General features: G+C 38.9%; 2 protein-coding genes and 2 pseudogenes across 2 annotated transcripts; 2 read left to right on the forward strand and 2 right to left on the reverse strand.

The window, feature by feature from the left end:
* Positions 1 to 7,201: 7,201 nt before the first annotated feature.
* LOC101690758 lies at positions 7,202 to 18,606 on the reverse strand (annotated as a pseudogene).
* A 1,650-nt stretch (positions 18,607 to 20,256) lies between these two features.
* Positions 20,257 to 21,198, forward strand: LOC101691064 (olfactory receptor 4F6-like). The gene has a single exon (XM_004782419.1). It carries the CDS (start codon positions 20,257 to 20,259, stop codon positions 21,196 to 21,198), a length of 942 nt encoding a protein of 313 aa, XP_004782476.1.
* Positions 21,199 to 33,286: 12,088 nt separating this feature from the next.
* LOC101692230 lies at positions 33,287 to 33,703 on the forward strand (annotated as a pseudogene).
* A 24,023-nt stretch (positions 33,704 to 57,726) lies between these two features.
* Positions 57,727 to 58,667, reverse strand: LOC123388354 (olfactory receptor 4F6-like). Its single transcript, XM_045067933.1, is given in 2 exon segments — positions 57,727 to 57,884; positions 57,887 to 58,667. Coding segments are annotated over 2 exon segments (939 nt in total).
* Positions 58,668 to 72,089: the final 13,422 nt, after the last annotated feature.

A 72,089-nucleotide genomic window follows, 5' to 3' on the forward strand; every position in this document is an offset into this window, starting at 1 on the left:
CTGTTTCCTCAGATATATCACCCCAGACTCAAGTCTCTGCACCTCCTACCTTCCAAAAAGTGGTCACTTTTCTACTTACAGGATTGCAGCATTTTCCTTAGATCTCCAATCAATTTCACAGGTGTTCAGAATGATTTGGTAACTATCTAGCTGTATTTGAGGGACCAGGAAAACTTAGCACCCCCTACTCCTCTGCCAACTTAACTCTACCCTACTGGAATATTCTTTCATTTTTAAAGGGTGTATTAATGTGTTAGCATGTCCAGTCTTTCCCAAACAGAATACTGTGCCTTATAAAAAGCCAGAGGATAAACCATAAGGTGTGGAAATAGAGGAACATCTCCTTGTTTGGAAGGAAAAACTGCCACAGTATATCCCACTTTTTATTTTTTTATTTTTTTTTAATCTTAATTTTTTATTTTTTTATAAACATATATTTTTATCCCCAGGGGTACAGGTCTGTGAATCACCAGGTTTACACACTTCACAGCACTCACCAAATCACATACCCTCCCCAATGTCCATAATCCCACCCCCTTCTCCCAAACCCCCTCCCCCCGGCAACCCTCAGTTTGTTTTGTGAGATTAAGAGTCACTTATGGTTTGTCTCCCTCCCAATCCCATCTTGTTTCATTTATTCTTCTTCTACCCACTTAAGCCTCCATGTTGCATCACCACTTCCTCATATCAGGGAGATCATATGATAGTTGTCTTTCTCTGCTTGACTTATTTCGCTAAGCATGATACGCTCTAGTTCCATCCATGTTGTTGCAAATGGCAAGATTTCATTTCTTTTGATGGCTGCATAGTATTCCATTGTGTATATATACCACATCTTCTTGATCCATTCATCTGTTGATGGACATCTAGGTTCTTTCCATAGTTTGGCTATTGTGGACATTGCTGCTATAAACATTCGGGTGCATGTGTCCCTTTGGATCACTACGTTTGTATCTTTAGGGTAAATACCCAATAGTGCAATTGCTGGGTCATAGGGCAGTTCTATTTTCAACATTTTGAGGAACCTCCATGCTGTTTTCCAGAGTGGCTGCACCAGCTTGCATTCCCACCAACAGTGTAGGAGGGTTCCCCTTTCTCCGCATCCTCACCAGCATCTGTCATTTCCTGACTTGTTGATTTTAGACATTCTGACTGGTGTGAGGTGATATCTCATTGTGGTTTTGATTTGTATTTCCCTGATGCCGAGTGATATGGAGCACTTTTTCATGTGTCTGTTCGCCATCTGGATGTCTTCTTTGCAGAAATGTCTGTTCATGTCTTCTGCCCATTTCTTGATTGGATTATTTGTTCTTTGGGTGTTGAGTTTGCTAAGTTCTTTATAGATTCTGGACACTAGTCCTTTATCTGATATGTCGTTTGCAAATATCTTCTCCCATTCTGTCAGTTGTCTTTTGATTTTGTGAACTGTTTCCTTTGCTGTGCAAAAGCTTTTGATCTTGATGAAATCCCAGTAGTTCATTTTTTCCCTTGCCTTTTGCGTTGTTCCTAGGAAGATGTTGCTGCGGCAGAGGTCGAAGAGGTTGCTGCCTGTGTTCTCCTCAAGGATTTTGATGGATTCCTTTCGTACATTGAGGTCCTTCATCCATTTTGAGTCTATTTTTGTGTGTGGTGTAAGGAAATGGTCCAATTTCATTTTTCTGCATGTGGCTGTCCAATTTTCCCAGCACCATTTATTGAAAAGGCTGTCTTTTTTCCATTGGACATTCTTTCCTGCTTTGTCGAAGATTAGTTGACCATAGATTTGAGGGTCTATTTCTGGGCTCTCTATTCTGTTCCATTGATCTATGTGTCTGTTTTTGTGCCAGTACCATGCTGTCTTGATGATGACAGCTTTGTAATAGAGCCTGAAGTCCGGAATTGTGATGCCACCAACGTTGGCTTTCTTTTTCAATATCCCTTTGGCTATTCGAGGTCTTTTCTGGTTCCATATAAATTTTAGAATTATTTGTTCCATTTCTTTGAAAAAGATGGATGGTACTTTGATAGGAATTGCATTAAATGTGTAGATTGCTTTAGGTAGCATAGACATATTCACAATATTTATTCTTCCAATCCAGGAGCATGGAACATTTTTCCATTTCTTTGTGTCTTCCTCAATTTCTTTCATGAGTACTTTATAGTTTTCTGAGTATAGATTCTGTGTCTCTTTGGTTAGGTTTATTCCTAGGTATCTTATGGTTTTGGATGCAATTGTAAATGGGATTGACTCCTTAATATCTCTTTCTTCTGTCTTGCTGTTGGTGTAGAGAAATGCAACTGATTTCTGTGCATTGATTTTATATCCAGACCACAATGCTCTAAAGCTAGAACTCAACCACAAAAGGAAGTTTGGAAAGAACCCAAATACATGGAGACTAAACAGTATCCTTCTAAAGAATGAATGGGTCAACCGGGAAATTAAAGAAGAATTGAAAAAAATCATGGAAACAAATGATAATGAATATACAACGGTTCAAAATCTGTGGGACACAACAAAGGCAGTCCTGAGAGGAAAATATATAGCGGTACAAGCCTTTCTCAAGAAACAAGAAAGGTCTCAGGTACACAACCTAACCCTACACCTAAAGGAGCTGGAGAAAGAACAAGAAAGAAACCCTAAGCCCAGCAGGAGAAGAGAAATCATAAAGATCAGAGCAGAAATCAATGAAATAGAAACCAAAAAAACAATAGAACAAATCAACGAAAGTAGGAGCTGGTTCTTTGAAAGAATTAATAAAATTGATAAACCCCTGGCCCAACTTATCAAAAAGAAAAGAGAAATGACCCAAATAAATAAAATCATGAATGAAAGAGGAGAGATCACAACTAACACCAAAGAAATACAAACTATTATAAGAACATACTATGAGCAACTCTACGGCAATAAATTTGACAATCTGGAAGAAATGGATGCATTCCTAGAAACATATAAACTACCACAACTGAACCAGGAAGAAATAGAAAGCCTGAACAGACCCATAACCAGTAAGGAGATTGAAACAGTCATTAAAAATCTCCAAACAAACAAAAGCCCAGGGCCAGACGGCTTCCCGGGGGAATTCTACCAAACATTTAAAGAAGAACTAATTCCTATTCTCCTGAAACTGTTCCAAAAAATAGAAATGGAAGGAAAACATCCAAACTCATTTTATGAGGCCAGCATCACCTTGATCCCAAAACCAGACAAGGATCCCACCAAAAAAGAGAGCTATAGACCGATATCCTTGATGAACACAGATGCGAAAATACTCAACAAAATACTAGCCAATAGGATTCAACAGTACATTAAAAAGATTATTCACCACGACCAAGTGGGATTTATTCCAGGGCTGCAAGGTTGGTTCAAGATCCGCAAATCAGTCAATGTGATACAACACATCAATAAAAGAAAGAACAAGAACCACATGATACTCTCAATAGATGCTGAAAAAGCATTTGACAAAGTACAACATCCCTTCCTGATCAAAACTCTTCAAAGTGTAGGGATAGAGGGCACATACCTCAATATCATCAAAGCCATCTATGAAAAACCCACCGCAAATATCATTCTCAATGGAGAAAAACTGAAAGCTTTTCCGCTAAGGTCAGGAACACGGCAGGGATGTCCATTATCACCACTGCTATTCAACATCGTACTAGAGGTCCTAGCCTCAGCAATCAGACAACAAAAGGAAATTAAAGGCATCCAAATCGGCAAAGAAGAAGTCAAATTATCACTCTTCGCAGATGATATGATACTATATGTGGAAAACCCAAAAGACTCCACTCCAAAACTGCTAGAACTTATATCCCACTTTTTAAAGAACTTGGTTCCCCTTTCCTTATGCTGTCACAGATTCTTCAAAGTGATGGTTGGTTTAATTTTCACAAAAATAAGACAAAACAGAAGTGACAAGTCACAGTGCACTGCTGCTCATAGTTGATAGTCATATTCTCCTCTATTACCCTTTCTAAATCCCTCTATCCTCAGGCAGTTCTCATGATGATCTATGTTACTTGCCTGCTGAGGTGAGCCAGGTTTTATGAGCAGTCTGAGCCCTAGTTAGTGTTCTCACCAATATACTGTTGCTACACTTGCTCCACAACTGTTATCATCCATCATGGAGCCAACAAGGCATGGCTCAGTGATCCCTAGTTTTAGACAAACTCTTCACTGTATCACCCATTAAGAGACAGCAACATGGTATTTAACCAATATGTAATAAAAATGAGGTAACTCAATCTTCTAAATGCTGGTCTTCCAATATGAAGAACCTCAAGTGGAAGAAAAGCAGGTAAACATTTTAGGCTTATTATAATCCATACTGTCTCCCAAAAGAAGCATTCCCCCCACTACAACAAAACCTAAAATTTGAGAGCAGAAAACAGAAACTCCACACAAAATTCACTGAAATCTGATAGGATACACTACTGTTTTCTCTACACCTTTGGTTACAAAATATATATATTTTAAACATGGAAGACACAGCGCCATCTGAATGTCATAGATCAAATCACATATCTTGAAGCACAGACCCCACCTCTACATGGTATCATCTTCAAGATGGTGCCTCAGTTGTAACTTTAACAGGATATTCCAATGTTCTATCAGATCCACAGCTCCTAATCATGCAATGTAGAAAGGAAAAACAGGTTCCTTAGTTCTGCATGCTTTCGTGTACCTTCTCAGCTACAAAGTGAGTAGTCTTGGTCTAAGGAAATATTATGCAAGATTTCATGCTGGAAATCAGACACTGTGGATACTTGATAGTGGTGAGCCAAATGCTCAAATTAAGAAAGATAATAAATACTCAAAATATATAAATGAATCCCCAAAGGATAAATCTCTGTCCCCTATAGTTTAGAAAGTGTTCAGTGTCAGTAACTACTCTCAACTGATTCATTTCAGTCCTTAAAACATCGTACCATTTCAAGGCTCTCCCTGTACTGTGGACAGGTCAAACAGTCTACAGTGGCAGTAACATGTAATAGCTCACCCTGTAGAGCTTATACATAGCCCTCCTTTCTACCATGATGTGTCCTTCATTCATGGGTCCACTGTGCAAGCATTAGATTAGTTAAATATATGTTTATAAAAAATAAAAAATTAATTAAAAAAAAACTCAGGAAAAAAAAAGATTAGTTAAAGAGAATGCAACCATTTATCTTTTAAATTACCTTGTTGAACATGTTACACCTAATGATTCCTTAAGTTGAATTCTCATTGTTAAAATAAGTTATATAATTTCACTCTACTGGTTGAAACCTGACTTACAAGTTCCACTCCAATAAAAAAGAAAAAGAAATACTTAAACAATTCCACTAGGGAATTCTCCAAAAAAGTAACAAGAAAAATATTCTAAATTTCTTTTAGAAATATAGATTTTAAAAGGTGAAACAGCTTATCTGATAGATATAAAATAAAGGGTCTGTCATACCAAAGACACAACTATCAAACTTCTTACTCAGTTACACACTTTTCTAATAATTCACGAATACATGTAACTGCAAGATACAAGTGAAGCAGATGTCTGAAAGTGCCAATATAACTCCCCAGGTTCTCTTTTGTTGCATGAGGATGTTACCTGGCCCAGATATAACAGATTAAGTCTCCAATGTGCATGAAGGATATCACTTACAAAAAGGGAGGTATTTGGTCATGACATATGCCTTTTTTATATTCCAATAAGCAGAGAGTAAACATTAATACTTTGTTATGGGTTCTGTCTCATAAAACATAAACTCCAGAGTCATTTACCATGAGCAAACTAAAATGACAAGGTATATCTTGCGACCATTCCATTTTCTATCTCCTAATAGAGACCACTAGGAAGAGAATCCATTACCATGTTTTCATGGAGAGTTGACCAAGTCAATTCTTCCTGTTACTCCCATTCATTCCCTTCCTCTTTGCTATACCTCTCCCTGTCTCTGTCTCTCTCCCCACTTGAACCTTTTTCCTTGATCATGAAACAGAATTGTTATTGACCAGGTAATAAGACTTTCCTTCCAATAACCAAAGTATTTAAAAAGAAAATAACATTATAAGAAAGGAAAATAATAAACCAATTTGCATATCGCTTCAACACAGATACAAAAATCTAAAAAGCAAGAACAAAATAGAAACACTGATATATGTAAGAGAAAACACCAGGGTAAGTTAGTTGTATCCCAAAATGCAAGATTGTTTTAACATTTGGAGATCAATCAAAGGAATACACTATATCAAGTATATGAAGAGGGAAAAAAATCACACTACCTGTTTTGTAGATATAGAAAAGGCATTCTATTAAATCCAATACCCATTCTCAAAAAATCTCATAGCAAAAGTCCCAGCAAAGTCAGTATAAAAAGTGTACGAGGTTGAATAGTGTCCCCATAAAATTCATGTCTGCCCAGAATGTCAGAATGTGATCTAATTTGGAAACAGAGTTTTTGTAGATGTAATCAAGGTAGGGATCAAGATAACATCACACTGAACTAGGATGGATTTTAAATCCAACAGGTGTCCTTAAAAGAGACAGAAAAGGGCACAAAGAGACACAAGGAAGGAAGCTATATGAAGACAGAGGCAGAGATTGGAATTATTTCAGAAGCCAAAGAATGCCAGGAGACAGGAAAAGCAAAGAGAAAAAAAAATCTCCCCTGGAGTCTTCAGAGGGAATATGGACCTGACAACACTTTGATTTTGGATTTTTAGCCTCCAGAACCTTGACAAAATGAATTCGTGGATTCTTAGGCCACAAAAGTTGTGATTTGTTACAGCAGCCCTAGAGAAATCACCTAGAAGGGAACTTATTCTGATAAGCAGTATTTATGCAAAAACTACAGGACACATAGGAGATAATATGATATATTTAGAGCTTTCCCATGAAATCAGAAATATGTCCACATTCCTCTTACAACTACTTCTATTTTGTATTTTACAAAGCATGTCCCATGTAAAATGAAAGAAAAATATTTATCAAAATGTATAAAACTGAATATTATAAATAAAACATTTCTTCATAGACCACCTTATTATCTACAAGGTAACTATTTTCCCACCGGCCCCTCTAGCATCCCCTACTTCTGCATAAATAGTATTAAGTGCACTATTGCCTGTTCCTTTTGATGAATGGTAAAATAAATGAGGGCAGGAGTCAGAGAGAGTACAACAAAATATAAAAAGTTTCCAAAGTGGTGTTTTTTCTCTTTTTTTTTTTTTTTTTTTTTTTTTTTTTTTTTGGTACCAAATTACTTTATTTGAAGGAATGGTACAAATGAAAGAAGTTAAGTAGATGTTTTGGTACAACTTATAGAAAAGGTAAAGTAACCCCAACATGCATGCATGGCCTCAGGGACCAGGTGGCTCTGGGAAGACAGCCTAAGGCTTAGCTCTCACTATCACTGTATCCCAAGGTGTGCTTGTCAAAGAGATACTCTGCCATGCCAGATTCGGGGGCCCCTATCTTGCGCAGGTTGGTTACGTGGTCACCCAATTCTTTGATGGATTTCACCTGCTCATTCAGGTAATGAGTCTCAATGAAGTCACACAAATGGGGGTCATTTTTATCAGTGGCCAGTTTGTGCAGTTCCAGTAGTGACTGATTCACACTCTGTTCCAAGTGTAATGCACACTCCATTGCATTCAGCCCATTCTCCCAATCATCACGGTCTGGTTTCTTGATATCCTGAAGGAAGATTCGGCCACCTCGTTGGTTCTGCAGCTTCATCAATTTCTCAGCATGTTCCCTCTCCTCATGAGATTGGTGGAGAAAATATTTGGCGAAGTTCTTCAAAGCCACATCATCACTGTCAAAGTAGTAAGACATGGACAGGTAGACGTAAGAGGCGCAGAGCTCCACGTTGATCTGGCGGTTGATGGCGACCTCCGAGTCCTGGTGGTAGTTCTGGCACACCTGCGAAGGGGACGCGGTCGTCATGGCGGCGGCTGGCAGCGGCTGCGCGGCGCTGGAGCGGCGACGGGGGGCCTTGCAGCGGTCCGAGGACGCTGTGAGGAGATGGCGGAGGGCTGGCTCTGAGCGGCCGCGGGGCGAGGGGACGAGCGCCGGTTCGGTCCGAGCACTGTTGAAGCAGGAACCCGCGGCGACTCTCGACGGAGATGTCCAGAGTGTTTTAAAAGCACAAATATATAAGCAACAAAAGCTGAGCTGTTATCAAAGCAAAACCAAAGTCACAAAATTTTCAAAAAGACAGTCAGTAAGTCTTTAACTGAAACCTATGACATATCAGGAAGTAAATAAATACAGCACTTTTTTGTTTTGAAAGCATATTATGATTTGCAAAATATAGGAAGGTAACCAACTTATGTAAGGCAGGGTTTGTCAACCAAACTCAGAACTACATTTTGAGGAATCTAAGTCTTTTTGTGGGTCCTATATGTAGTGGATTTTTGGTAGTATGTCTGACCTGTACCCAATAGGTGCCAGTAGCATCAAAGCTCAACCTCCACATTGAGATAACTAAAAATATCTCTAGATATTACCAAATGTCCTCTAAGCAACACAATCATCCTGGTTGAGAATCACTATTTTAAGGGTAATTATGGATTTTTACTCAGTTCATTTTTATGGAACTCATGTTACATGCTAATTTCAAGATTTAGTCAGTAGTAAGAACCAGCAATAAGTCAGAAATATCTTATTATAAGAAACATATTATAGTAGGCATCCAAATCAGCAAGGAAGGAGTCAAACTTTTACCATTTGCAGATGACATGATACTCTATAAAGAAAACCCAAAAGACTCCACCAAAAAACATTGCTACAACTGATACAGCAATTCAGTAGGATCACAGGATACAAAGTCAACATACAGGAATGTGCTGCATTTATTAACCAATAATGAAGCAGCAAAAAGAGAAATCAAGGAATCAATCTCATTTATTGCCAAAAAAAATCGTAAGTTTCCTAGGAATAAATCTCACCTAAGAGGTAAATGATCTGTTCTCTGAAAACTTGTAAAACACTGATGAAAGAAATTGAAGATGACACAAATAAATGGAAAAATATTTCATATTCATGGATTAGAAGAACAAATATTGTCAATATGTCTACACTACCCAAAGCAATCTACACATTTAATGTGATCCTATCATAGTAACACCAGCATTTTTCACACAGCTAGAAGAAACAACCCTAAAATTTGAATGGAACCACAAAAAACCCCAGATAGCTAAAACAACCTTGGAAAAGAAAAGCAAAGCCAGAGGCATCACAATTTCAGATTTCAAGTTATATTATAAAGCTGTTGTCATCAAGATAGTATGGTACTAGCACAAAAACAAACACATAGATAAACAGGACTGAATAGAAAACCAAGAAATGAATGGTCAACTTATCTTCAACAAAGTGGAACATCCAATGGAAAAAAAGACAGACTCTTCAACAAATGATTTTGGGAAAACTTAACAGCACCATGCAAAAGAATGAAAACTTGACTGCTTTCTTATACCACACACACAAAAATAAACTCAAAATGGATGAAAAACCTAAATGTGAGACAGAAAACTATCAAAATCCTGAAAGACAACACAGGCAGCAACCTCTCTGTCCTAGGTTGAAGCAACTTCTTAATAAATACATCCCCAAAGGCAAGAGAAGCAAAAATAAAAATGAACTATTAGGACTTCATCAAGATAAAAAGCTTCTGCACAGTGAAGGAAATGATTAACAAAACTAAAAGGCAGCCTTTCAAAGGGGAGAAAATATTTGCAAAAGACACATCTGATAAAGTGTTAGTATCTAAAATCTATAAAGGACTTATCAAACTCAACACCTACAAAACAAATAACCGAGGTAAGAAATGGGCAGAAGACATGAATAGACATTTTTCCAAAGAAGACATACAAATGGCTAACAGACACATGAAAAATGCTCAACAACACTCATCACCAGGAAAATACAAATCAAAACTACAATGGGATATCACTTCACACCCATCAAAATAGCAAAAATCAACAACATAGGAAACAACAGATGTTGGTGAGGATGTGGAGAAAGGTGAACCCTATTACACTGTTGGGGAGAGTGCAAACCAGTACATCCACTCTGGAAAACAGTATGGAGCTTCCTCAGAAAGTTTAAAATAACTACCCTATGGCCCAGCAATTGCACTAATAGGTATTTACCCAAAGAATATGAAAATACTGATTCAAAGGGATACATGCACCCCAATGTTTTTATCAACATCATCAACAATAGTCAAATTACGGGAAGAGCCCAAGTGCTCATAAACTGCTGAGTGGATAAAGAAGTGAAATACACAATACACACACACACACAATGGACTATATTAGCCATAAAAATTAATGGAATCTTGCCATCTGCAACAACATGGATGGTTCTAGAGAGTATTACGCTAAGTAAAATAAGTCAGTCAGAGAAAGACAAATACCATAGGATTTCATTCATATGAAGAATTTAATTAAAAAAAAAAAAAGGTGCGAACAGGGAGAGAAAAAAAGCAAAAGGCAAACCATAAAGCACACTCTTAACTACAGAGAACAAACTCATGGTTTGCTGGGGGGAAGGTGGACTGGGAGATGGGTTAAGTGGGTTTTGATTTAGTAGCTCATTTTTAATCTTATTTATTTGTATTTGGTAAGACCTGAGTGTGACAAAAGCTCTTCTTCCTCAGCTGTAAAGCGCTGTGTTCTGTTGGAATCTGAATTCCTTTATTGATATGTGAAACGTTTCCCAACTTTATCGTCACTGACATTTGAGGATGTTGTTTTATAAATGACAAATTTCCAGGGTAGAAATTCAATGGGTTTTTTTTTCTTTTAATTTTTTTTTAAGTTATGTCAATTTAAAAACCTCCAGTATTGCTACAAAAGTTGGGTATTCATCCTTTCTGATGGAGGCATAATACTGGAAGAGATTATGCTGAGTGAAATAAGTCAAGCAGAGAGAGTCAATTATCATATGGTTTCACTTATTTGTGGAGCATAACAAATAACATGGAGGACAAGGGGAGTTAGAGAGGAGAAGGGAGTTGAGGGAAATTGGAAGGGGAGGTGAACCATGAGAGACTATGGACTCTGAAAAACAATCTGAGGGGTTTGAAGGGGCGGGGGCAGAAGTTGGAGGAACCAGGTGGTGGATAGTAGAGAGGGCACAGATTGCATGGAGCACTGGGTGTGGTGCAAAAACAATGAATACTATTACGCTGAAAGTAAATTTAAAAAAAAAATTTTTTAAATCTCCAGTATTGTGGTTTCATAGACTTGTTTTGATCTGTGGAGGAAAGAGTGTTATACTTAGTATCTTGAAACATGTTTGTGTAAGGTCACACATGATTTCTAAATGTTGTTTTTACTTGTATTTTGCTTTTGGTATGGCCAAATATTTAGCTTATTTTTCATAGTTCTTGATACTTTCAGAAAAATCAAAATAAATTTGTTCCCATAAATAAATAAATAAACATAAAAAATAAATAAATAATAAAAAGTTGACTGGGTGATGGGCATTAAGGAGGGCACGTGATATGATGAGCACTGGGTACTATACTCAACTAATGAATCACTGAACACTGTATTAAAAACTAATGATGCATTATATGTTGGCTGTTGAATTTAAATTTGAAAAACTAACATGAAAGAAAAGAAACACCCATAAAAAATATCCTCCAGGGAAAGGGGAACCCTCCTACACTGTTTGTGGAAATGCAAGCTGGAAAACAACATGGGGAAACAGCATGGGGGTTCCTCAAAAAGTTGAAAATAGAGCTACCCTACCACCCAACAATCACACTACTGGGTATTTACCTTAAAGATACAAAGGTAGTGATCAAAAGGGGCACATCCACCTAAATTTTTATAGCAGCAATGTCCACAATAGCCAAACTATGGAAAGAACCTAGATGCCCATCAACTGATGAATGGATAAAGAAGACATGGTATGTATGTGTATGTGTGTACACACACACACACACACACACACACACACAGGAATACTATGAAGCCATCAAAAGAAATAAAATCTTGCCATTTGCAATGACATAGATGGAGCTAGAGGGTATTATGCTGAGTGAAATAAGTCAGTCAGAGAAAGACAATTATCATATGATCTCCCTGATATGAGGAATTTGAGAGGCAATGTGGGGGATTCATGGGGTAGGGAAGGACAAAAGGAAACAAGATGGGATCGGGAGGGGGACAGACCATAAGAGACTCTTAATCTCACAAAACAAACAGGGTTGCCAGGGGGAGGTGGGTAGGGAGAGGGTGGTTGGGTTATGGACATTGGGGAGGGTATGTGTTATGGTGAATACTGTGAAGTGTGTAAACCTGGTGATTCACAACCTATACCCCTGGGGCTAATAATTCATTATATGTTAATAAAAAATAAAATGAAAATAAAATAAAATATCCTCCAGGTGTGAGGAAGAATTGGAATTCACAATTTCTATATCATGTTATCTACAACACCCAGTTTTCAACAAAAATTTATGAAACATACAAAAAATACCAGTAAATAATATCTATACTCAGAAAGACATAAATAAATAGAAACTATCTCTGAAGGAACCCAGATTTTGGATTTAGCAGACAAAAACTTCAAATCAGCTATGACTAATACGTTCAAAAACTAAAGAAAGCCAAATTAAAAGATGGAGGAAATCAGAGGGGGAGACAAACCATGAAAGACTGTGGACTCTGAGAAATATACTGAGAGTTTTGGAGGGGAGGAGGTTGGGGAGTTTGAGTCTGGTGGTGAGTATTAAGGAGGGCATATATTGAATGGAGCATTGGGTGTTGTGCATAAACAATGAATTTTGGAACACTGAAAAGAAATAAAATAAAATAGGGCAGAAGAAAAACAAAAACAAAAACAAAAAATATAAACAATAAAAGATTGAAAGAAAGTATGAAAACAATGACACAATATATATTGATATAAAGATATTTTTAAATGACTGCATTTGAATTTGAGAGTTTAAGTACATAACTACTCTTCAATTCATTACAAGAACTCAGAACAGCTATGAGATGGCAGAATATTAAACCTCCATAAAGCTGTTAAGAATACCAACTGAGGCATTATTCTATACAATAAAAGTAGCTTATTTCCTGAAAAAAAAAAAAGAATACCAACTGAGATTTTCTTTTTTATTTTTTTAAAGATTTTATTTATTTATTTGACAGAGATCACAAATAGGCAGAGCGACAGGCAGAGAGAGAGGGGGAAGCAGGCTCCCCACCAAGCAGAGAGCCCAAAGCGGGGCTCAATTCCAGGACCCCAGAATCAAGACCTGAGCCAGGGACGCCTGGGTGGCTCAGTGGGTTAAGCTGCTGCCTTCGGCTCAGGTCATGATCTCAGGGTCCTGGGATCGAGTCCCGCATCGGGCTCTCTGCTCAGCAGGGAGCCTGCTTCCCTCTCTCTCTCTCTGCCTGCCTCTCCGTCTACTTGTGATTTCTCTGTCAAATAAATAAATAAAAATCTTTAAAAAAAAAAAAAGACCTGAGCCAAAGGCAGAGGCTATAACCCACTGAGCCACCCAGGCGCCCCCCAACTAACATTTTCAAATCTAAATTTGCACTACTTTTGGAACTCCCCTGGTTTGTTCAAATATTAATTCATTATTTTTCAAAATTCGCAGGAGATAAGCTGTTAAGAGTATAAGAGGATAGGTTCTTTAAACTTGATAGTGGTGACAAACTGATATTATCAGTGGTTCATATAACTCACAATAACACAATGGACAACTAAAGTAAACCTAACATTCTCTAATTTGGAAAAAAAAAAATGATCAAAGCACAAAGTCACAGATCACCACATCAAAACTGCTCAGTTTCCCTGGATCTCTTCTGCAAGTTGTGATAAATTACCTTTGGGAAAACCAGTGTACACAAAGACATGGTTTCCATTAGAAGAAATTATAGACTCTACCCAGTCCTACCATCTAGTGCAGCTAATTGACACCCTTCCAAATGGTAGGAACTATTTATAACTTCCTATCTTAAGAAACAGTCGTGATTCAAAAGGGTGTGAACTGTCTGTGTGTTTCAATCTCTTGAGGCTCTTGCTTCAATACAATTGAAATCACTCAGCTCTTGCTGAGTAAGACGTGAACCTGAGCAGGTAAAAATGAAATGTGCTAACTCCCCCCACACTGGCTAAGTTTTGTTACCAAAATTTAGTCAAGTTTTTTCTGTCTATCTCAAGGTTCTTTCTACTCATTCTCTTTACTTGAATGATTATATATATATATATATATATATATATATATATATGTATATATATATATATATATATTCAGGTCTCATTTTCATGATTTCAATTGTATTGTGAGGTTAATTTCTCTTCAAAGAGCCCATATCTTTATTAAACTGATATGTGAAAGGACTTCAGTTTTCTATCCCTTTTTTGTCTATGATCTTAGATTTATGGAAATAAAACTTTGTTTTGTCTATTTCATTCAAACAGAACACAGTCTAGCAGAGCAAGCTATCTGCATCTGTGGAAAGCAAAAATAATCAAGTAATCAAAAAATCGTTATTTTTAAAAACTTGGTGAATACTTATTATATGACACAGCATGTTCCACTGTTTTCCATGTATTAACTCACTTAATCATCACAACAACACTATAAGGTAAGTACTGTTATCATTTCTATTTTACAGTTGAGGAAATTCAGGGACAGAGAAGGGAAGCAACTCACCTAAGGACATGTAGTTCATAAATCAAGGAGATGGAGATTTGAATTCAGGTAGTCTGTCTCCAGTATGTTTGCTATTAGTTATATATAATAATGCTATTTATAAAATTGCTCTTATATAATTTTTCCTATTTCTTTGACTAATTTCAATTTTTCTTTGGAAATTAGAAAATCTATAAATATCATTTATAATAAATATAGAAAAAAAGAGTTCATATTTAGGAAAAAATAAAATCACCTAAAATCCCACAACTTAGAGATATTGTGTTGTAAAGTCTAAATATTTCCATATATACATTTATATTATATGTGATGTTTTGTGTTTTATAATCTTTTTTAACTTAATGACAAAGTATGCATCTTTTCGGTTTCATTCATCCAAAGTTCTAATTTGTTCCATGTGCACTGAAATCTATAAGTTTTAAGTGTATATAGTTTTAAGTGTATAAAAACATTCTGTTCCTCATACATGTAGTGAATAGCTTTTCATAGGTTATTATGATAACCCTCCTGTCCTTCTAAATTACTGAATTTTTCCAAATCTATGGTGATGCTTTTCTGTTCAGCAATATTTCTGTAGCATGCAATAATATTACACTATAATTTGAGGAAAGTTCCAGATATCTGTAATGACTATACACATTTTGCTGGAGGCAAAAAATGAAGAGGAAAGTTTGTACCTTTGCTAGTTTAATTGTATTAGATTTAGATCTACATGGGAATGTTGGGTGTTGAGGTCATTCTGTAAGGACATTGTCATGGCAAGGAGGTCTCTAGCTTCCAGACTGGTTTCCACTCTCCCATCAGTGTGCTGGTGTCAATGAGGTCAATTCACAAAGTCACTTGGTGAATATTTCTTCTCCACTATATGTCCCTTAGGGGCTTCTAAGCACCTGATTTTCTTGCCACATCTTCTTCAACTTTCCCCTATGAATGTCAGTGAAGATTCTCATTTAGTAGTGCCTACCTTGTGCCAGAAATTGTGCTAACTACTGGGGTATACGAAGTTGGTAAAGCCTCTGCCTTCGGTTTGGGTCGTGATCCCAGGGTCCTGGGATCGAGCCCCGCATCGGGCTCTCTGCTCAGCAGGGAGCCTGTTTCCTCCTCTCTCTCTGCCTGCCTCTCTGCCAACTTGTGATATCCATCTGTCAAATAAATGAATAAAATCTTAAAAAAAAAAAGCTTTCTTTTCTCAAAGAAGTCGTAGGTGATAGGAAGGCTAATATCCATAAGAAATTATAATGTGCTTTATTAAAAAGAAGATACAAGGTTTAACAATAGTTTATAGACACTATTTTGCATGGGGTCATCAATAAATACTTCAGGGTAACTAGCATTTAATCAAAGTTTGAAGGATAAAGGAAAAGGGGAATTAACATTTCTGTCAGATAGTTATACCCATATACTCTCAAATCTTCATAACATCTGGTGAAGTTAGTCACCTCCCATTTTATGGACAAATAAATATCAGCATAACTGACTACCTTACCCTAGTTTATATAACTCACAGGTGGCAGGACTAAAATGGCAACCAACTTATTAGGTCTAAGAGCCAAAGGCAGTTCCACTTTGTAATGACAAGGAATAACATACATGAAAGTATATGAAAGAGCTGAAATGTGAAAAAATATATAGTAAAGTGTTCAGTTCATAAAGGTTCTTATATGATACATAATTGACTTTTATTTTTTAAGGTTTTATATTTTTACTTATTTGAGAGAGACAGAGAGGGTGGGAAGGTGCAGATGGGGAAGGAAAAAGATGGAGAGAGAATACTGAGCAGTCTCTGTGCTGAATGCTGATCCAGACGCAAGGCTTGATCCCATAAACCTGAGATCATGAACTGAGCAAAAACCGAGTCAGACAATTAACCTACTGAGCGACCCAGGCACCCCCACAATTGAATTTTAAATATCTCGAATGATAGAACCAAAGGCTTAGAGTAGAGAGTAAGAGGCCCATATTGGAGTTTTAGATAGATAAATCTGAAAGCAGACTATAGAAAAGAGACTAAACTTAACTAAAATTGGAGAGAGAAATCATTCGGAAATGAAAAATATATAAATCTGAAATAAAACTGGCAGTGGAAATGAAGACCAGGACACAAAACAGAAATATTCAAGAGGTACAATTTCCCGCCTGTCTTATAAGGTGAGAGGGGAGAAAAGTTGCCTCAGAGATTATTGGATTAAGCACCAGAGAGATAATAGTCTTGATATTTCCTAAGACATTAAAAAGAGGATAAAATCATGAGCTCAGACTTGCACAATCTAACTTTGAAGAGCTCGAGGGATGTCCATCTCTGTACTAAAATACACTCTTGGATATATTATGCTAGAGTCCAGGAATAGAGCTAGGGATACAGAAATCTTTTAAGTGGGGAGTAGTTAAAAGAATGAAACGTGTTTTAAATGAAAAAAAAAAATTTAGGTCTCCGGAGTTACAGAGGAACACTCAAAAATAAACAGGAAAAAAAAATTCATGAATCAGTGAAAGAAGTTAGCGATATAGGAGAAAAAAACAAGAGAGCTCTGTTATGCAAAGACTAAGAATGCAAAAATGCATTCAGCTTCAGGAAGTAAACAATGCCTGACTTACAGTCTCTTAAAGTTTTTTATTTTATTTTATTCCATGATAAGATATCAGAATGTAGACCTTTTTTTATAAATTTTTTTTCATTTTATTTTTTTTCAGTGTTCCAAATTCATTGTTTATGCACCACACCCAGTACTTCATGTAATATGTGCCCTCCATAATACCCAATAGTTTACTTATTTGACAGAGTGAGAGAGATAGGGGACAAGCAGGGGTAGTGGGAGATGGAGAAGCAAGCTCCACACTGAGCAGGGAGCCCAATGCTGGACTCGGGATCCCAGAGCTCTGGGATCATGAACTGACCAAAGGCACCCAGGTGTCCTAAGAATGCAGACATCTGCTGGCATCCATCAAAGACCTTTTAGACTGGATTATTTTTCTATCTGTTCATAATATCATCTTTAACACGTAGACTCTCAAAGGTCATGATTGCTGCATCTTTGGGCATCACATTAATATCAAATGCAGGAATGGAAGAGCTAGAAGAGACTTCTCTACATTAATCTTTGGGTTTTAATCTGGGAAAGAAAACCTTCCACAGAAGTCATTGTTCTGTATCTCATCAAAACTTGGCTACATGCCCCTCTGACACCAACCCATGGCCAAGTCACATAGATTATTCATATTTCATCCCACGGCTAAAATAAGAACCTAGTTTCTTACAAAGTATGGCAATTTCCATCAAATACCTAAACAGATAGGTGTTCTCTCTTTTAGAGACTATAAGGGAATATACGGAAATTTGAGTTGCCAAGGTAAAGAGTGGCTTATTGTTAGTGTTTTCCTGTTCTTGGTGTAGGACTTGTCTGTTTCAAATAACAGACACACCAGCATTCTGTAAAATGCCATCCAGCTACCAGTCATTATATTCCTTGAGCCAAAATTCATTCATGTATATTAATGTTCTCTAAGCAAGGAAACCGGTACCTTTCTGGTTAAAATTAGATATGAAACATGAAGCTTTTCTTCATAGTTATCCCCAGAAATCATCACTTGCTGAGAAATGTTGGTACCAAAATAATAATAACAATAGTAATAATTAATAATCTATTTCTATCACATATATGCATACTCTACTCCAACCATATATTTCACAGAATTCTTTTTCCTTTTCTTGCCCCTCTCCTATTGCTTTCCTTCCAATTCCTTTTCATAATTATTAATTATTTTGATTATGCTCACCACAGTGTAGCTACCATACCTCACCATACAATGCTATTACAGTGCCATTGACAACATTCTCTGTGCTCTTTCATTCTAGTGATTTATTTACTCCATAATTGCAAGTTTTATATCCCACTCCCCATTACACTATTTGGCCCATACCTCAATCACCCTCTCCTTGGCAACTACCAGTTTATTCTCCATATTTGTATGTCCATTTCCTCCTTTTCATAATTTTTATTACACATACATGGCTAATGTAGAAAACAACAAAACACTAACATTTTTAGTGTTAGAAGTACCTAAAATGTCATTATCCAAAATGATCTAAAATGTTGATTCATACATATTTTTGTAGTGTATAATTATAAAGAGCACATCAAATGTATATTCCTTTATAAGTAATTATACTTAATAATTTAGCAGACATCTCATCAAGTCTAAATTTGCTTCTTTGTGATGGCCTAGCTCATCTTATCAAATCCCCCTTTCTGAGTATCATCTCATTTCTAATCATATCTTTGAAATGTACCTTTAATTTTTCCTTTTACATTAAATAATGAATGGATCCAAATACAAGCTATCTATACATATTTTCAGCCTTTCTCTTTTTCTTAAGATTTAGGTATTTATTTGAGAGGGACAGAGAGAGAGCACAAGCGGGAGGGGCAAAGAGAGAGGGAGAAAGAATCTCAAGCAGACCCCTGCTGAGCACAGAGCCCAGCAAGAGGCTCCACATGGGGCTCTGGCTCCACACAGGGCTCTATCTCATGATCCTCACATCATGACCTGAGCCGAAACCAAAAAGTTGTATGCTTAACCTACTGCACCATCTATGCTGCCCATCTTTAACCTTTCTGTTTATCCATAGTGATAACAGATATTTCCCTTGAAAAAGTTGTTTGTAGCCATGCTACTCACCTTCAAATAGCATTTTAGTTAAACTTCAAGACAAGCTCTCATGACCTTTATCTTTCATGACTCTCTGGGGTCATGTAGTTTTCACATGCTCTTAGTATATCATAATTAAACATTTTGTTTAAGTAAAGTCACCAGTCTTTCAGTTTTGTGTTTGAATTGACACTTATTAATCCTAAAATAGACCTATCAAAAGCACAATATCTCTATCCTAGCAAAGTAATTAGAAGCCCTTTTTCAGAGTCTGCTGACACTCTGGGATTTAGCATTTCACCAGTTTAAGGTACATTTTAATTATCCAAGGCACTGGTTGCAGTCACAATATTGGAAACTATCAGAGGACTCAGCCTTTTCATTTTAAGCTAATGCTTCCTCTTAGAGTAAACATTCTTACACTCATTGTCTGGTCACTATTCACTATTGCATGAGTGATTAATGCCTGAAATTTTGCAGGTGTGAAGTAAAAGAATAATCAAAGAGTACATTCTGCTACAGTATCTGTGCACAAATATGATCAAGGGTTTGAACATTCAAATCATGGCTAACTATTTATGACACAGAAGACGTTTTCTTGAATATACATGGAGAAGACAGAAGCAGCCCAAATTATTATACAAGGAGCATGGTAAAGAAACTTTCTACCAGGAAGATGTTACTCTTTGCTCCTAATTCCTCCACGTTACCTGCCTTATTCTCACATGATTTCTTTCCCTGTCATCCTAGCCTAACTTTTGATTATCTCATTTCTATTTTTTTTCTTCCTTTCCCCTGTCCTCTCTGTATGTATTTGAACTTCTCAATTAGACACTTACCACGTATTTTCCACAAAATCATTGATGGGCAAACAACATATCAATGTTCAGTTCCCATATTTCTCAATTCTGCCTTATTTTCTACCTTTAGAATACTTCAGCTTCTTCTCTACTGATTGAGCCAATGGATACAACAAATGTCTCTGTGGTATCTGAATTTGTATTGATTGGACTTTCAAATTCATGGGTGATGAACCTTTTTCTCTTTTGGTTCTTCTCTGTGTTCTACATGGGAGTTATCCTGGGAAACCTCTTCATTGTGTTCCTGGTAATTATTGACTCTCATTTACACACTCCCATGTACTTCCTGTTAGCCAACCTCTCTCTCCTTGATCTAGGTCTGTCCTCTACCACAGTGCCCAAAATAATCACTAATCTTTTCACTAACTGCAAAATCATTTCCTTTCCAAAATGCATAATACAGATATTTTTTATTCATGTCATGGGTGGAGGTGAGATGGTGCTGCTCATAGCCATGGCATATGACCGGTACACTGCAATCTGTAAGCCTCTCCACTACTTGACCATCATGAGCCCCAAAACGTGTGTTTCCTTCGTAGTGACTGCCTGGATAGTGGGGATAATCCATGCCGTATCTCAGTTTGTATTTGTCATAAACTTGCCCTTCTGTGGCCCTAATGAAGTAGATAGTTTTTACTGTGATTTCCCTCGGGTCATGAAACTTGCTTGTGTAGACACTTACAAGCTAGAGTTTGTAGTCATTGCTAACAGTGGGTTTATATCCATGGCTACCTTCTTCTCTTTAATTATTTCCTATATCTTCATTTTGGTCACTGTCTGGAAACGTTGTTCAGGGGACTTGTTCAAAGCATTTGTCACACTGTCAGCTCACATCACTGTAGTGATTTTGTTTTTTACACCATGCATGTTTCTCTACGTGTGGCCTTTCCCCACCACATCACTGGATAAGTACTTGTTCATTGTTGATTTTGCTATCACTCCCCTCTTGAATCCTGCCATCTATACATTAAGAAACAAAGACATGAGAGTGGCCATGAGAAGACTAGGCAAACGGATTGTGGGTCCTCATGGGATCTCACAATGATTTGGAGCAGATCTAGAGACCACATGCTTCAGGCTCACCAAGAGCACTGCAAGTCATGTGATTGTCATCACTACAATGGTAAGAACTACTATTGTTATGATAGTTCAACAAAAGTCCCCCTGTAGAAATTGATTATTGAGTCAGAGATGACTTTATTTTGCTAATGACAGAGAATAAATTGACATCACCTACTTACATTGAGAAGAAAGGTGAGAAAGAAAACTGAGCTGATTTATAGGAGTAAACTTAACATTCAAATACCATTTTCTGTGACTTGCTAATTGTATTTACTCTCAATTACGAAGACATATGTCAAACAAGTGATAAAAATATCTCATGGTAACATGGATTTAATTGATAAAATGTAACTTTGAGTCGATCAAAATCAATAAATTCTACTTTTTAATTTTTATTTTAGTTTGAGTTTAACTGAGAATAAGAAACAAAATCAACTATTTATTACTTAGATTAAGCATGTTGTTTTAGTTGTTTAGACTTGATTGGCTTTAAATAGAGAAGGATCACTCTTTACACTGTGAATACTTCAAATAAATACAAACCACAGATTTCTGAAATTTTGTCTCACTTTCTACTATTATAAAGATGAAGATTTTCAAATATTCAATTATCCTAGTTTATTATCAAGAAAAAAAAATCCATAAAAGTAATTGCTGTTTCAGGGCACCTCGGCAGTTTTGTCTGTTAAACATCTGCCTTTGGCTCGAGTCATGATCTCAGGGTCCTGAGACTGAGCCCCATGTGGGACTCCCCGTCAGCAGAGAGCCTGCTTTTCCTTCTCCCTTGCAACTGCCCCCAGATTGTGCTGTCTCTCAAATAAATAAAATATTTAAAAATTGTATTAACTAAAATTTAAAACTAATAGCTGTTTCACTGAAGAATAATCACCCTAAGATATATGTTTAGAGATTCTGGCTTCTTTGAATATGGTTTGCTGATCTGACAAAATGCTTCCCAAAAGTATATGTATCTTAGATAAATGAAAAGCCAAAAGTGGTAAGGCATATTCAATTTGTCTGAGCACATCTACATTTGGAATAAGTGCTTTATTAAAGTACACGTGTTTTCATTTATTTGTTTATACTTCTCTGTAAATAAAATCTACTCAATTAAGGAAAATAATGCCTATATTTTTTGTCCAGTGTTTCTCCAGGAACCTTTTCAATAACATCTCTGCTTACTCCATGTAAATTAATCATTAATACTTCTTTTAATGTTTTGGTATTCATCTGGATGGGAAGTTCTTTACTTGATCATTGCTAACCACTCCCTCTTATAAACAATGCACTGGGCCTCTGAGATGGTACAGTCTCCTACTTTTCCCTCCTACTCTTGGGGAATTCCTTCCCAGTAACAGTTTGCCGGGTTCTCTCCTCTGCTCCACCACCAAACTCAGTGTTCCTCAGAATTGCAACTTTGGTCTTTTCTCACTCCATATTCTTTCCCTAGGGGACATCCATTCTCTTGGCTTTAATTACCATCTCAGCTAATTTTATTATTGGCTTTTATTCTTAAGCCAGGCTATTATTTCTTGTGTTCCTACTTCATAAATCTAACTGCCTGCTGGCTTGATGCTTCAAGGGCATCTCCCACTCAGCAGATCTGAAACTAAACTAATTATCTTATCCTCAAACCCATTCTTCTGTCAGGTCCTTAGTCACAGTAATTGGCACCAATATTAACCCAGTCTCTCAGTGCAAAATCTAGGAGTAATGATGGACTCCTCCATTCGCAATCCCCACTATTCAATAAATCAGCAAATCATGTTAATTCCAACCTCTAAACACCTCCTAAATATGTCCTTTGCTTTCTTCTAAATGTCACCATTCTTGTCCAAGTCTTCACATGTCATTTTTCAAACTGAGTATGAGTCACTATGTGTCTTCTCTCTTCAAAGCTGATTTGCCTTTATTCCCATTATCTACATACAGAATGAGAGATTTTTTTAAGTGTAAATATAAGTACATGTTTGTTCTCCTTAAGACCCCTCACATACTTACCAACACTCTTAAAGTACAAGCTCCTTTTCAAGATTTATCAGGCGATCCAAGGCCTGGCCCTTATCCTCCTCTCCCGGCTCAGAGGACAACTGCAGAGGAAATTTTCTTTTCTTTTGCTTGCCTAAAACTTTATTTTCTCTGGGCACCAAGTGGCTCAGTCCCTTAAGCTTTGGAGTCTTAGTTTCAGCTCAAGTCATGATCTCATGTTCATAAGACTGAACACAGAGCTGAGTACTGCATCAGGCCCTGTGCTCAGGACTGAGTCTGCTTGAGGTTCTATCCCTCTGTCTCTCTCTCTAAAATAAAATAAATAGGTAAAATCTTAAAAAAAAAAAAAAACTTCATTCTCTCTTATCTTGAGGCTTTGCTCTGGCTAATCATTCTGTCTCAAACATCTGTCCTTCATATTTTGCCTATTAATATCTATTCATTCTTCAAATCTCTGTTTCAACATTCTTTTATCAAGAAACACTTCCAAGATCCTGGGTCCAGAAGAACTCCTTCCATTGTATATATTATACCACTCCCTAATGCCACTTTTGTAACATCAATAATAATAATTAATAATAATTAATTATAATAATTTCTTATTCGATGTAGATCTTCCTCATTATAGTTTAAGTTCCACATGAGGAAGGGGCTGGGTCCATCATAGTCACTGCTATATATAGCAGTGCTATAACACTGTTTACTCATGTTAATGAGTAAGAACTCTACAGAAAATGCTCAATAAATGCTTATCATTAAATAAATGAGTAAGACCAACAAAGAGTAAAAACAAATAACGTGAATAGTTTCTTGAATACTGTTTGGGCTTTCTTTGTACATTCAGTCAAAGGTCATAGGATCACAGTACTTCTGTCCTTTTCTTTTTCCTTTTCTCAATTAATTTTCTCTGCCTATGTGGCCTGAATGCTCTACAGTGAAATCTACTAATGAGTACCTTTCGTAGACTTAAGCCAATTCAAAGCCTGGGCCAATCTCAGCTGCATCAACCAATAAATTAGTGGTCTCCACCCTCTCTAATACTTCTAAGTCTCATAAACTCTACATTAGCAACGCCTGCTCCTCTTGACCCAGCAGCCTTTTCTGCTGCCAAGAAAACCCAAGATCCATTCCTTAGAGGATGGCTCTCAAATCACAGCTTGCTCTGTGTCTACCTGACCAGCTCCTCAGGACTTTATTTTTACCTAGATGCTGCTCATTCATCTTAATCTGTTGTTCTGCCTGGTATCCAGTGTCTGACTTAGAACACTGGTACATTGGAACAGGAGCACACTGACATGACAGAATGATATTATAGGGCGCTGTGTTGCAGAAGAGCTTTTGGAAGGTTGGGAAACAACAGGAGAAATTTTCCTCTTATCTTAGAGTAGCTGTGCTTCTTCTAGGCAAATAAATTGCTTTACCTTGTCTGATATATATTATGATTCATGCAACTGACCATGCTTAGCTATTTATTTTTTATCAGCCCACAGGAGTCCTCAGTTTGTATTCTTGTTTGTACATTTTGTAATTTCAATGCTTTTTGAAAATTAATTTGAGACTATCATTCCATAACTAGAGAATTAAGGTTCTTCCTTGTTTCTGACCTGAGAAAATAAAATGCAGGTCTAAATAAATACAGTTCTAAACAAAGATAGATCCTTCACACTTTGGAGCCCCATGATAGCCTGGAGATCTTATTCTTTATACTTCCACATCAAAAATCAATAAAGACTTACTTTTACAGAGATACACTACGCTTGTTTCAAAGCCTTATCATAGTTCCTTTGAATGAGTATCTCCTTCAGGTAAACATGTTCCTCTTAGAAATAACTCTAACTCCCTACATTTTCCTCTTTTGTTTTTATCTCCTTCCCTTGATGTCTTAAGAACTTGATCTAATTGCATACAAATTTTACTTGTATCCAGTCAACTCAGGAAATATAAGGGTCAAAAACATTCAAGAACTTCATCCTCAACACTCCAAAGTTTGGGACCACAGGTAAATATATACAAGTTAACATAGGCTATGACGGGTAAGAGGAAAATGATCAATACATTCTCCCCCTGTCAGTCTTAAGAATCATCTCTACAGGCAACCTGGGTGGTTCAGTTGGTTAAGCAACTGCCTTCAGCTCAGGTCATGATCCTGGAGTCCCAGGATCGAGGCCCCCATTGGGCTCCCAGCTCCACGAGGAGTCTGCTTCCCCCTCTGACCTTCTCCTCTCTCGTGCTCTCTCTCACTGTCTCTCTCTCAAATAAAATAATAAAATCTTTTTAAAAAATGAATTTATAAAAAATAAAAAATTCAAAAGAAAAATATAAATTAAAAAAATAGACAAAATCTTAAAAAAAAAATTATCTCTACATATCGGGGGGTTTACATCTATTTCTTCAAGTATGGTACATGAGCAAAGGTATGTCTGTACACTCAGGATATGTTTTCCCACCCTCTTTCCCTATCTCAGTGCTTCTAAGGATTTCATCCCAAAGATCATGTAACCAATATAGAGATATTTTTACACAAACCAACATACTGCCTACAAACCATCCCTCTTCTCTCTGTTTTATTACCACACAATTTCTCTTTCACAATTTCTCTCATGGGGAAGCCAATGTGACACAAATGTTTAGTTCCCCTAAGAGAAACTAATACTGGGCTCAGTATTGGTCTTCTCTGTGAGAACAGTTGACCACTCTCCTGTGTAGCTAATTATTTCCCATTTTAGAGAATCTTTTGTACAGTTTTTCCTTGAGGGAAGATTATGCACAGAAATGAAGCTCTCTGGATTTCTCTTCTCCTAAAAATGTACATCCTGTGGCTGAACAGACAGATAGGAAAGATGCTTTTATTAAAAAGTTTCTTTTCAGTGTTCTAGAATTCATTGTTTATGCACCACACCCAGTGCTCCATGCAATACGTGCCCCCCATAATACCCACCACCAGGCTCACCCAACACTCTACCCTCCCTCCCCTCCAAAAGCCTCAGATTGTTTTTCAGAGTCCACAGTCTCTCGTGGTTTGTCTCCCCCTCTGATTTCCCCCAACTCACTTCTCCTCTCCATCTCCCCATGTCCTCCATGGTATTTCTTACGCTCCACAAATAAGCAAAACCAATGGTAATTGACTCTCTCTGCTTGACTTATTTCACTCAGCATAATCTCCTCCAGTCCCATCCATGTTGATACAAAAGCTGGGTATTCAGCCTTTCTGATGGAGGCATAACACTCCATAGTATATATGGTCCACCTCTTCCTTATCCATTTGTCTGTTGAAGGGCATTTTGGTTATTTCCACATTTTGGTGACTGTGGCCATTGCTGCTATGAACATTGGGTACAGATGGCCCTTCTTTTCACCACATCTGTATCTTTGGGGTAAATACCCAGTAGTACAACTGCAGGGTCATAGGGTAGCTCTATTTTAATTTCTTAAGGAATCTCCACACTGTTTTCCAAAGCGGCTTCACCAACTTGCACTCCCACCAACATTGTAAGAGGGTTCCCCTTTCTCCACATCATCCCCTCCAGCACATGTTGTTTTTCCTGTCTTCCTATTTTGGCCATTCTAAATAGTTTAAGGTGATATCTAATGTGGTTTTTTTTTGTTTGTTTGTTTTTTTTTGTTTTTTTTTAAGATTATTTATTCATTCGACAGACAGAGATCCCAAGCAGGCAGAGAGGCAGGGCAGAGAGCCCGATGCGGGGCTGGATCCCAGGACCCCGGGATCATGACCCGAACCGAGGCAGAGGCTTTTAACTCATTGAGCCACCCAGGTGCCCCTCTAATGTGGTTTTGATTTGAATCTCCCTGAGGGCTAGTGATGATGAACATTTTTTCATGTGTCTGATAGCCATTTGTATGTCTTCATTAGAGAAGTGTATGTTCATATCTTCTGCCCATTTTTTGACATGATTGCCTGTTTTGTGTGTGTTGAGTTTGAGGAGTTCATTATAGATCCTGGATATCAACCTTTTGTCTATACTGTCATTTTCAAATATCTTCTCCCATTCCATGGGTAGCCTCTTTGCTTTGTTGACTGTTTCCTTTGCTGTGCAGAAGCTTTTAATCTTGATGAAGTCCCAAAAGTTCATTTTTGTTTTTGTTTCCTTTGCCTTTGGAGACATACCTTGAAAGAAGTTGCTGTGGCTTATGTTGAAGAGGTTACTGCCTATGTTCTCCTCTAGGACTCTGATGGATTCCTGCCCCACTTTGAGGCCTTTGTCCATTTCAAGTTTATCTTTGTGTATGGTGTAAGAGAATGGTCAAGTTTCATCCTTCTACATATAGCTGTCCATTTTTCCCAGCACTATTTATTGAAGAGACTGTCTTTTTTCCACTGTATATTTTTTTCCTGCTTTGTCGAAGATTATTTGACCATAGAGTTGAGGGTCCATATCTGGGCTCTCTACTCTGTTCCACTGGTCTATGTGTCTGTTTTTATATCAGTGCCATGCTGTCTTGGTGATCACAGATTTGTAGTAAAGCTTGAAATTGGGTAACATGATGCCCCCAAGTTTGTTGTTCTTTTTCAACATTTCCTTGGCAATTCGGGGTCTCTTCTGATTCCATACAAATTTTAGGATTGCTTGCTAGAGTTCTTTGAAGAATTCCCATGCAATTTTGATCCGAATGGCATTGAAAGTATAGATTGCTCTAGGCAGTATAGACATTTTAACAATATTTATTCTTCCAATCCATGAGCATGAAATGGTCTTCCATCTTTTTCTGTCTTCTTCAGTTTCTTTCATGAGTGTTCTGAAGTTCCTCGAGTACAGATCCTTTACCTCTTTGGTTAGGTTTATTCCCAGGTACCGTATGGTTCTTGGTGCTATAGTCAATGGAATCTATTCTCTAATTTCCCTTTCTGTATTTTCATTGTTAGTGTTGTAAAAGAAAGCCACAGATTTGTACCCTGCCACATTACTGAATTGCTGCATGAGTTCTAGTAGTTTGGGGTGGAGTCTTTGGGGTTTTCCATATAAAGTATCATGTCATCTGTGAAGAGAGAGAGTTTGACTTCTTCATTGCCAATTTGAATACCTTTTATTTCTCTTTGTTGTCTGATAGCTGTTGCTAGGACTTCTAATACTATGTTGAACAAGAGTGGTGAGAGTGGGCATCCTTGTCGTGTTCCTGATCTCAAAGGGAAGGCTGTCAGCTTTTTCCTATTGAGGATGATATTTGCTGTGGGCTTTTCATAAATAGATTTTATGAAGTTGAGGAATGTTCTCTCTATCCCAATACTTTGCAACCCAGGGATAAATCACACCTGGCCATGGTAGATAATCTTTTTAATGTACTAGTGGATCCAATTAACTAGGATTTTGTTGAGAATCATAGCATCCATATTCATCAGGGACACGGGTCTGAAATTCTCCTTTTTGGTGAGGTCTTTGACTGGTTTGGGGATCAGGATAATGCTGGCTTCATAAAAAGAGTCTGTAAGTTTTCCTTCTGCTTCAGTTTTTTGAAACAGCTTCAGGAGAATAGGTGTTATTTCTTCTTTGAAAGTTTGGTAGAATTCCCCAGGGAATTCGATCAGGTCCTGGGCTCTTGTTTTTTTGGGAGGTATTTGATCACTGCTTCAATCTCGTTACTAGTTATTGGTCTGTTCAGGTTGTCAATTTCTTCCTGATTCAGTTTTGGAAATTCATAGTTTTCCAGGAATGCATCCATTTCATCTACATTGCTTAATTTATTGGCATATAACTGTTGATAATAATTTCTGATGATTGTTTCTATTTCCTTGGTGTTAGTTGTGATCTCTCCCTTTTCATTCCTAATTTTATTAATTTGGGCCTTCTCTCTTTTCTTTTGGACTAGTTTGGCCAATGGTGTATCGATCTTACTGATTCTTTCAGAAAAACAGCTTCTAGTTTCATTGATGCGTTCTACTGTATCTCTGGTTTCTATCTCATTGATCTCTGCTCTAATCTTGATTATTTCCCTTCTTGTGTGTGGAGTTGGCTTAATTTGTTGTTGATTCTCCAGTTCTTTAAGGTGTAGAGACAGCTGGTGTATTCTGGACTTTTCAGTTTTTTTTTTTAATCCCAAGGGGAAATTTTTTTTTTATCCTAAGGGAGAAATACATCCCAGCCTGGGCTGGGATGGCTATGTATTTCCCCCTTAGGGCCGCCTTTGCTGTATCTCATAGGTTTTGGACCAAAGTGTCTTCATTCTCATTGGTTTCCATGAATCATTCAAATTCTTCTTTGATTTCATGGTTGATCCAAGTATTCTTAAGCAAGCTGGTCTTTAGCTTCCAGGTGTTTGAGTTCCTTCTAAACTTTTCCTTGTGGTTGAGCTCCAATTTCAAAGCATTGTGATCTGAGAATATTCAGGGAATAATCTCAGCCTTTTGGTATCAGTTGAGCCCTGATTTGTGGCCCAGTATGTGGTCTATTCTTGAGAAGGTTCCATGTGCACTTGAGAAGAATGAGTATTCTGTTGTTTTAGGGTGGAATGTTCTGTATATGCTATGAGGTCCATCTGGTCCAAAGTGTCATTCAATGCTCTTGTTTCTTTATTCATGTTCTGCTTGGATGATCTGTCTATTACTGAGAGTGGCGTGTTAAGTTCTCCTACTATTAATTTATTCATATCAATATGACTCTTTATCGTGATTAACAGTTTTCTTATGTAATTGGCTCCTCCCATATTGGGGCATAAATATTTGTAATTGTTAGATCTGCTTGGTGGATAGTCCCTTTAAGAATTATGTAGTGTCCTTCTGTATCTCTGACTACAGTCTTTAGTTTAAAATCGAATTTATCTGATATGAGAATCACTACTCCAGCCTCCTTTTGAGGCCCATTGGCATGAAAGATGCTTCTCCATCCCTTCACTTTCAGTCTGGATGTATCCTTAGGTTCAAAATGGGTCTCTTGTAGACAACATATGGATGGGTCCTGTTGTTTTATCCAGTCTGCAACCCTGTGCTGTTTTATGGGTGCATTTAGGTCATTCACCTTGAGAGTGATTATTGAGAGATACGTTTTTATTGACATTGTGTTCCTGTGAAGTCTTTGTTTCTATACATTGTCTCCATAAATTTCTGTTTAATGATATTCTTGGGGTTTTTCCTCCTTTATAGAACCCCCCTTAATATTTCTTGTAGTGCCAGCTTGGTGGTCACATACTCTTTTAAGCCTTGGCGGTCTTGGAATCTCTTTATCTCTCCATCCATTTTGAATGTCAGTCTTGCTAGATAAAGTATTCTTGGCTGTATGTTCTTCTCATTCAGTGCCCTGAATATCTCTTGCCAGCCCTTTCTGGCTTGCCAGGTTTCTGTGGACAGGTCTGACGTTATTTGATGGGCTTTCCTCTGTACATAAGGAATTTCTTTGCCCTAGCTGCTCTCAGGAGCTCCTGTCTAAAATTATGATTCATCAGTTTCACAACCAGGTGTCTCGAGGTCTTTCTAGATTCTATGATCTTGGAGGGGAGACCTTTCTGCCTCTAGGACATGAACACTGGTTCCATTCACCAGATTGGGAAAATTTTCATGGAGAATTTGTTCAACTATATCTTCTAGTTTTCTTTATTTCTCCTCCCCCTCAGGGATTCCAATAATTCTGACGTTGGAACATTTCATGGCATCACTTATTTCCCTAATTCTGTTTTCATGTCTTCTAAGCTGTTTGTTCCAGGCTTCCTCCTGATCCTTTTCCTCTATCAGTTTGCCCTCTAGATCACTAATTCTATCTTCTGCTTCAGTTACCCTAGCTGTTAGAGAATTTAGATCGGATTGGAGCTCATTGAGAGCATGGTTATCATCATCCCTGGTGGCTTTCACTTCTGCCCTAATCAATTCCATTTTGTCATCAAAGGCTTTCTCCAACCTAGCCATTGCCTGGATAATTGTTAGCCTGAATTCCCTTTCTGACATACTGTCTGTGTCCATATCCAATTTCTCTGATGGAGAGGGCGCAGTATCTGAATTTTTCTTCTGTAGGGAGTTTCTCCTCCTAGTCGTTTTGGTGAGAGATGGCTGAATGGATGTGTAGCTGAATGTATCAACCGTGGTGCAGGCAAGGTGCACCCTGGGATGCTTCTGAGCAATCAGGAGTCCCCGCCAAAGAGAAAGAAAAAAGAAAGAGAGAGTGAGAGGGACAGGAAAAAAGAAAAGAAAAGAGAAAAGCAAAGACCAGCCTGAATCGGCCCCAAAGGTAAGTTTTATAAAGTATATGAACAAAAGCAGACCAACAAAAAGACCAACAAAGTAAATGAGAAGGAAAAAAAAAAAAGAACTCAGCCAAAATGAACCCCAAGTATAAGATTTATATACGACCAGAGCAAAAAGAAATACACAGAAACACTGACAGAAGAAAAAGAGGAGAGAGTGGTTATAAATTCTCAGTTGGGTGAGGAAGGTTATTTTGATTCTCCCTGGATGTATCTTGATATCTTTGTTAAAGGACTCAACTTTCCTGAGATAAAGGGGCATCAAAACCGGTTCATATACAGGGGTAGCATTGATTGGGGAAAGGGGAGCTTACCTTGGAGCTTACCTCTATATGAATATTAAAAAATAAATAAAAATTTAAAAATAGTAAAACAAAAGAAAAACAGGTATATATATCAAAATTTCAAGTTAAAAGGTTATTATGGAATATGTTGTACTAAACATCTCATTGTAATGGTAAATAGGTTAAAATTTTATTTAAAAAATTGAAAAGAATGAGAACAGTGGGAACGAATTAAAATAAAAGTTGTATCTATGAAGTGGTTGTTGACCTCTTGTTTTTTGTGGAGGTTTTTTTGTGGGTTTTTTTTTTTGTTTGTTTCTTTGTTTCTTTTTGGTTTTTGGTTTTTGGGCTGGCTTTCTGGGGCAGGGGCCTGCCTCGTGGTTTTTCAGGCAGTCTTGCTAGAGTTGAGTCCTCCTGCCCCCTATCAAGGGGCTGGGCTCTGAGGAAACCTGTTTTTCAGATTTTGTTCTCTGGAGGGTTTTCCCCCCATCCCCTTGGTAGCTTTTGGTGGTTCTTTGGAGGTTTAGCGGGAAGCAAACTGCACCCAGACCTCAGTCTCAGAGAGAAGCCTCAGTCTCTTTCCCCCTGGGTTCTCCAGAGCACATAAATTGCCCCTCTGCTGCCAGCAGAGCACGTCCCCAGTCACAGTCTCAGGGGTCATAGGAACTCCTGCTTTTACCCAAAACCATGAGAAGTACTAATACAGAGAGCTGGCTTTCAGCAGCTGCCTCTGCCATGGCTGTCTGTGTAGGTCCAGACCTCTGGAGAGGTCCAACCAGAGATAGCATATTGAGATTTTCACGCTGGCCCTAGCTGGGAGTGTTCAGATTCTCCTGGTCCTAGAGATCACTGGCTAGCGCCTGCTCTTACCTCTCTCAGGGGAGGGTGTGGAGCTCGACTCAGACCCCGGTCATGCAGTGCATGTGCAGAGTACAAAAGGCTGTGGTTCTAGAGAGTGCCAGCTGGCATCCACACCAGACTCTCTCACACGAGCCACCACCCAGATGCTCTCCTGCGCACCAGTGGGTCAGGGACCAAGGCCTGGCTTCTTCACAGCACTCGCTCTGGCTCAGTGTCAGCGATGGCCGTCCTGGGTCCCTGGTCTTAAGCCCCTGTCCCTAACCGCCTGTTCCACCAATTTCCTCTTAAGATATTTTGCTCTTTTTGAGTGCTTTCAACCAGACTCCAAGTTAATGCTGGTCCCCAATCAGGGCACGCTCGAATTGAGGTATTTCTTTCTAATGGGTCACTTCTGGTGGCTCCTTCTCCCTTTTGTTTATCTTCCGATTTCAGTCTGATGTTCCCACTCTGCTTTACCTGTCCACTGGTGTCTTCCGCCCCTATAGAGATCTAGAAGTGTATAATTCTAATCTCAGGCTGATTTCATGGGTGATCAGAGTTCTTTGGTAGATAATCAGCTCACTTTAGGGGACCGGCTGAAACTGCACCTCCTACTTCTCTGCCATCTTATCTTCCAGTATCTGGAAAGATGCTTTTTTATTATAAAACTGCACCTGTGCCATTCCTCCCATGCAAACTTCTGGTCAAGGCAGGCTTCCTCCTGTTATTAAGTCCCCTTGCTCTGAGGGGTAGCGGGACTGCAGAAATGCAGATATGACTGACAGTGACATAAATCCAAAGGTCTACCCCCTCGCAGATGCCCACCTCACCAAAAAAACTACTGGACCTTGTTCAGCAGTCATGTAACTAAAAGAGCTTTGGAAAAGAGCCAAGGAAGCCACCAAAACTTTCAACAGAGGTGTCTCTGTGTTCATCATGATGGCTGCAGATGCTAAGCCCCTGGAGATCATCCTGCAACTTCTGCTGCTGTATAAGGATAAAAATGGGCCCTAGGTGATTGTGTGCTCCAAGCAGGCCCTGGGGTGGGCCAGCAGGGTTTCCAAGCCTATCATTGTCTGCTCTGTCACCATCAAAGAAGGCTCCCAGCTGAAGCACCAGATCCTGTCCATTTAGCAGTCCACTGAAAGGCTCTTAGTCTCAACCAGTTGCCTCTGCCCCACTCTTCACTGAGTCCTCCCCCTGGCGTTGTGTATCATATTGTCTGTATTTGCATTTAGTTTCTCTAGCTACCTTCTCTTGTCATATCCTAGTACTAAATCTGGGTTTTGCATTTTTGTATTATTTTTCTTTTGTTTTACAGTTTGTTATTCATATATTAATCCCCCACCCCACTCCAATCTTCCATTATACTCTCTCTGCTGTGCTATCCTCCCTTTTTATAAAATGAGCTAATGCTGAGATAGGGTTAAACAAAGTGTTGATACCTTTGAAAGACAACGGAGAGCCAGGACATAGATCTGGTTCCAACGCTCAGGTGCTAACTTCCTGTTTTATGTAGGACATGATGGATGTAAATACCATTCACTTAGTATCCCTTGTGCCTGAAACACAAAATCATTCCATATGTGTGCTAGGACCAATTTAATGTTAAAACCTGTTTAGCTATTAGGGCCTTCTTAGCCAGAGCAACTCCATATTGCCTAGGTAGCCATAGTGTTGTTTACATCCACAGACTTCATTCTGGGAATAAACGTCCCAGCAGTTCCTGGTATCGCTTCTGGGTATCGATTCCAGGAATAAACGCCCTAACAGTAGAAGCCACATGCCTTGAGGTCTGTGGTTATGCACTATAAAATGAGCCTGTAAGACTTGGGTGCCGTCGCTCTCTTATGAGGTGGCCCTGACTGGCCAGTCTGGTTTCTGACGCCTGGCATGGAAATAAAGCTTTGCTTAACCTTTGCTTTGTATCAGTCTCACTCCTTTGATCACGGATCCCATCTTCTGGGGGCTCGTCTGGGATCAAGCGATGAGAACTGAGCCAGCATCCTCCGGAGGTAAGATCTCGAGATCCCGTTCTGCGAGATCCTGTTCTGTCTGTTTGCTGAGCTCCAGGGGTGTGGCCCACCAGGGAGAAACTGGACGCAGAATTGTTCCCCAGGGCTGGAGTGGATGCGGGGATGCCCCATCCCTCCACTGGTAGATCACACAGGTGGTTTGAGTCCCCCTAGGCGGTCAGGGGACAAGAAAATCCCCACCAGTGGCAGTTTGTGTTTTTGAATTGGGATTATATCTTGCACACACTTAGACTTGATATCTGGTTGAGGAAGGGCCCCTGGGTCTGCAGTTGTCTTTGTCTTGTCTTTTTGTTGTCTGTTTGTTGTCTGTTGTGTTTAAAGAAATGGGGCAAGCAGGGAGTAAGGGACCTGTGACCCCCCCATAAGTCTTGTTCTCCAGTATTTCAAGGATTTTCAAGGTAAAGCCACCCACTTGGGTGATAAGGTTTACCCAGGAAAACTAAAAGCACTCTGCCAGTTGGAGTGGCCCACTTTCTCCACAGGAGGGCCACTGGAAGGACATTGTGGCCTGGTGATACCTGGTGGAAGAGCCACCATCGTGGCTCAAGTCTCACCTTCCCCCTACTAACAAAATTTAATTAATCTCTTGGAGACTGTCCTTCTTAGCCACTAGCCCACCTGGGTGGATATTCAGCAGCTCCTTATGGCCCTCTTTAACGTGGAAGAGAGGGATCACATTATGCAAGGGACCCATAAGGTGATAAGTGAGAGACTTGGCCGGGACCTCAATCCCCGGCAAATGGAAGACTACTTCCCAAAGGAACCCCCTGACTGGAATCCAAACTCTGGTGAAGGTAAGGAGAGCCTACATTTCTACTGCCAGGCTCTGCTGGGAGGCCTCCGTGTAGCTGTGAGGAGACCCCTAAATTTATTTAAAATTAGTGTGGTGACTCAAGGTAAGGATGAGTCTCTGGGGGCTTTCCTAGAAAGGCTTATTGAAGCCTATAAAATGTATAGCCTGATTGACCCCGAGGCGCCCAAAAATCAGAGGGTAATAAATCTTGCCTTTGCCAGTCAGTCAGCCCCAGATATAAGGAGGAAACTTCAGAAAATTAAAGGATTTGAAGGGAAGAATCGGACTGAGTTAGTGGAAACAGCAGAAAAGCTGTTTAACAACAGGGATACACAAAAAGATGAAAAAAAAGACTAGAAAAATAGTTAAAGTTTTAGCATTACATGAGGTGGGAAGGAGATGGGGGAAAGAGGTCAGTGGAAAAGGAAAAGGCAGGTAGGAGACGCTCGGTGGAAAGAAAATCCTAAGCACAGAGAAAACAGGTGAGAAGACTTAGATTCAGATCAATGTGCTTACTGCAAGGAAAAAGGACACTGGGCCAGAGCGTGCCTTAAAAAGAAGACGGCAGTGCTGGCCACCAAAGACTGAAGGGGCCATGGTTTGGAGCCTCTCCCCAAACTTTGGGTTAAAATTGAAGTGGAGGGGGAAATCAATTGATTTTTTCGTGGACACGGGAGCCCAATTTTCATCATACTAAAGCCTATGGGAAAACTATCTGGAGAGGAAGATGGGAAGATGGGTACAAGGGGCAAATGGCACAGAAAGACATAAATGGACAACAGAAAGGACTTTAAATTTGGCCTTGGGAGTAGTCAAACATCGATTCTTGGTCCTCCCTAATGCCCCGTATAACCTAATGGGAAGAGATCTCCTCCACAAACTACAGGCTGGCTTTCAGTTCTCGGAAGGAGACATGACTGTGACTTTGGGACAACCCACTGTGCAGATGCTTGTGGCAGCAGTAGACGAACACCTCCTTTATGATCCAGTCTCAAAACCAGAGGGTGCAGGGGAGGGAAGCCCTCTCCAAACCCTACAGATTGAGTTTCTCTAAGTCTGGGCAGAAGGGAAGCCTCCTGGCCTGGCCAAGGGATGGCCTCCAATAGTGGTACAGTTAAAAGTGACGGCTACGGCTGTTTGCGTCTGGCAGTACTCCCTCCCCTGGAAAGCAAAGGAAGAGATCAGGAAACACATTAACCGCCTCCGAGGAGACGGGATCATAGTTCCTTGCAAGTCTCCATGGAACACACCTTTGCTGCCTGTCAAAAAGGCCGAAACTGGGGAGTACCGACCCGTTCAGGACTTGCGGGAAGTTAACAAATGGGTTGAAGATATTCACCTGATGGTGCCTAACCCCTATACCCTACTCTCCCTCCTGGGCCCCAAAAGAACTGTGTATACCATCTTAGATCTCAATAATGCATTTTTCTGCATACCTTTGGAAAGGGTTCCAGGGCCAGCTCACCTGGACAAGACTTCCCCGAGGATTTAAGAATTCACCCACTATCTTCAATGAGGCCCTACAAGAGGATTTGCATGAGTACAGAACCTCCAACCTGGGAGTCACTCTGTTACAGTATGTTGACGACTTGCTAATAGCTGCTAAGGACTATGAGTCATGCTTGCGGGGGATGAGAGCTCTCTTACAGACTCTACAGGAAAAAGGGTATTGGATGACAACAAAGAAAGCACAGCTTTGTCAGAGCCATACTACTTATTTAGGCTTTGATCTCCACGAGGGAGTGCATTCACTGTCTGAGTCCAGGAAACAGGTGATCACCCGATACCCCCGCCCCACCACGTCCCAACAAATGAGGGAGTTTCTTAGGACAGTGGGCTACTGCACACAGTGGATACCGTGGTTCACAGAGATTGTCTGACCTCTCTACAAACTGACTAAGGGAGGACTCACTATTGTAGAGTGGACAGCTAAGGCAGAGGGAGCACTTTGGGAATTACAAACAGCCTTACTGAGTGTTCCAGCATTGGCCATCCCAGATGTTACTAAGCCCTTCCACTTGTATGTGCATGAAAAGGTAGGGGTGGCCAAAGGAGTTTTGACTTAGACTCTGGGGCCTTGGCAAAGGCCAGTAGCCTATCTTAGCAAGAAACTAGATCCAGTAGCAGCTGGGTTCCCCCCTTGCCTCTGCATAATTGCTGCCATGGCCCTCCTGGTCAAGGATGCAAATAAATTGACTTTGGGTCAAAATCTCATCTTGACCACCACTCATGCTCTAGAGGGCCTCCTCCAGACCCCACCAGAGCAGTGGATGACAAACGCCCGAGTGACGGGGTATCAAGCCCTCCTCCTCAACAAACTGAAAGTGACTTTCTGGCCCCCGGCGGTGCTATATCCAGCCACGTTGCTGCCAGAGGAGCTGGCTGACCACCCACATGACTGTGGGGAGGTCCTGACCCAGATCACAGGAATAAGGCTGGATCTTAGAGACACTCCCCTCCCAGATGCGGAGATGACTCTGTTCACAGACGGGAGTAGCTACATGGCCAATGGAAAGATGTATGCAGGGGCTGCGGTGGTTTCTCCTGAGCAGCAGCTCTGGAAGGCAGCCCTGCCACATGGAACCTCAACGCAAAAAGCGGAGCTGATTGCACTCACCAAGGCACTGCAGATGTCCAAGGGTAAGACTGCCAACATCTATACGGACAGCAGGAACGCCTTTGCTACTGTGCATATACATGGGGATATTTATAAAGAAAGGGGCCTATTAACAGCAGAAGGAAAAGGAATTAAAAACAGAGAAAAAAATATTGGCTCTCCTTCTGGCTATTTGGGACCTGAAAGAGGTGGTGGTTATGCATTACCCGGGGCACCAAAAGGGGACTGATCTGGTTTCAAAAGGAAACCAATTAGCAGAGCAAGCCACAAAGCAAGCAGCCTGAGAAAGGCACAAGAACTGGTTACATTCCTGTCTCCAGCCCTACCAGAAAAACCAGACTATTCAGAGGAAGATTTACAAAAATGGGCTAAATTAGACTATGAAGGGGATTGGGCTAAGACTAGGACAGGAAAGTTAATTCTTCCTTGAAGACCAGGAAAAAAAATTAGTAAGCCAAATACATCAGGGCACTCATTTAGGGGCACTCAAGCTTAAGGAGCTCATGGGCAAGCAGTTCCAGGTTTCTAAATTAGGGCGTATGGCCCAGGATGTGGTTGATAGATGTGCTCAATGTCAGGCGGTAAATGTGGGAGGAACTAGGATGGGAAGAGGAAAAATAGAAAGAGGTAGGAAACCAAGAATTTATTGGGAAGTGGATTTTACAGAGACGAAACAGGGAAAGTGTGGACACAAGTATATGTTAGTTTTGTGGATACCTTTTCAGGCTGGGTAGAGGCTTTTTCTGCCAAACATGAGATGGCAGGAGTGGTAGCCAAAAAGCTACTAGAAGAAATAATTCCTAGCTTTAGGTCGCCTCTCGTGATCAGGTCAGACAACGGCCCTGCATTTGTGAGTTGAGTTTCACAGGCAATGGCCAAGGCCGTGGGCACTAATTGGAAACTACACTGTGCCTACCAACCCCAGAGCTCCGGGCAAGTAGAAAGAATGAACCGGACTCTTAAAGAGACCTTGACAAAGTTAATTCTGGAGGCTGGAGGTGGATTGGTGGATCTCCTTCCCTTCGCTCTCCTTAGGGTGTGGTGTACACCCCACTTAAACAAGATCACCCCATTTGAAACAATGTTCGGGAGACCCCCTCCACTCTGACCACAGCTACAAGAGGTTGCCCTAACAGAAATAACTGATCAGCCTGTACTCCAGTCACCGCAGGCACTACAGTCTGTCTTAAAAAGAGCCCACACAGGGATATGAGCTGCCTACGCTGAGACGGAGACTGAGGTGGAACCACATCCTTACCAACCCAGAGACTTGGTTTGGATATGCTGCCACCAAGTGGGAAACTTGGAGTCTTGTTGGAAGGGACCGTTTACTTTCATACTATGGAGGACCCGAGGGATTCCAACAGCTTACTGCAGGGATAGAACAGACAAAGCGTGTGGTTCCCATCCTATTCCTAGAAAAAGGGGGGTTTTGCATAGCCCTGGGAGAGAAATGCTGCTTCTGAGTAGATGAGCACAAACAACAACTCAGGAACTCCCAGGGATGGTATAAAAGTTTGTTCAACTAGTCTCCATGGATGACTGCCCTAATATCAGCAATTGCAGGCCCCCTGGTTTTACTATTACTAATGCCACTTTTTGTCCCCTGCATTATTAATGCCCTAATGTCATTTGTACAAAAAAAGAATTGGGGCAATAAAAACGTTAGTTCTACAAACTCAATATAACCCCTTACAACAAGAGGACATAGAACGGCTGAAGAGTCAAGAAATTGACTAATCTCCAAAGAAAAGGGGGGAGTGTTAGGGCTGTTTTAATGTTAAAACCTGTTTAACTATTAGGGTCTGCTTAGCCAGAGTGACTCCATATTGCCTAGGTAACCATAGTGTTGTTTACATCCATGGACTTCATTCCGGGAATAAATGCTCCAGCAGTTCCTGGTATCGGTTCTGGGTATCAATTCCAGGAGTAAATGCCCTAACAATAGAAACCACATGTCTTGAGGTCTGCCATTATGCACTATAAAATGAGCCTGTAAGATGGGGGTGCCGTCGCTCTCTTACGAGGCGGCCCTGACCGGTCAATCTGGTTTCTGATGCCTGGCATGGAAATAAAACTTTGCTTAACCTTTGCTTTTTATCAGTCCCGCTCCTTTGATTATTGACCCCATCTATGTGTTTGCTCTCTGGGGGATTATGTATTATTTGGGGAGAAAGCATGTATTCTGTGAGGTTGTTGGGTGTATGTCCAAGTTTCACTTGCCAATATACCCCAACTGTCTGCTTTGGTAACATGATGTTATTCTCCCTCTCCCCCAAGTCCCAAACATACCCTTGAGGGTAGCGCAGCAGCAGCATACCAAAGAGATGTGCTGCAGCATTCCAGAGCCTGCCTGGACAAGTTAGACATGAGGTAGCTGACCTAGATCTTGAAGGAGTCCAGAGCGGCTAGAAAAGAGGGTTAGCTGATGCTGGAATGAAGTCTGGACAAGTCATGGAGACCTGACTGGAAGCTATAGAAAAGATGCTGGAATCAAGGAAACATCCTCTCTGGTGGCTGGGGATGTCTCCAGTGGACAACTGGTACCAGCTCTGAGAACCCTTACCCTTGTTGCCTGCCATGATGTAGGTCAGATGTATGTATTCTTTATCACATCAGAAGGGCAGGGCTAGTGTGTCATTCCTGTGAACATCCTAATAAGGAAATGTATTCATGCTCAAAAAAAAAAAAATTGCACTTGTCATGGTTGGTCCCTCTTTCTATTCCCCTCAATTCCCCTTTACTTTCTACTCTTCGGTAAAATATCTGTGTCAGGTCCCGGGCTCTTGTTTTTTGGGAGGTTTTTGATCACTGCTTCAATCTTGTTACTAGATATTGGTCTATTCAGGTTGTCAATTTCTTCCTGGTTCAATTTTGGGAGTTTATAGCTTTCCAGAAATGCATCCATTTCATCTAGGTTGCTTAGCTTATTGGCATATAACTGTTGATAATAACTTCTGATGATTGTTTCTACTTCCTTGGTGTTCATTGTGTTCTCTCCATGCTCTTGGATCGGAAGAATAAATATTGTTAAAATGTCTATACTGCCTAGAGCAATCTATACTTTTAATGCCATTCTGATCAAAATTCCACCAGTATTCTTCAAAGAGCTGGAGCAAACAATCCAAAAATTTGTGTGGAATCAGAAGAGACCCCGAATCGCTAAGGAAATGTTGAAAAACAGAAATAAAACGTGAGGGAGGCATCAGGTTACCGAATTTCAAGCTTTACTAAAAAGCTGTGATCACCAAGACAGCATGGTACTGGCATAAAAACAGACACATAGACCAGTGGAACAGAGTAGAGAGCCCAGATATGGATCCTCAACTCTATGGTCAAATAATCTTCGACAAAACAGGAAAAAATATACAGTGGAAAAAAGAGTCTCTTCAATAAATAGTGCTGGGAAAACTGGGCAGCTATATGTAGAAGAATGAAACTCGACCATTCTCTTACACCGTACACAAAGATAAACTCAAAATCGATAAAAGACCTCAATGTGACACAGGAATCCATCAGAATCCTAGAGGAGAACATAGGCAGTAATCTCTTTGATATCAGCCACAGCAACTTCTTTCAAGATATGTCTCCAAAGGCAAAGGAAACAAAAGCGAAAATAAACTTGGGACTTCATCAAGATCAAAAGCTTCTGCACAGCAAAGGAAACAGTAAAAAAAAAAAAAAAAAAAAGAAGGCAACCCACATAATGGGAGAAGATATTTGCAAATGACAGTAGAGACAAAAGGTTGATATCCAGGATCTATAATGAATTCCTCAAACTCAACACACACAAAACAGACAATCATATCAAAAAATGGGCAGAAGATACGAACAGACTCTTCTCCAATGAAGACATACAAATGGCTATCAGACACAATGAAAAAATGTTCATCATCACTAGCCCTCAGGGAGATTCAAATTAAAACAACATTGAGATATCACCTTACACCAGTTAGAATGGCCAAAATTAGCAAGACAGGAAACAACATGTGTAGGAGGGGATGTGGAGAAAGGGGAACCCTCTTTCACTGTTGGTGGGAATGCAAGTTGGTGCAGCTTCTTTGGAGAACAGTGTGGAGATGCCTCAAGAAATTAAATAGAACTTCCCTATGACCCTGCAATTGCACTCCTGGGTATTTACCCCAAAGATACAGATGTAGCAATGGTCACGGTCGCCAAACTGTGGAAAGAACCAAGATGCCCTTCAACGGACGAATGGATAAGGAAGATGTGGTCCATATACACTATGGAGTATTACACCTCCATCAGAAAGGACGAATACCCAACTTTTGTAGCAACATGGACAGGACTGGAAGAGATTCTGCTGAGTGAAATAAGTCAAGCAGAGAGAGTCAATTATCATATGGTTTCACTTATTTGTGGAACATAACTAATAGCATGGAGGACATGGGGAGATAGAGAGGAGAAGGGAGTTGGGGGAAATTGGAAGGGGAGGTGAACCATGAGAGACTATGGACTCTGAAAACAATCTGAGGGTTTTGAAAGGGTTTGGGGTGGGAGGTCGGGGTACCAGGTGGTGGGTATTATAGAGGGCATGGATTGCATGGAGCACTGGGTGTGGTGCAAAAATAATGAATACTGTTATGCTGAAAATAAATAAAATATAAATTTTTAAAAAATTATTAAAAAAAAAGAAAAAGGTTTCAAAAAAAATTATCTGTGTCAGAAGTTTTCTCTTATTGAAAATACTTTCATCCTTTTGTTTTATACCATCACTCTCTTATTCTCAAATTTCAATCATTGCATTGTATTGTCTTATCAAATCAATTCTACACACAAAACATTTTGATATGTTTAATCTGTCTCCATAATGTGAAGATTTTCCAAGACTCGTGTGCTTCTGATTTTTGTGCTTTCCAATTCATTTTAAACTTTTTCATTGTGCAAAACAGACATCTGGCCTCAGTTATGCCTGTCCTATTTGAGAACAAAATTCTGTTTTAAACAAGTGGAAGGAAATTTCAGTCCTCTACCTCCAAGATTCTGGTGTGGTTCCCTTTCCTTCAGTATTACTTTCCTCCACATTTGAAGGATATAGCCAATGCCTAGTATAAGAGGTTATTCTCAGAGTCAGAAAACATATGGCCCCATACCAGGGGATGGTACAGAGAAGCTGAAAGCTACAAGTTCTGAGATGGAACTGTTCAAGGACTAACCAGGTTGTAAAAAAAAAAAAAACAAAAAAAACAAAAAAAAACAAAAAACAGGAAAAGAGGGTTAGCAAGAGAAATTCCCAATGGCAAAAAAAAAAAAAAAAATCTTTTGGGAAGGGAAGCCAGTATTATTTTTTTTTAAGATTTTATTTATTTGAAAGAGAGAAACACAGTGAGAGAATGAACAGAAGCAGGGGGGAGTGGGATATGGAGAAGCAGGCTTCCCTCCAAGCAGGGAAACTGATGTGGGACTCGATCCCAGGACCCTGGGATCATGACCTGAGCCAAAGGCAGACCCTTAAAAACTGAGCCACCCTGGTGCCCTGCCTGTATTATTTTAAATGATATTTGTAAAACTCAGGGATCAAGGCCGTTCCTAATGAGGTTAGAGTGATCCTATCAAACATGAATTATTCTAGCTTTTTTATGACTCTATTAAGCTGGTATAGAGCATTACTGAGAAGATGATTGGACTGGAAGTTAGGATGACTTCTACTTCTGGCCCTGTGAATGTAATACTGTGAACACATTGGCTAGCCGTTTACTTTCACGGGGTTAGTTCTCCACTGGCAGAATGAAGTAACTGAAAAAGATTCCCTCAAAGTTCTTTCCCCCTTCTACAAATCTTATAATTCTGATCATCTTATTTGTTTAATATGTATCTACATTTCCTGTTTAAAGATGGGTTTCCCCAGACCCTGAATGACTGAAAAGCTTTACATCTCCAAGAGGAAGGATAGCGAACTCTGTGGATACTTGGCCTCTGATGAACTCCTGAGAGCTTCACAAAGTCACCAGGGTTTTCTGAAAAGGTAGAGAAACAAGTGCATGGTCTTCTTCTCCAAACAATCTCTCTCAGGTCATCAGGATTTTCTCATCAATGATACATGGTAATCTGAAATGTTTGTTAACAGAAAGGGTGAAAATTTTTTCACTCAGCTAAATACCCACTTTTTATGTATATATAACTGGGTTATCACCAGGAAGTACAAGTTTGTGGAGAAGGTACTATCAAATCAATTTCTCTATATATTTGTGAGGACTACTGTTTTGTTTCTTCTATGAGCAATTCAATACCTATTTCTAGGAAATTCTAGGAAATATTTTCTAGGAAATACATATTTCCTGGGCTTTTTCTATATGCCAGCCACTAGTTTAGGCAGGTGATATACTGTTAGACAAAGCAGAAAGGGTCCTGTATCATAAACTTCAATATTATATTTATGAAAAGCTATGAAATCCTCTTTATTTGTATTTTAGGATTTTATTTTTCATTTTCTTATCTTTTCTTTTATTCTCCTAGTCTCTTTCCAATCCATCTTCATTCTTCCTCTTTCTTCTCTGTTGGTTCCTTATAGATTCTACTGATTGTGACTCCACCACATTGATTGAACTCACAGTTCCATGTTTTGTATTGTGGCTGTCTCATTTTAGAATAATTTAGATCATTAAAAGATTAAATTACATGTTATAAATAGAAGCTTAGAGTCTTTAAACTAATATGTTCGTGTAAGATATTCCTGCTTAAAAAAAGTTAATTATCACTCAAACTCCAAGACACACATTTCAGCAGTACTAACAGTAATAAAATTTTCCCAAATCTTACAAATTAATTCAGAAACTTTAATCGACTTTGTAATATGAAAAACCCACTTTCATGGTGACAGTCCTAAAGCATTAGGTTTATATGTTTCATCTCAGCCTAACAGGACAAAACATATCGCCTTAAGAAGTCAACATAAGGGCGCCTGTGTGGCTCAGTGGGTTAAAGCCTCTGCCTTCAGCTCAGGTCATGATCCCGGGGTCCTGGGATCGAGTCCTGCATTGGGCTCTCTGCTCAGCGGGGAGCCTGCTTCCTCCTCTTTCTGCCTGCTTCTCTGCCTACTTGTGATCTCTGTCTGTTAAATAAATAAATAAAATCTTAAAAAAAAAAGATTTAAAAAAAAGAAGTCAACATAGTTCTTCATCTGCAACCTTATTAAAGGCACTGAATTGGGTGGTGAGTTTATGAAATCACCAAACACCTTCTGCTCAGCAATATAGAGGGTATTGCCATGAAATTTTCCAGGGATGATGTCATTAATTCTATAATACTTCCCAGGTTCATTTCTCTTCCCCAAATTCTTTGCCCCTATGTCTCTGTAACTTGGATGATTTAAATATGGGTAAAAATTCCAGTGACAGTAGTATGAATGAATTGAAAATAAAACATAGAGGGGGATTACTGTCCATGATGGTGATACAGTAAGATCCTGAACTCACCTCCTCCTAAAGAATAACCAAGAGCTGACTGAATACCTTTTGCATAACTAAAGATTTAAGGGTAAGAGAGAATAGCCATAGGGAAGAGACAAATATACAGTAAGAAAGGAAACTTCCGCCATTGGTGTTGCAAAGTGCAGTGAAGAGGGATCATACTGAGGGAGGGGAAGTGCATTTATCTGCCCTGGGGCATAGTAAAACAGCCACAGTTTAAAAGAGCAACTAGTATACAATAGAACCAACCTCAGAACCTCAAGTGGCAAGGGAGCCACCAGAGGCAATTGGTTGGAAAGTAATACCCCAATCCGAGAGTTCCCTGTGTCTGGGGACCAGCATAAACTTGGAGACTGGTTGAAAGCACTCAAAAAGAGCAAAGGATTGCGGGGGGGAAATTGTAGGAATCGGGGCGGCTAGGGACAGGGGCTTAAGTCCCCGGTCCCAGGACAGCCTCCCCTGGCACTGAGGCAGAGAGGGTGTGGCGGAGAAACCAGGTCTTGGTCCCTAAGCTGCCAGCGCACACAAGAATGCATGGGTTCTAGCTCCTGTGAGGGGATGGGAGCCACGCCAGTCGGCAGAATGTGCGAGCCCTGCTACAAAGCCTGAGGAATGACGCACACATGTCCCTCATAGTCCCATGAAAAAGTTACAAAGGCCCAGCCGGCGCTCTTTAGACCCGCGCCATTGTTTCAGAGCCTAGACGTGCGTCCCAATCTCTCCCCTGACAGAGGTGTGCAAAAGCCCAGCCTGGTGCTTTCGGACCAGCACCCCATTCTCAGTGCCTGAGACACGCGCGTGACCCATAGCCACTCCTGAAAGAGGTGTGTGCAAGCCGGGCACTCTTAGACCCAGAAAGACCAGGCACTCCCAGCCCAGGCCAGCGGGAAAATCTCAGTGTGAGATCGCTGCTTGGAACCTCTCTGGCAGTCTGGAGCTGCCCAGACAGCTGCTACTTCCTTGGCTTTGGGTACAAGCAAAAGATCCTGCATCCCCAGGGACTGCGACTTGGATCCTGCTATGCCAGCGGCCAAGGGGGAACTTATTTAGGCTCTGCAGCCAGACTGAGGCTTCTCTCTGAGAGGGAGATCAGGGTGCGGTTTGTTTTCCTCTAAAACTACAAAAACCATCAAAAGCGGTCAAAGCGAGATACAAAAAAAAAGTGAACAAACATAAAAACCACCAGAGAACAAAAGCCTGGAAAAAAAACCAGTTTCCTCAGAAACCCTCCCCTTGAGGGGGGCGGGAGGACTTAACTCAGGGAATATCATTGACTGAAAACCCACCAGGCAGGCCCCTCACCAAGAAAACAAACCAAGAAAGAAAAAAAAAAGAGAGAGGGAAAAAAAAAAAAAGGACTACAAGAGAACAACCCCTACTTCATAGGAAAACTTTTATTTTTCACTCGTTCCCACTATTCTGGTTTTTTTTTTTTTTTTTTTTTTTTTTTTTTTTTTTTTTTACACATAGGTAATTTTTTTAACCTATTTACCACACAGCGAGCTGTACAGTACATCAAATTTCATAATACCCTTCTAACCTGAACTTTTTGATACATACACCTATGTTTTACTTTTGCATTTCTATTTTTTTAATTCCTTTTTTAAAATTTTAGTTTAGTTTAGTCTAGTTTATTCCTTTTTATTTTTATCTTCTAATATTCATATAGAGTTAAACTTCAAAGTAATCCCCTTTCCCCAATCAATACTACCCCTATAGGTAAATCAATTTTTAATCCCCGTTTATCTTAGGAAAGTTGAGTCCTTTAACAAAGATATCAAGATACATCCAGGAAGAATCAAAACAACCTTCCTCGCACACACTGAGAATTTACAACCACTCTCCCATCTTCTTCCACCACTGTTTCTGTGTTTTTGTGTTTGTCCTGTTAGCATATAAATCTTATACTTCTTTTTGACGAGGTTCTTCCTTTATTTGCATATATATATTTTTTTTCTATTGTCATATACTTGTATCAGTCTTTTTGTTTGTCTCTTTTGGTTTGTCTACTTCATAAATCTTACCTTGGGGCCCATTTGGGCTGAACCTTCTCTTTCATCTTCCCTTTCTTTCCTGTCTCTCTTTTTTTTTCTTTTCATTTTTTTTCTTTTTCTTTTCTTTTGTCTCTCGTTTGGGTGGGGAATTCTGATTGCTCAGAAGTATTCCAGGGTGCACCCTGACTGCACCACGGTTGATACATCCAGCTACATCTGTACAGTCATCTACCACCAAAATGACTAGGAGGAGGAATGGCCAACAGAAGAAAAATACAGAGGATGGACCTTCTGCAACAGAGCTAACGGCTATCAACATAGACAATATGTCGGAAAGAGAATTCAGGCTAACAATTATCCATGCAATAGCTAGGCTGGAGAAAGCCATGGATGACCAAACGGAATTGATTAGGGCTGAACTGAAAGCGACCAGACAGGATATTCACAATGTTAGGGCAGAGCTTAAAGCTGCCAGGGAGGAGGTTCACAATGCTCTCAATGAGTTCCAACCTAATCTAAACTCTCTCAAAGCTAGGGTAACTGATACAGAAGATAGAATTAGTGTTCTGGAGGACAAACAGAGAGAAAGGATCAGGAGGAAGCCTGGAACAAACAGCTTAGAAACCACGAAAACAGAATCAGGGAAATAAATGATGCCATGAAGCATTCCAATGCCAGAATTATTGGAATACCTGAAGGGGAGGAGAAAGAAAGAAGTCTAGAAGATATAGTGGAACAAGTCCTTCATGAAAATTTTCCCAGGCTCGCGAATGGAACCAGCATTCATGTACTAGGCCCAAGATTATACATTCCAAAAAAAATCATGACACCTGATAGTCAAATTGAGGAATTATAATTGTAGGTATAATCTCTTGAAAGCCAGTAGGAAAAAGAAGCTCCTTACTTACAGAGGGGAGCCCATCAGAATAATGTCAGACCTGTCCACAGAGACCTGGCAAGCCAGAAAAGTCTGGCAAGATATATTCAGGGCACTAAATGAGAAGAACATGCAGCCAAGAATACTTTATCCAGCAAGACTGACATTCAAAATGGATGGAGAGATAAAGAGTTTTCAGGACCGGCAAGGCTTAAAAGACTCTGCAACCACCAAGCTGACACTGCAGTAAATATTAAGGGGGGTTCTATATAAGAGGAAAAATCCTAAGAATAGCACTGAACAGAAATATAGAGACGATCTACAGAAAGAAAGACTTCAAAGGTAACCCGATGTCAATAAAAACATATCTATCAATAATCACTCTCAATGTGAATGGCCTAACTGCGCCCATATAATGGCACAGGGTTGCAGATTGGATAAAACAAAAGGACCCATCCATATGTTGTCTACAAGAGACCCATTTGGAACCTAAAGATATACCCAGACTGAAAGTGAAGGGATGGAGAAGCATCTTTCATGCCAATGGGCCTCAAAAGAAGGCTGGGGTAGTGATTCTCATATCAGATAAATTAGACTTTAAACTAAAGACTGTAGTCAGAGATACAGAAGGACACTACATAATCCTTAAAGGGACTATCCACCAAGATGATCTAACAATTGTAAATATCTATGCCCCCAATATGGGAGAAGCCAATTAAATAAGAAAACTGTTGATCAAGATAAAGAGTCATATTGATATGAATACACTAATCATAGGAGATCTTAACACACCTCTCTCAGAAATAGACAGATCATCGAAGCAGAAAATCAATAAAGAAACAAGAGCATTGAATGGCACATTGGACCAGATGGACCTCATAGATATATACAGAACATTCCACCCTAAAACAACAGAATACTCATTCTTCTCAAGTGCACACAGAGCCTTCTCAAGAATCGACCACATACTGGGTCACAAATCAGGACTCAACTGATACCAAAAGAATGAGAAGATTCCCTGCATATTCTCAGATCACAATACTTTGAAACTGGAGCTCCATCACAAGGAAAAATTCAGAAGGGACTCAAACACCTGGAAGCTAAAGGCCACCTTGCTTAAGAATGTTTGAATCAAACAGGAAATCAAAGAAGAACTGAAATCAATTCATGGAAACCAATGAGAATGAAGACACTTCGGTCCAAAACCTATGGGATACAGCAAAGGCAGTCCTAAGGGGAAAATACATAGCCACCCAAGCCTCCCTCAAAAAATTGAAAAATCCAGAATACACCAGCTGTCTCTACACCTTAAAGAACTGGAGAATCAACAACAAATCAAACCAACTCCACACATAAGAAGGGAAATCATCAAGATTAGAGCTGAGATCAATGAGGTAGAAATCAGAGATACAGAAGAATGCATCAATGAAACTAGAAGCTGGTGTTTTGAAAGAATCAATAAGATTGATAAACCATTGGCCACACTAATCCAAAAGAAAAGAGAGAAAGCCAAATTCATAAAATTATGAATGAAAAAGGAGAGATCACAACCAACACCAGGAAGTAGAAACAATCATCAAAAGTTATTATCAACAGTTACATGCCAATAAGTTTAGCAACCTAGATGAAATGGAAGCATTCCTGGAAAACTATAAACTCCCAAATTGAACCAGGAAGAAATCAACAACCTGAATAGACCGATATATAGTAACAAGATTGAAGCAGAAATCAAAATCCTCCCAAAAAGCAAAAGCCCAGGACCTGACAGATTCCCTGGGGAATTCTACCAAACTTTCAAAGAAGAAATAACACCTATTCCCTTGAAACTGTTTCAAAAAATTGAAGCAGAAGGAAAACCTCCAGAATCTTTCTATGAATCCAGCATTACCCTGATCCCCAAACCAGGCAGAGACCCTACCAAAAAGGAGAATTTCAGACCAATATCTATGATGAATATGGATGCTAAGATTCTCAACAAGATCCTAGCCAACAGGATCCAAGGGCACATTAAAAAGATTATCCACCATGACCAGGTGGAATTCATTCCTGGGCTACAAGGATGGTTCAACATTTGCAAATCAAATCAATGTGATACAACAAATTAATAAGAGAAGAGAGAAGAACCACATGGTCCTCTCAATCGATGCAGAAAAAGCATTTGACAAAATCCAGCATCCATTCCTGATTAAAACACTTAAAAGTATAGGGATAGGGGGAACATTCCTGAACTTCATCAAATCTATGAAAGACCCACAGCAAATATCATCCTCAATGGGAAAAAGCTTGCAACCTTCCCGTTGAGATCAGGAACAAGACAAGGATCCCCACTCTCACCACCCTTGTTCAACATAGTATTAGAAGTCCTAGCAACAGCAATCAGACAACAAAGAGAAATAAAAAGTAACCAAATTGGCAATGAAGAAGTCAAACTCTCTCTATTCGCAGGTGACATGATTATTTATATGGAAAACCCAAAAGACTCCACCCCCAAACTACTAGGACTCATACAGCAATTCAGCAACGTCGCAGGATACAAAGTCAATGTACAGAAATCAGTGGCTTTCTTATACACTACCAATGAAAATACAGAAAGGGAAATTAGAGAATCGATTCCATTTACTATAGCACCAAGAACCATAAGATACCTGGGAATCAACCTAACCAAAGAGGTAAAGGATCTGTACTTGAGGAACTAAAGAACACTCAGGAAAAAAATTGAAGAAGACACAAAAAGATGGAAGACCATTCCATGCTCTTGGATCGGAAGAATAAACATTGTTAAAATGTCTATACTGCCTAGAGCAATCTATACTTTTAATGCCATTCCGATAAAATTCCACTGGTATTCTTCAAAAAGCTGGAGCAAATAATCCAAAAATTTGTATGGAATCAGAAGAGACCCCAAATTGCTAAGGAAATGTTGAAAAACAAAAATAAAACTGGCATAACGTTATCTGATTTCAAGCTTATTACAAAGCTGTGATCGCCAAGACAGCATGGTACTGGCATAAAAACAGACACATAGACCAGTGGAACAGAGTAGAGAGCCCAGATATGGATCCTCAACTCTATGGTCAAATAATCTTCGACAAAACAGGAAAAAATATACAGTGGAAAAAAGACAGTCTCTTCAATAAAATGTGCTGGGAAAAATGGACAGCTATATGTAGAAGAATGAAACTTGACCATTCTCTTACATCATACACAAAGATAAACTCCAAAATGTATAAAAGACCTCAATATAAGACAGGAATCCATCAGAATCCTAGAGGAGAACATAGGCAGTAATGTCTTCGATATCAACCACAGCAACTTCTTTCAAGATATGTCTCCAAAGGCAAAGGAAACAAAAGCGAAAATAAACTTTTTGGACTTCATCAAAATCAAAAGCTTCTGCACAGCAAAGGAAACAGTCAACAAAGCAAAGAGGCTACCCATGGAATGGGAGAAGATATTTGAAAATGACAGTATAGACAAAAGGTTGATATCCAGGATCTATAATGAACTCCTCAAACTCAACACACACAAAACAGGCAATCATGTCAAAAAATGGGCAGAAGATATGAACATACACTTCTCTAATGAAGACATACAAATGGCTATCAGACACATGAAAAAATGTTCATCATCACTAGCCCTCAGGGAGATTCAAATCAAAACCACATTAGAGGGGCACCTGGGTGGCTCAATGAGTTAAAGCCTCTGCCTTCGGTTCGGGTCATGATCCCGGGGTCCTGGGATCCAGCCCCGCATCGGGCTCTCTGCCTGCCTCTCTGCCTGCTTGGGATCTCTGTCTGTCGAATGAATAAATAATCTTAAAAAAAAACAAAAACAAACAAACAAACAAAAAAACCACATTAGATATCACCTTAAACTATTTAGAATGGCCAAAATTAGGAAGACAGGAAACAACATGTGCTGGAGGGGATGATGTGGAGAAAGGGGAACCCTCTTACAATGTTGGTGGGAGTGCAAGTTGGTGAAGCCGCTTTGGAAAACAGTGTGGAGATTCCTTAAGAAATTAAAATAGAGCTACCCTATGACCCTGCAGTTGTACTACTGGGTATTTACCCCAAAGATACAGATGTGGTGAAAAGAAGGGCCATCTGTACCCAATGTTCATAGCAGCAATGGCCACAGTCACCAAAATGTGGAAATAACCAAAATGCCCTTCAACAGACAAATGGATAAGGAAGAGGTGGACCATATATACTATGGAGTGTTATGCCTCCATCAGAAAGGCTGAATACCCAGCTTTTGTATCAACATGGATGGGACTGGAGGAGATTATGCTGAGTGAAATAAGTCAAGCAGAGAGAGTCAATTACCATTGGTTTTGCTTATTTGTGGAGCGTAAGAAATACCATGGAGGACATGGGGAGATGGAGAGGAGAAGTGAGTTGGGGGAAATCAGAGGGGGAGACAAACCACGAGAGACTGTGGACTCTGAAAAACAATCTGAGGCTTTTGGAGGGGAGGGAGGGTAGAGTGTTGAGTGAGCCTGGTGGTGGGTATTATGGGGGGCACGTATTGCATGGAGCACTGGGTGTGGTGCATAAACAATGAATTCTAGAACACTGAAAAGAAACTTTTTAATAAAAGCATCTTTCCTATCTGTCTGTTCAGCCACAGGATGTACATTTTTAGGAGAAGAGAAATCCAGAGAGCTTCATTTCTGTGCATAATCTTCCCTCAAGGAAAAACTGTACAAAAGATTCTCTAAAATGGGAAATAATTAGCTACACAGGAGAGTGGTCAACTGTTCTCACAGAGAAGACCAATACTGAGCCCAGTATTAGTTTCTCTTAGGGGAACTAAACATTTGTGTCACATTGGCTTCCCCATGAGAGAAATTGTGAAAGAGAAATTGCGTGGTAATAAAACAGAGAGAAGAGGGATGGTTTGTAGGCAGTATGTTGGTTTGTGTAAAAATATCTCTATATTGGTTACATGATCTTTGGGATGAAATCCTTAGAAGCACTGAGATAGGGAAAGAGGGTGGGAAAACATATCCTGAGTGTACAGACATACCTTTGCTCATGTACCATACTTGAAGAAATAGATGTAAACCCCCCGATATGTAGAGATAATTTTTTTTTAAGATTTTGTCTATTTTTTAATTTATATTTTTCTTTTGAATTTTTTTATTTTTTATAAATTCATTTTTTAAAAAGATTTTATTATTTTATTTGAGAGAGAGACAGTGAGAGAGAGCACGAGAGAGGAGAAGGTCAGAGGGGGAAGCAGACTCCTCGTGGAGCTGGGAGCCCAATGGGGGCCTCGATCCTGGGACTCCAGGATCATGACCTGAGCTGAAGGCAGTTGCTTAACCAACTGAACCACCCAGGTTGCCTGTAGAGATGATTCTTAAGACTGACAGGGGGAGAATGTATTGATCATTTTCCTCTTACCCGTCATAGCCTATGTTAACTTGTATATATTTACCTGTGGTCCCAAACTTTGGAGTGTTGAGGATGAAGTTCTTGAATGTTTTTGACCCTTATATTTCCTGAGTTGACTGGATACAAGTAAAATTTGTATGCAATTAGATCAAGTTCTTAAGACATCAAGGGAAGGAGATAAAAACAAAAGAGGAAAATGTAGGGAGTTAGAGTTATTTCTAAGAGGAACATGTTTACCTGAAGGAGATACTCATTCAAAGGAACTATGATAAGGCTTTGAAACAAGCGTAGTGTATCTCTGTAAAAGTAAGTCTTTATTGATTTTTGATGTGGAAGTATAAAGAATAAGATCTCCAGGCTATCATGGGGCTCCAAAGTGTGAAGGATCTATCTTTGTTTAGAACTGTATTTATTTAGACCTGCATTTTATTTTCTCAGGTCAGAAACAAGGAAGAACCTTAATTCTCTAGTTATGGAATGATAGTCTCAAATTAATTTTCAAAAAGCATTGAAATTACAAAATGTACAAACAAGAATACAAACTGAGGACTCCTGTGGGCTGATAAAAAATAAATAGCTAAGCATGGTCAGTTGCATGAATCATAATATATATCAGACAAGGTAAAGCAATTTATTTGCCTAGAAGAAGCACAGCTACTCTAAGATAAGAGGAAAATTTCTCCTGTTGTTTCCCAACCTTCCAAAAGCTCTTCTGCAACACAGCGCCCTATAATATCATTCTGTCATGTCAGTGTGCTCCTGTTCCAATGTACCGATGTTCTAAGTCAGACACTGGATACCAGGCAGAACAACAGATTAAGATGAATGAGCAGCATCTAGGTAAATATAAAGTCCTGAGGAGCTGGTCAGGTAGACACAGAGCAAGCTGTGATTTGAGAGCCATCCTCTAAGGAATGGATCTTGGGTTTGCTTGGCAGCAGAAAAGGCTGCTGGGTCAAGAGGAGCAGGCGTTGCTAATGTAGAGTTTATGAGACTTAGAAGTATTAGAGAGGGTGGAGACCACTAATTTATTGGTTGATGCAGCTGAGATTGGCCCAGGCTTTGAATTGGCTTAAGTCTACGAAAGGTACTCATTAGTAGATTTCACTGTAGAGCATTCAGGCCACATAGGCAGAGAAAATTAATTGAGAAAAGGAAAAAAAAAAGAAAAGGACAGAAGTACTGTGATCCTATGACCTTTGACTGAATGTACAAAGAAAGCCCAAACAGTATTCAAGAAACTATTCACGTTATTTGTTTTTACTCTTTGTTGGTCTTACTCATTTATTTAATGATAAGCATTTATTGAGCATTTTCTGTAGAGTTCTTACTCATTAACATGAGTAAACAGTGTTATAGCACTGCTATATATAGCAGTGACTATGATGGACCCAGCCCCTTCCTCATGTGGAACTTAAACTATAATGAGGAAGATCTACATCGAATAAGAAATTATTATAATTCATTGTTATTAATTATTATTATTGATGTTACAAAAGTGGCATTAGGGAGTGGTATAATATATACAATGGAAGGAGTTCTTCTGGACCCAGGATCTTGGAAGTGTTTCTTGATAAAAGAATGTTGAAACAGAGATTTGAAGAATGAATAGATATTAATAGGCAAAATATGAAGGACAGATGTTTGAGACAGAATGATTAGCCAGAGCAAAGCCTCAAGATAAGAGAGAATGAAGTTTTTTTTTTTTTTAAGATTTTACCTATTTATTTTATTTTAGAGAGAGAGACAGAGGGATAGAACCTCAAGCAGACTCAGTCCTGAGCACAGGGCCTGATGCAGTACTCAGCTCTGTGTTCAGTCTTATGAACATGAGATCATGACTTGAGCTGAAACTAAGACTCCAAAGCTTAAGGGACTGAGCCACTTGGTGCCCAGAGAAAATAAAGTTTTAGGCAAGCAAAAGAAAAGAAAATTTCCTCTGCAGTTGTCCTCTGAGCCGGGAGAGGAGGATAAGGGCCAGGCCTTGGATCGCCTGATAAATCTTGAAAAGGAGCTTGTACTTTAATTTAAGAGTGTTGGTAAGTATGTGAGGGGTCTTAAGGAGAACAAACATGTACTTATATTTACACTTAAAAAAATCTCTCATTCTGTATGTAGATAATGGGAATAAAGGCAAATCAGCTTTGAAGAGAGAAGACACATAGTGACTCATACTCAGTTTGAAAAATGACATGTGAAGACTTGGACAAGAATGGTGACATTTAGAAGAAAGCAAAGGACATATTTAGGAGGTGTTTAGAGGTTGGAATTAACATGATTTGCTGATTTATTGAATAGTGGGGATTGCGAATGGAGGAGTCCATCATTACTCCTAGATTTTGCACTGAGAGACTGGGTTAATATTGGTGCCAATTACTGTGACTAAGGACCTGACAGAAGAATGGGTTTGAGGATAAGATAATTAGTTTAGTTTCAGATCTGCTGAGTGGGAGATGCCCTTGAAGCATCAAGCCAGCAGGCAGTTAGATTTATGAAGTAGGAACACAAGAAATAATAGCCTGGCTTAAGAATAAAAGCCAATAATAAAATTAGCTGAGATGGTAATTAAAGCCAAGAGAACGGATGTCCCCTAGGGAAAGAATATGGAGTGAGAAAAGACCAAAGTTGCAATTCTGAGGAACACTGAGTTTGGTGGTGGAGCAGAGGAGAGAACCCGGCAAACTGTTACTGGGAAGGAATTCCCCAAGAGTAGGAGGGAAAAGTAGGAGACTGTACCATCTCAGAGGCCCAGTGCATTGTTTATAAGAGGGAGTGGTTAGCAATGATCAAGTAAAGAGCTTCCCATCCAGATGAATACCAAAACATTAAAAGAAGTATTAATGATTAATTTACATGGAGTAAGCAGAGATGTTATTGAAAAGGTTCCTGGAGAAACACTGGACAAAAAATATAGGCATTATTTTCCTTAATTGAGTAGATTTTATTTACAGAGAAGTATAAACAAATAAATGAAAACACGTGTACTTTAATAAAGCACTTATTCCAAATGTAGATGTGCTCAGTCAAATTGAATATGCCTTACCACTTTTGGCTTTTCATTTATCTAAGATACATATACTTTTGGGAAGCATTTTGTCAGATCAGCAAACCATATTCAAAGAAGCCAGAATCTCTAAACATATATCTTAGGGTGATTATTCTTCAGTGAAACAGCTATTAGTTTTAAATTTTAGTTAATACAATTTTTAAATATTTTATTTATTTGAGAGACAGCACAATCTGGGGGCAGTTGCAAGGGAGAAGGAAAAGCAGGCTCTCTGCTGACGGGGAGTCCCACATGGGGCTCAGTCTCAGGACCCTGAGATCATGACTCGAGCCAAAGGCAGATGTTTAACAGACAAAACTGCCGAGGTGCCCTGAAACAGCAATTACTTTTATGGATTTTTTTTTTCTTGATAATAAACTAGGATAATTGAATATTTGAAAATCTTCATCTTTATAATAGTAGAAAGTGTGAGACAAAATTTCAGAAATCTGTGGTTTGTATTTATTTGAAGTATTCACAGTGTAAAGAGTGATCCTTCTCTATTTAAAGCCAATCAAGTCTAAACAACTAAAACAACATGCTTAATCTAAGTAATAAATAGTTGATTTTTTGTTTCTTATTCTCAGTTAAACTCAAACTAAAATAAAAAATTAAAAAGTAGAATTTATTGATTTTGATCGACTCAAAGTTACATTTTTATCAATTAAATCCATGTTACCATGAGATATTTTTTATCACTTGTTTGACATATGTCTTCGTAATTGAGAGTAAATACAATTAGCAAGTCACAGAAAATGGTATTTGAATGTTAAGTTTACTCCTATAAATCAGCTCAGTTTTCTTTCTCACCTTTCTTCTCAATGTAAGTAGGTGATGTCAATTTATTCTCTGTCATTAGCAAAATAAAGTCATCTCTGACTCAATAATCAATTTCTACAGGGGGACTTTTGTTGAACTATCATAACAATAGTAGTTCTTACCATTGTAGTGATGACAATCACATGACTTGCAGTGCTCTTGGTGAGCCTGAAGCATGTGGTCTCTAGATCTGCTCCAAATCATTGTGAGATCCCATGAGGACCCACAATCCGTTTGCCTAGTCTTCTCATGGCCACTCTCATGTCTTTGTTTCTTAATGTATAGATGGCAGGATTCAAGAGGGGAGTGATAGCAAAATCAACAATGAACAAGTACTTATCCAGTGATGTGGTGGGAAAGGCCACACGTAGAGAAACATGCATGGTGTAAAAAACAAAATCACTACAGTGATGTGAGCTGACAGTGTGACAAATGCTTTGAACAAGTCCCCTGAACAACGTTTCCAGACAGTGACCAAAATGAAGATATAGGAAATAATTAAAGAGAAGAAGGTAGCCATGGATATAAACCCACTGTTAGCAATGACTACAAACTCTAGCTTGTAAGTGTCTACACAAGCAAGTTTCATGACCCGAGGGAAATCACAGTAAAAACTATCTACTTCATTAGGGCCACAGAAGGGCAAGTTTATGACAAATACAAACTGAGATACGGCATGGATTATCCCCACTATCCAGGCAGTCACTACGAAGGAAACACACGTTTTGGGGCTCATGATGGTCAAGTAGTGGAGAGGCTTACAGATTGCAGTGTACCGGTCATATGCCATGGCTATGAGCAGCACCATCTCACCTCCACCCATGACATGAATAAAAAATATCTGTATTATGCATTTTGGAAAGGAAATGATTTTGCAGTTAGTGAAAAGATTAGTGATTATTTTGGGCACTGTGGTAGAGGACAGACCTAGATCAAGGAGAGAGAGGTTGGCTAACAGGAAGTACATGGGAGTGTGTAAATGAGAGTCAATAATTACCAGGAACACAATGAAGAGGTTTCCCAGGATAACTCCCATGTAGAACACAGAGAAGAACCAAAAGAGAAAAAGGTTCATCACCCATGAATTTGAAAGTCCAATCAATACAAATTCAGATACCACAGAGACATTTGTTGTATCCATTGGCTCAATCAGTAGAGAAGAAGCTGAAGTATTCTAAAGGTAGAAAATAAGGCAGAATTGAGAAATATGGGAACTGAACATTGATATGTTGTTTGCCCATCAATGATTTTGTGGAAAATACGTGGTAAGTGTCTAATTGAGAAGTTCAAATACATACAGAGAGGACAGGGGAAAAGGAGAAAAAAAATAGAAATGAGATAATCAAAAGTTAGGCTAGGATGACAGGGAAAGAAATCATGTGAGAATAAGGCAGGTAACGTGGAGGAATTAGGAGCAAAGAGTAACATCTTCCTGGTAGAAAGTTTCTTTACCATGCTCCTTGTATAATAATTTGGGCTGCTTCTGTCTTCTCCATGTATATTCAAGAAAACGTCTTCTGTGTCATAAATAGTTAGCCATGATTTGAATGTTCAAACCCTTGATCATATTTGTGCACAGATACTGTAGCAGAATGTACTCTTTGATTATTCTTTTACTTCACACCTGCAAAATTTCAGGCATTAATCACTCATGCAATAGTGAATAGTGACCAGACAATGAGTGTAAGAATGTGTTTACTCTAAGAGGAAGCATTAGCTTAAAATGAAAAGGCTGAGTCCTCTGATAGTTTCCAATATTGTGACTGCAACCAGTGCCTTGGATAATTAAAATGTACCTTAAACTGGTGAAATGCTAAATCCCAGAGTGTCAGCAGACTCTGAAAAAGGGCTTCTAATAATTACTTTGCTAGGATAGAGATATTGTGCTTTTGATAGGTCTATTTTAGGATTAATAAGTGTCAATTCAAACACAAAACTGAAAGACTGGTGACTTTACTTAAACAAAATGTTTAATTATGATATACTAAGAGCATGTGAAAACTACATGACCCCAGAGAGTCATGAAAGATAAAGGTCATGAGAGCTTGTCTTGAAGTTTAACTAAAATGCTATTTGAAGGTGAGTAGCATGGCTACAAACAACTTTTTCAAGGGAAATATCTGTTATCACTATGGATAAACAGAAAGGTTAAAGATGGGCAGCATAGATGGGTGCAGTAGGTTAAGCATACAACTTTTTGGTTTCGGCTCAGGTCATGATGTGAGGATCATGAGATAGAGCCCTGTGTGGAGCCAGAGCCCCATGTGGAGCCTCTTGCTGGGCTCTGTGCTCAGCAGGGGTCTGCTTGAGATTCTTTCTCCCTCTCTCTTTGCCCCTCCCGCTTGTGCTCTCTCTCTGTCCCCCTCTCAAATAAATACCTAAATCTTAAGAAAAAGAGAAAGGCTGAAAATATGTATAGATAGCTTGTATTTGGATCCATTCATTATTTAATGTAAAAGGAAAAATTAAAGGTACATTTCAAAGATATGATTAGAAATGAGATGATACTCAGAAAGGGGGATTTGATAAGATGAGCTAGGCCATCACAAAGAAGCAAATTTAGACTTGATGAGATGTCTGCTAAATTATTAAGTATAATTACTTATAAAGGAATATACATTTGATGTGCTCTTTATAATTATACACTACAAAAATATGTATGAATCAACATTTTAGATCATTTTGGATAATGACATTTTAGGTACTTCTAACACTAAAAATGTTGACCATCTATGTTTTGATGTTTTCTACATTAGCCATGTATGTGTAATAAAAATTATGAAAAGGAGGAAATGGACATACAAATATGGAGAATAAACTGGTAGTTGCCAAGGAGAGGGCGATTGAGGGATGGGCCAAATAGTGTAATGGGGAGTGGGATATAAAACTTGCAATTATGGAGTAAATAAATCACTAGGATGAAAGTTAGAGCACAGAGAATGTTGTCAATGGCACTGTAATAGCATTGTATGGTGAGGTATGGTAGCTACACTGTGGTGAGCATAATCAGAATAATTAATAATTATGAAAAGGAATTGGAAGGAAAGCAATAGGAGAGGGGCAAGAAAAGGAAAAAGAATTCTGTGAAATATATGGTTGGAGTAGAGTATGCATATATGTGATAGAAATAGATTATTAATTATTACTATTGTTATTATTATTTTGGTACCAACATTTCTCAGTAAGTGATGATTTCTGGGGATAACTATGAAGAAAAGCTTCATGTTTCATATCTAATTTTAACCAGAAAGGTACCGGTTTCCTTGCTTAGAGAACATTAATATACATGAATGAATTTTGGCTCAAGGAATATAATGACTGGTAGCTGGATGGCATTTTACAGAATGCTGGTGTGTCTGTTATTTGAAATAGGCAAGTCCTACACCAGAACAGGAAAACATTAACAATAAGCCACTCTTTACCTTGCCAACTCAAATCTCCGTATATTTCTTATAGTCTCTAAAAGAGAGAACACCTATCTGTTTAGGTATTTGATGGAAATTGCCATACTTTGTAAGAAACTAGGTTCTTATTATAGCCGTGGGATGAAATATGAATAATCTATGTGACTTGGCCATGGGTGGGTGTCAGAGGGGCATGTAGCCAAGTTTTGATGAGATACAGAACAATGACTTCTGTGGAAGGTTTTCTTTCCCAGATTAAAACCCAAAGATTAATGTAGAGAAGTCTCTTCTAGCTCTTCCATTCCTGCATTTGATATTAATGTGATGCCCAAAGATGCAGCAATCATGACCTTTGAGAGTCTACGTGTTAAAGATGATATTATGAACAGATAGAAAAATAATCCAGTCTAAAAGGTCTTTGATGGATGCCAGCAGATGTCTGCATTCTTAGGACACCTGGGTGCCTTTGGTCAGTTCATGATCCCAGAGCTCTGGGATCCCGAGTCCAGCATTGGGCTCCCTGCTCAGTGTGGAGCTTGCTTCTCCATCTCCCACTACCCCTGCTTGTCCCCTCTCTCTCTCACTCTGTCAAATAAGTAAACTATTGGGTATTATGGAGGGCACATATTGCATGAAGCACTGGGTGTGGTGCATAAACAATGAATTTGGAACACTGAAAAAATAAATGAAAAAAAAATTATAAAAAAAGGTCTACATTCTGATATCTTATCATGGAATAAAATAAAATAAAAAACTTTAAGAGACTGTAAGTCAGGCATTGTTCACTTCCTGAAGCTGAATGCATTTTTGCATTCTTAGTCTTTGCATAACAGAGCTCTCTTATTTTTTTCTCCTATATCGCTAACTTCTTTCACTGATTCATGAATTTTTTTTTCCTGCTTATTTTTGAGTGTTCCTCTGTAACTCAGGAGAACTAAAATTTTTTTTTTCATTTAAAACACGTTTCATTCTTTTAACTACTCCCCACTTAAAAGATTTCTGTATCTATAGCTCTATTCCTGGACTCTAGCATAATATATCCAAGAGTGTATTTTAGTACATAGATGGACATCCCTCGAGCACTTCAAAGTTAAATTGTGCAAGTCTGAGCTCATGATTTTATCCTCTTTTTAATGTCTTAGGAAATATCAAGACTATTATCTCTCTGGTGCTTAATCCAATAATCTCTGAGGCAACTTTTCTCCCCTCTCACCTTATAGGACAGGCGGGAAATTGTACCTCTTAAATATTTCTGTTTTGTGTCCTGGTCTTCATTTCCACTGCCAGTTTTATTTCAGATTTATATATTTTTCATTTCCGAATGATTTCTCTCTCCAATCTTAGTTAAGTTTAGTCTCTTTTCTATAGTCTGCTTTCAGATTTATCTATCTAAAACTCCAATATGGGCCTCTTACTCTCTACTCTAAGCCTTTGGTTCTATCATTCGAGATATTTAAAATTCAATTGTGGGGTTGCCTGGGTCGCTCAGTAGGTTAATTGTCTGACTCGGTTTTTGCTCAGTTCATGATCTCAGGTTTATGGGATCAAGCCTTGCGTCTGGATCAGCATTCAGCACAGAGACTGCTCAGTATTCTCTCTCCATCTTTTTCCTTCCCCATCTGCACCTCCCCACCCTCTCTGTCTCTCTCAAATAAGTAAAAATATAAAACCTTAAAAAATAAAAGTCAATTGTGTATCATATAAGAACCTTTATGAACTGAACACATTACTATATATTTTTTCACATTTCAGCTCTTTCATATACTTTCATGTATGTTATTCCTTGTCATTACAAAGTGGAACTGCCTTTGGCTCTTAGACCTAATAAGTTGGTTGCCATTTTAGTCCTGCCACCTGTGAGTTATATAAACTAGGGTAAGGTAGTCAGTTATGCTGATATTTATTTGTCCATAAAATGAGAGGTGACTAACTTCACCAGATGTTATGAAGGTTTGAGAGTATATGGGTATAACTATCTGACAGAAATGTTAATTCCCCTTTTCCTTTATCCTTCAAACTTTGATTAAATGCTAGTTACCCTGAAGTATTTATTGATGACCCCATGCAAAATAGTGTCTATAAACTATTGTTAAACCTTGTATCTTCCTTTTAATAAAGCACTTTATAATTTCTTATGGATATTAGTCTTCCTATCACCTACGACTTTTTTGAGAAAAGAAATCTTTAACTAACTTTGTATACCCCAGTAGTTAGCACAATTTCTGGCACAAGGTAGGCACTACTAAATGAGAGTCTTCACTGACATTCATAGGGGAAAGTTGAAGAAGACGTAGCAAGAAAATCAGGTGCTTAGAAGCCCCTAAGGGACATATGGTGGAGAAGAAATATTCACCAAGTGACTTTGTGAATTGACCTCATTGACACTAGCACACTGATGGGAGATTGGAAACCAGTCTGGACGCCAGCGACCTCCTTGCCATGACAATGTCCTTACAGAATGACCTCAACACCCCACATTCCCATGTAGATCTAAATCTAATACAATAAAACTAGCAAAGGTACAAACTTTCCTCTTCATTTTTTGCCTCCAGCAAAATGTGTATAGTCATTACAGATATCTGGAACTTTCCTCAAATTATAGTGTAGTATTATTGCATGCTACAGAAATATTGCTGAACAGAAAAGCATCACCATAGATTTGGAAAAATTCAGTAATTTAGGACAGGAGGGTTATCATAATAACCTATGAAAAGCTATTCACTACATGTATGAGGAACAGAATGTTTATATACACTTAAAACTATGTTTATAGATTTCAGTGCACATGGAACAAATTAGAACTTTGGATGAATGAAACCGAAAAGATGCATACTTTGTCATTAAGTTAAAAAAGATTACAAAACACAAAACATCACATATAATGTAAATGTATATACAGAAATATTTAGACTTTACAACACAATATCTCTAAGTTGTGGGATTTTAGGTGATTTTATTTTTTCCTAAATATGAACTCTTTTTTTCTATATTTATTATAAATAATATATATAGATTTTCTAATTTCCTAAGAAAATTTGAAATTAGTCAAAGAAATAGGAAAAATTATATAAGAGCAATTTTATAAATAGCATTATTATATATAACTAATAGCAAACGTACTGGAGACAGACTACCTGAATTTGAATCTCCATCTCCTTGATTTACGAACTACATGTCCTTAGGTGAGTTGCTTCCCTTCTCTGTCCCTGAATTACCTCAACTGTAAAATAGAAATGATAACAGCACTTACCTTATAATGTTGTTGTGACGATTAAGTGAGTTAATACATGGTAAACAGTGGAACATGCTGTGTCATATAATAAGTATTCACTGAGTTTTTTAAAATAATGATGATTTTTTGGACACTTGATTATTTTTGCTTTCCACAGATGCAGATAGCTTGCTCTCCTAGACTGTGTTCTGTTTGAATGAAATAGACAAAACAAAGTTTTATTTCCATAAATCTAATATCATAGACAAAAAAAGGATGGAAAACTGAAGTCCTTTCACATATCAGTTTAATAAATATATGGGCTCTTTGAAGAGAAATTAACCTCACAATACAATTGAAATCATGAAAATGAGGCCTGAATATATATATATATATATATATATATATATATATATATATAATCATTCAAGTAAAGAGCATGAGCAGAAAGAACCTTGAGATAGAAAAAAATTTGGGGAGCAAAATGTAACCCGTGTGTACAGGTCTCACTCAGCAAGAGCTTCAAGAGATTGAAACACACAGACAGTTCACACCCTTTGGAATCACGACTGTTTCTTAAGATAGAAAGTTATAAATAGTTCCTACTATTTGGAAGGGAGTCATTTAGCTGGACTAGATGGTAAGACTAAGTAGAGTCCATAATTTCTTCTAATGGAAACCATGGGCAGAAGACATGAACAGACACTTCTCCAGAGACGACATACAAATGGCTATCAAACACATGAAAAAAATGTTCATCATCACTAGCCATCAGGAAGATTCAAATTAAAACCACATTGAGATACCACCTTAGAATGGCCAAAATTAACAAGACAGGAAACTACGTGTGTTGGAGAAGATGTGGAGAAAGGGAGCCCTCTTACACCTTTGATAGGAATGCAAGTTGGTGCAGCCACTTTGGAAGACAGTGTGTACATTCCTTAAGAAATTAAAAATAGAGCTTCCCTATGACCCTGCAATTACACTACTGGGTATTTACCCCAAAGATATAGATATAGTGAAAAGAAGGGCCATCTGTACCCCAATGTTCATAGCAACAATGGCCATGGTCGCCAATCTGTGGAAAGAACCAAGATGCCCTTCAATGGACGAATGGATAAGGAAGACATGGTCCATATATACTATGGAGTGTTATGCCTCCATCAGAAAGATGAATACCCTGCTTTTGTATCAACATGGACAGGACTGGAAGAGATTAAGCTGAGTGAAATAAGTCAAGCAGAGAGAGTCAATTATCATATGGCTTTACTTATCTGTGGAGCATAAGAAATAACACAGAGGACATGGGGAGATGGAGAGGAGAAGAGAGTTGAGGTAAATTGGAGGTGGAGATGAACCATGAGAGACTATAAACGCTAAAAAACAAACTGACGCTAAAAAACAAACTGACGCTAAAAAACAAACTGGGTTTTGAAGGGGCAGGGGGTGGGAAGGTAGGTGAGTCCGGTGGTAGGTATTATGGAGGGCATGTATTGCATGGAGCACTGGGTGTGGTGCATAAACAATAAATTCTGGTACACTGAAGTGAAATAAAAAAAAAATAAATAAAAAAAAAAAAATTATTTTTTTAATTTAAAAAATTTAAATTAAAATTTTAAAAATTAAATAAATAAAAAGGGGGAAAAACACAAGCTGAGCAGCAAAAAGAAATAATTTTTAAAAATAAAGATAATTTTAAAAATAGGGACAGTCAGGAAAGTCTGGGTGGCTCAGTGTGCTAAAGCCTCTGCCTTTGGCCCAGGTCATGATCCCAGGGTCCTGGAATCAAGCCACACATTGGGCTTTCTGCTCAGCAGAGAGCCTGCTTCCTCCTCTCTCTCTGCGTACTTCTCTGCCTACTTGTCATCTCTGTCTGTCAAATAAAAGAATAAAATCTTTTTTTAAAAAATAGGGACAGTTTAAAGGCACAAAAGACACAGCTTAAAGGAGCACAAAAACAGAACTTTCAGAAGTCTGCTCAGTGAGGGACATCACTCTGGGAGCTAAGCAGGGGTGGAACACTCGCTGGGACAGTGTGGTCTCAGAATCCTCAGGATCACAGAAAGACTGGGGGTGCCTAAGTATTGCAGAGCTCCCAGGTATCAGAGTGGGTAGCCAGCTTTAAAAAGTGAGCCCGGAAGTGAGCTCTCACCCCAGGATTGCCATAAACCACTACAGCAGAGTCAGGCCACTGCTCTTCAAGCAGGAGCCAAATAAACAGCAGAATAGGGGAAGCCCCCATCTTTCCCCAGGACAAGCAGCGTGAGAGCACACTATGGAAGTCTGCAAGGTTTGGAGACTCTAAACAGGGTTATGTGCCAGAGACAGAAATGCTCGGTCGGAGTCAGAGACCAGGAAGACAGGAGTTACTGACTGCTTTTCTCTGAGGGCTCACAGAGGAGTGGGGCCCTGAGCTCTCAGCTGCTGGGCAACAGATGGCAAGGCTGCCATTTGCATTCTTGTCCTCTAAAGCTGCATGGAAAGCTGTCAAGGAACAAAATCTACAGAGAGCAAATCAGAGCAGATTACTGAGCCTGGTCCCTGGTAACAGTGGTGTAACTCCAACTTGGGAAAAGATATTGAGAATGCAACAGGTCCCTCCCCCAGAAGATCAGCAAGAACATCCAGCCAAGACCAACTTAACCAAGCAATGAGAATTGCAGAACCCCAGCCCTACGGGAATAAAACACACAGAATTCATGGCTTTTTTTCTCATGATTACTTACTCTTTCAAATTTTCATTTTTTTAATTTTCTTTTTTTTTATTTTTATTTTTCATTTTCAACCAACTTATCCTTTTTTAAAATCTTTTTTAATTTTCATTTTTACACTCATATTCTATCCTTCATTGTATTTAACCTTATTTGTGTGTGTGTGCATGTGTGTATGTGTATGTGTGTGTGTATAAGTTTTCTTTCATTAAAAATTTGGGATGCAATTTCATTTATCAGACCAAAATGCACCCAAAAATCTAGTGCATGACTCTGTTCTACTCACCTGCCTGATCATATAAAAAAGCAAGACCCATAGATATGCTGTCTGCAGGGGACTCGTTTTAGAACCAAAGACACCTCCAGATTTACACTGCAGCAGTGGAATACCATTTCTCATGCTAACAAACATCAAAAGAAAGCTGGGGTGGCAAACCTTATATCAGACAAATTAGATTTTTTTTCTTTTTAAATTTTTTAATTTTTTTATTATGTTCAGTTAGCCACTGTATAGCACATAATTAGTTTTTTGATGTAGTGTTCAATGATTCTTTAGTTAAGTATAACACCAAGTGCTCATGATAGCATATGTCATTATTTATTTGACAAAGAGATGGAGAGAGAACACAAGCAGGCAGAGCAGCAGGCAGTGGGGGAGGGAGAAGCAGGCTCTCTGCCAAGTAGAGAGCCAAAAGCAGGGCTCAACTCCAGGAGTCTGGGAACATGATCTGAGGGAAGGTGGACACTCAACTGAATGAGCCACGAGGCATCCTGACAAATAAGATTTTAAACCAAACATCATAATAATAAATGAGGAAGGACACTGTATCACAATAGAATGGACTATCCAAGAAGAAGATCTAACAGTTGTAAATATTTATGCTCCTAACATGGGAGCAGCCACTTATATAAGTCAATTAATAACAAAATCAAAGAAACATGTCAACAATAATACAGTAATAGTAATAGTAGGGAACTTTAACAGTTCCCCGCATTGAAATGGAGAGATCATCAAAGCAAAAGATCACCGAGGAAATAAGGCTTTGAAAGACACACTGGACCAGATAGACTTCACAGATATGTTTAGAATACTCCAGCCCAAAGCAACAGAATACACAAACTTCTCTAGTACATATGTAACATTCTCCAGAATAGATCACATCCTGGGTCACAAATCAGGTCTCAATAAGTATCAAAAGACTAGAATCATTCCCTGTATACTTTTAGACCACACTGCTTTGAAACTGGAACTCAATCACAAGAGGAAATTGAAAAGAACTTAAACAAATGGAAGCTAAAGAGCTTCATACTGAAGAAGGAATGGGTCAACCAGGAAATTAAAGAAGAATTTTTTTTTTAATTCATGGAAACAAATGAAAATGAAAACACAACTCTTTAAAATAAGGCAGCCCTAAGTCAAAAGTATATAGCACTACAAGACTTTCTCAAGAAACAAGAAAGCTCTCAATTACATAACCTAACCCTACACCTAAAGGAGTTGGAGAAAGAACAGCAAATAAAGCCTAAACCAAGAAGGAAAAGATAATTAATAAAGATTAGAGCATAAATCAATGAAATAGAAACAAATCAATGAAACTAGAAGGTGGCTCTTTGAAAGAATTAATAAGATTGATAAACCCCTTGGCCAGACTTACCAAAAAGAAAAGAGAAAGGACCCAAATAAATAAAATCATGAATGAAAGAGGAGAGATCATGACCAACAACAAGGAAATACAGACAATTTTAAGAACATATTATAAGCAACTATATGCCAACAAATTAGGCAATCTGGAAGAAATGGATGCATTCCTAGAGATGTATAAACTATAAAAACTGAACCAAGAAGAAACAGAAAACTGAACAGCCCCATTCCACCAAGTAAATTAAAGCAGTAATCAAAAATCTCCCAATAAAAAAGCCCAGAAACAGATGGCTTCCCAGGGAAATTCTACCAAACATTTAAAGAAGAAATACTACCTATTCTGAAGCTGTTCCAAAAAATTGAAATGGAAGGAAAACCTCCAAATGCCTTCTATGAGGCCAGCATTACCTTGATCCAAAAACCAAAGAGACAAAGATCCTATCAAAAAGAAGAGTTACAGACTGATATCCCTGATGAACATGGATGCCAAAATTATCACCAAAATACGAGCCAATAGGATCCAACAGTATGTTAAAAAGATTATTCACCATGACTAGGTGTGATTTATTCCTGGGCTGCAAGTTTGGCTCAACATCCACAAATCAATCAATGTGATAGATCACATTAACAAAAAAAGACAAGAATCATATGATCCACTCAAGTGATGCAGAAAAAGCATTTGATGAAATACAGCATTCTTTCTTGATTAAAACTCTCTGTGATGCATATCTCAATATCATAAAAGCCATATATTAAAAGCCCATAACAAATATCACTTCAAATGAGGAAAAACTGAGAGCTTTTCTCTTAATGTCAGGAACATGACAGGGATGCCCACTCTCACCACTATTGTTCAACATAGTACTAGAAGTCCTAGTCTCAGCAATGAGACAACAAAAAGAAATAAAAGGCATTGAAATTGGCAAAGAAGAAGTTAAGCTCTCTCTCTTCACAGATAACATGATACTTTATATGGAAAACCTGAAAGACTCCACTGCCAAATTACTAGAACTCATATAACAATTCAGCAACGTGCAGGGTACAAAATCAATGCACAGAAATCAGCTGCATTTCTATACACTAACAATTTAACTGAAGAAAGAGAAATTAAGGAATCTATTCCATTTACAATAGCACCAAAAAACACAAAATACCTAGGAATAAATCTAAACAAAGAAGTAAAAGTTCTGTACTCTAGAAACAACAGAAAATTTATGAAAGAAACTTATGAAAATAAGTTTCTTATGAAACTTAAGAAAATTTATGAAAGACAAAAAAAAGAAAAAAACATTCCATGCTCATGGATTGGAAAAATAAACATTTTTGAAATGTCTATGCTTCCCTAAGCAATCCTCCTACTCAATGTAATCCCTATTAAAATACCACTGACATTTTTTACAGAGCTGGAACATACAGTCCTAAAATTTGCATGGAACCAGAAAAGACTTGAATCACAAGGGAAATGTTGAAAAAGAAAACCAAAACTGGGGGTATGAAAATTTCTAACTTCCAGCTATATTACAAATCTCTGATCATCAAGACAGCATGGTATTGGCACAAAAGCAGACATGTAGATCTATGGAACACAACAAACAGTCCAGAAATGAACCCTCAACTCTATGGTCAACTAAGCTTTAACAAAGCAGGAAAGAATATCCAATGGAAAAAAGATAATTTCTGCAATAAATGGTGTTGGGGAAATTGGACAGCTACATGCAAAAGAATGAAACTGCACCATTCCCTTACATCATACACAGAGAAAAACTCAATATGGGTGAGACAGAAATCCATCAACGTCCTAGAGGAGACACAGAGAGTAACTTCTTTGACCTTGAAAAGGCAACCAAGATCTTGCTATCCAAGATCTACAAAGAACTTCTCAAACTCGACACCTAAACAAACAAATAATCCAGTTATGAAATGGGCAGAAGACATGTACAGACACTTCTCCAAAGAAGACAGTGTCTAGTTTCAAATGGCCAACAAACATAAAAAAATGCTCCACATCACTTGCCATCAGGGAAATACAAATCAAAACCACAATGACATACCACCTTACACCTGTGATAATAGCTAAAATTAACAAGACAGGGGACAATAAACATTGGTGAAGATGTGGAGAAAGGGGAGCCCTCTTATATCATTGGTGGGAATGCAAGCTGGTATCACCACTCTAGAAAACAGTATGAAGCTTCCTCAAGAAGTTAAAAATAGAGCTACCCTATGACCTGGCAATTGCACTACTGGTTATTTACCCCAAAGATACAGATGTAGTGAAAAGGGGCACCTGCTCCACAATGTTCATAGCAGCAATGTCCACAACAGCCAAACTGTGGAAGGAGCCAAGATTTCCTTTATCATATGAATGGATAAAGATGTGGTTCATATATGCAATGGAATATTACTCAGCCATCATAAAGGATGAATGCCTATCATTTACATTGACAAGGGTAGAACTGGAGGGGATTATGCTAAGTGAAAGAAGTCAAGGAGAGAAAGACAATTGTCATATGATTTCAGTCATACGTGGAATATAAGGAATAGTGCAGAGGATCATAGGAGAAGGAAGGGAAAACTGAATGGGTAGAAATCATGGAGTCAAACCATGACACACTCTTGACTCTAGGAAACAAATGAAGGGCTTTGGAAAGGGATGTGGGTAGCAGGATGGGGTAACGGGGTGATGGGCATTAAGGAGGGCACATGATGTGATAAGCACTGGGTGTTATATGCAACTAATGAATCATTGAACACTACATCAAAAACTAATGATGTATTATATAGTGGCTAACTGAATTTAAATTTAAAAAAAAAAGAAAGCAACAGAGAAAAAAAACCCAGAAAACAATTAATATGATAAGAAGTACATAACTATTGGGATCCCTGGGTGGCTCAGTTGGTTAGGCCACTGCCTTCTTCTCAGGTTGTGATCCCAGGGTCCTGGGATCAAGTCCTGCATCAGGCTCCTTGCCCAGCAGGGAACCTGCTTCTCTCTCCTCCTCTGTCTGCCACTCTGCCTGTCACGCTCTCTCTCTCTCTCTGACAAATAAATAAAGAAATAAAATCTAAAAAAAAAAAAAAAAAAAGAAGTGCATAACTATCAATAATAACTTTAGAAAAAATAATTACTTGAAATGGAAATTGTTTAATGCTCAAAGCAGAAGACATAGGCAGAATGGATTAAGAAAAATAAGACCAAGAGGGGGGACAAGATGGCAGGGAAGTAGGAGGAGGCGCCTTTTCAACCTGTACCCCAAAGTGAGCTGATTACCTACCAAAGAACTCCAATAACCCATGAAATCAGCCTGAGATCAGAATTATACACGTCTGGATCTCTACAGGGGCAGAAGATGCCAGTGGGCAGGAAAAGCAGAGTGGGAATGGCTGACTGATATCAGAAGATAAACAAAAGGGGGAGGGAGCCACCAGAGGGGACCAGTTGGAAAGTAATACCCCCAATATGAGCGAGAGTGCCCTGCATCTGGGGACCAGCATTAACTTGGAGGCTGGTTGAAAGCACTCCAAAAGAGCAAAGGATAGTGGGGGGAGGGAGGGATTGTGAGAATCTGGGTGGCTAGGGACAGGGGCTTAAGTC

Source organism: Mustela putorius, unplaced genomic scaffold (assembly GCF_011764305.1).
Source record: "Mustela putorius furo isolate JIRA1106 unplaced genomic scaffold, ASM1176430v1.1 tig00003898_pilon_pilon_pilon, whole genome shotgun sequence".
NCBI classification, from domain to species: Eukaryota; Metazoa; Chordata; class Mammalia; order Carnivora; family Mustelidae; genus Mustela; species Mustela putorius.

Excerpts from the sequence above, each read along its gene's own strand:
- LOC101691064 (XM_004782419.1), top strand. The coding sequence starts at position 20,257 with ATGGATACAACAAATGTCTCTGTGGTATCTGAATTTGTATTGATTGGA.